We start from the raw sequence: 72089 nt of genomic DNA, 5'->3' as shown, positions 1-72089 counted from the left end.
GCGGTCTATGGACTGAGGAGGGCGGTGAAGAAGGCCAAGAGGAGGTACCGAGACAGAGTGGAATCACAGATGGAGCAGCGCGACACCAGGCGCCTATGGCAGGGGCTACGGACTATCACAGACTACCAGAGCAGACCCGCGCAATGGTGAGTGCCGACGCATCCCTAGCGGACGACCTGAACTCATTTTATGCACGGTTTGAGGCTAGCAACAACAGCGCTAGCTCGCCGGCTAACAACAACACCGTTAAGCGTAGCCGAGGTGAGTTCTACCGCTGGGGATGAACACACACTCTCTGTGACCGAGCACAGTGTGAGGAGGGCTCTGTTGAGGGTGAACACCAGGAAAGCTGCAGGTCCAGATGGCATATCTGGGCGAGTACTGAAGACCTGTGCTAACCAGCTAGCTCCAGTGTTCACCACAATATTCAACCTCTCCTGGCTGAGTCCGTGGTCCCCGCCTGCTTCAAGAGATCCACTATTGTCCCTGTGCCCAAGAATGCTTCTCCAGCATGTATGAATGACTACCGACCGTGGCCCTCACCTCGGTGGTCATGAAATGCTTTGAGAGGCTGATAAAGGACTACATCTGCGCCTTCCTCCTTCCTCCATGGACCCGCTGCAGTTTGCTTATCGCCCAAACAGATCCACGGATGATGCTGTCTCCCAGGTACTGCACACCACACTCTCTCATCTGGACAGCCAGAGGGGGCTATGTGAGACTGCTGTTCATTGATTATAGTTCAGCTTTCAACACCATAGTCCCTCCAGACTGGCCGGCAAGCTGATTGAGCTGGGACTGAACACCCCTGTGTGCTTGGATCCTGGACTTCCTGACCGCCAGGCCACAGGTGGTCAGGGTGGGCAGACACACCTCCAAATCCCTCACCCTGAACACAGGATCCCCAGGGTTGCGTCCTCAGCCCCTACTGTACTCCCTGTACACACATGACTGTGTGGCCAGGTTCAGCTCCAACACCATCATCAAGTTTGCGGATGACACAGTGGTGGTGGGCCTGATCTCCGACAACGACGAGAAGGCCTACCTGGAGGAAGTTGCTGATCTGTCACTCTGGTGCCAGGACAACAGCCTCATCATGAATGTCACCAAAACTAAGGAGCTGATTGTGGACTTTAGGAGGGTACAACAACAGAGGACGTACTCACCACTGGGGATTAACGGGACTACTGTGGAGAGGGTGAGCGGGTATAAATACCTGGGAGTCCACATCACTGAGGATCTGACATGGTCAACAAACACAGACACTCTGGTGAGAAAGGCAAGGCAGCGCCTCTACCACCTCAGGCAGCTGAGGAAATTTAAAGTTTCCCAGAGGATCCTTCAGTCCTTCTACTCTGGAGCTGTAGAGAGCGTCCTGACAGGAAGCATCACAGCCTGGTTTGGCAACTGCTCCGCTCAGGACAGGAAGGCTCTGCAGAGAGTAGTGCGTTCGGCTGAGCGCACTATTGGAACTACACTCCCCACCCTGCAGGACTTGTACACCAGGAGGTGCAGAACCAGAGCCGGCAGGATCATGAAGGATCCTCACCACCCCAACAACAGACTGTTTCAGTTGCTGCGGTCAGGCAGGCGCCTCCGTAGTCACGCTGCAAGAACAGAGAGACTGAGACGGAGTTTCTTTCCTCAGGCCATCAGGATTGTGAACTCCGACCTCACCAGGACCCCCACATAGACCCACACAACTGCCCCTCTTAGGCACACACACACACACACACACTTACTGTAAATATTGTGTTGTTTTTTATTTGTAAATAGTGTGTACTTGTTGCCCTTGCACATTCCTGCTGAGCATTGCCACTTTCATTTCACTGCACACCCTGTGTGTGTATGTGACAAATAAAACATCTTGAATCTTGAATCTTGAATCTTGGAGGTAGGGAGGAAAAGGAAAGAAGAGAGTGGAAACGAGAGGTAGGGAGGTCTTGTATAGTTATGCCCAGAGGAAGCACAGGTCACTGAGAGTGATCAGGAGAGGAGAGCGAGAGAAAATGAAAGTGAGAAAGAGAGTGAGAGAGGCTTTGTTTAGTGTTGTCAAGGGAAGGACATGTCTGTGTAGAGTTTTCGGTAGGACAGGAGGAGTATTAATCTGTCCAGGCAGAGGAAGGGAGGAATGGCTGAACGGAGGGCGGGAGGAAAAACAATGCAAGGGACGATGGGAAGAGTGGAAGGTCCCTCCGTTGAGAAAAGGGGGAGGAGGAGTAAGGAACTGATTCACGGCATAGCAGAGGTTGGAATTTAGAACAGGAGGTATTGAGTAGGAATTAATGCACAGAGGAAGAAGAGGGAGAAGGGAAGGAGAAGAGCCTTGCTGACCAGCAGGCTTGAACATCAATCTGCCCAGAAACTTCACCCTGAGGAGCAACAGATCAAACAGGAGGACAACAGAGAGGGAGAATGGAAGCAAAGAGGAGGGAGGAGGAGGTGTAATTGGAGGAAGCAAGAGGGATGGGGGAGAAGGAGGGAAAGGAGTGGAAGGACAGACATCAACGGGGACAAAGGGGAGAGGTTTAGCATTATTGCCAGGAATGTTACCTTAATTAGTAAATATTGCACATATCTGTAGCCTTACAATAATAACCATTAAATCAGCAGTATGGATTGTGGTGCTGTGGGTTGACGAAACAATCCAAACATTTTCTCACGCAGGACAATCACGGAGCACAATTATTATTTTTTTCAGATCAGGCATGTGGAATTACAAAAGCAACAAGATGAAAAACATCAATACATGAAAAATAATGAGTTCAACATAATTAAAAAATAGACCACTGAGCATGATTATTTGGTACAAGTGGAGCTCATGTTGTTTTTTGGCAGAATTTGCGCACAGTCGAGTGTTGCTGCCCAGCAGCAGCTGTCGATGCAGGAATACGAGACAGGCAGGCTACCGGGAGCTTTTGTTATCCGTTATCTGCTGCATTCTGGATTTTTCTCTCCTCCACTTCTTTGATCCTTGAATAAAAAAGGGAACAGGGACTCTTCTATTGGCAGTATTTAAATTCCTGGTCATTTGTCCGTTTCATTCCAAAACAATGCTCGGACCATCTCACTTGTGGCCATCTGACAGCATTCAATAAACCAGGAATCACTGTTGAATATAAGTTGCAACTATTGGCTTTAAAAAATGTTTAACATGGCTAAACTCAAGACGGAGAGGACATGTTGTAAATCCCCAGAAGGTAGTAGCCGTGATGCTCAGGTCATCTCCTGACAACTTATCTAAGAGTAACATGTCACGTAATCCGAGTGTTAAGCACTTGGAAGAGGTAAGGCCTAGGGTTGGGTACCGAAAACCGGTGCTACCCGGACCGAAACGCAACGCTTTTGTAATTCCACATGAGCCGATTGAAATTGAAAAAAACTATTGTTGTGAACTTCTCTGGTGACTCCGCCCTGTCAGCAGGTTACGATAGCCTCTCATTTAACTTTGAGAGCGGAGGCATGCACCGTGTTTGACTGCGTAAACCCGTGTCTAGCACACCAGCGTCAGGCTGGGCGCGATGGGGAGACCGTCACCGGTCCCCCTGAACACGTGGAGACCGATGAATAAAAGAGCAGCCTGAACTCAGATTAGTACCGTAACGTTGATTGCAAGTTTTGCATTCATAAAAGTAGGCCAAGAAATAATAAATTAGCCATTATAACCATGTTTAAGCTAGCTCGTAGCTAGCGCTAGCTACGAGCTACGAGCGTGACAGTCTGTTAGCAGATGTGTTGATGTCCAGCGATCCTGGCTGTATACCCAGTGTTACCGGGAATATAAATACGGAGGAATAAAGAACGTGGGGCATCACTTTGTTTCAGTGTAACTCTCGCTATCAGAAGCAAAACTTTATTTGTCACGTCATCTTCAGTACCTCGGTGTGTTGGTGCGCGATGTTTTTTGTTGTTTTCGTTTTAAATACTGTTTTCTGCTGTGATTCCCAGAGCTCTTTCACCAGAGAAGAGCTCATGAACATCAGGGGAACAACTCCAGCGGATTTATTTCCAACGTTTTTAACTTCTGTGGAGTTACTGGACATTTTTGTAAAAGGTGTGCTCACCTTCGCCCACGCGGTGAAACGCCGGCGGAGAGGGAAACGCTCAGGGGCGCTTGTACGGCTACGGAAACGGGGATCTCGTACAGCGCTGCCGGGCATATTTCTCTCCAACGTCCGCTCACTGTGCAACAAACTGGACGAACTCCAGCTGCTGGTGGGGAGAGACAGAGACTTCTCCTCATCCTCCGCCCTGTGTTTCACGGAATCATGGCTTAGTGGATCGATACCAGATTCTGCGCTCCAGCTCGCTGGCTTCCAGCTGTTCCGAGCGGACCGGGACACAGAGCTCTCCGGAAAAGCAAAGGGTGGAGGAATCTGCTTTTACCTCAACAACGGCTGGTGCAACGACGTAACGGTGATCCTACAGCACTGTTCGCCGGACCTGGAATCTTTTATCATTCACTGCAAACCCTTCTACTCCCCACGTGAGTTCGCTTCATTCATCCTGGCCGGAGTTTACATGCCGCCGCAGGGGAACGTGCACGAGGCACAGCGGACCCTCGCCGAACAGATACGGTGTGTGGAGCGGACCTTCCCGGACTCTTTAGTTATTGTACTGGGGATTTTAACAAAGGAAACCTCAGCCACGAACTCCTAAATATAGACAGTTAATAAAATGCCCTACTAGAGAGAAGAGCATTCTGGACCACTGCTACACAACAATCAGCAGGGCCTATCACGCCGTCCCTCGAGCTGCACTGGGAAACTCTGACCACGTCATGGTTCATCTGATTCCCTCATACAGGCAGAGACTAAAGCTCTGCAAACCTGTGGTGAGGAAGTTCAAGAAGTGGACCAGTGAGGCTCTGGAGGATCTACGGGCGTGCTTGGACTGTACTGACTGGGATGTCTTCAGGACTGCTACCAACAGCCTGGATGAGTACACAGAGGCTGTAACTTCCTACATCAGCTTCTGTGAGGACAGCTGTATTCCATCCAGCTCCAGGGTGAGTTATAACAACGACAAACCCTGGTTCACAGCGGAGCTCAGGAAGCTAAGACTGCAGAAGGACCAGGCATTCAGGAGTGGGGACAAGGACCTGTACACAGAGTCCAAATACAGGTTTAGCAAGGCGGTGAGAGATGCTAAACGTCTGTACTCTGAGAAACTGCAACAGCAGCTCTCAGCAAACGACTCTGCTTCTGTCTGGAGAGGGCTCAGGCAGATCACCAACTACAAGCCCAAATCACCCCACTCCATGAACAATGTGCTTCTGGCAGACGAGCTAAATGAGTTCTACTGCGGCTTTGAAAGACAATGGAGCAGTCCTGAGACCATCCCCCACAGCCCCATCAACAAGCCACAGACCATCAGCCCACCCTCCCCCGCCCATCAGGGGCTCACACCTCTGGAGCACCCTCCATCAACTCAGCGACGACCCTCGTCATCCTGGTGAGAGCGTCAATAGGCTGTTCAAAAGCAGAACCCCGCAAAGCAGCGGGCCCGGACTCCGTCTCTCCCTCCACCCTGAAGCACTGTGCTGACCAGCTGTCTCCGGTGTTCACCGACATCTTCAACACCTCCCTGGAGACATGCCACGTTCCAGCCTGCTTCAAGGCCTCCACCATCATCCCGTCCCCAAAAACCCAAGATCACAGGACTCAATGACTACAGGCCCATCGCCCTGACCTCTGTGGTCATGAAGTCCTTTGAACGCTTGGTCCTGTCACACCTCAAGACCATCACCGACCCACTCCTGGACCCCTGCAGTTCGCCTACAGAGCCAACAGGTCTGTAGACGATGCAGTCAACATGGCCCTTCACTACATCCTCCAGCATCTGGACTCCCCAGGAACCTACGCCAGGATCCTGTTTGTGGACTTCAGCTCTGCTTTCAATACAATCATCCCGTCCCTGCTGCAGGACAAGCTTTCCCAGCTGCACGTGCCCGACTCCACCTGCAGGTGGATCACAGACTTCCTGACCGACAGGAAGCAGCACGTGAGGCTGGGGAAATACGTCTCAGGCTCCCGGACCACCAGCACGGGTTCCCCCCAAGGCTGTGTTCTCTCCCCTCTGCTGTTCTCCCTGTACACCAACAGCTGCACCTCCAGTCACCAGTCCATCAAGCTCCTAAAGTTCATGGATGACACCACCCTCATTGGACTCATCTCTGGTGGGGACGAGACCGCCACAGGTGGGAGACTGACCACCTGGTGACCTGGTGCAGCCAGAACAACCTGGAGCTCAACGCTCTGAAGACAGTGGAGATGGTTGTGGATTTCAGGAGGAATGCAGCCCCACCCCCCCTCTCATCCTGTGTGACTCCCCCGTCGACGCTGTGGAGTCCTACCGCTTCCTGGGCTCCATCATCTCCCAGGACCTCAAGTGGGAGCTGAACATCCGCTCCATCACCAAGAAGGCCCAGCAGAGGATGTTCTTCCTGAGGCAGCTGAGGAAATTCAACCTGCCAGGGAGAATGATGGTACAATTCTACACGGCCATCGTTGAGTCCATCATCTGCTCCTCCATCACCGCCTGGCACCCTGCAGCCACAGCCAAAGACAAGCGCAGGCTGCAGAGCATCATCCGCTCGGCCGAGAGGGTTATCGGTTGCAATCTGCCTTCCTCCAGGTCCTGTTCACTTCCAGGTCACTGAAGCGGGCCAGAAAGATTGTCGCTGACCCTCCCACCCTGGACACTCCTGTTCGAGTCCCTCCTCGGGAGGAGGCTGCGTCCATCAGGACAAAGACCACCCGCCACACCAAAAGTTTTTTCCCGTCGGCAGTCGGGCTCATCAATGGAACCCGGACTGACTGACTGTCACCCCCAGGACTACCACCTCTTCTTCCTCCTTCTTCCCGCTCCTTCCTCTTCCTCCTCCTCACTCCTCCTCCCTCCTCCTTCTTCTTCCCTCCTCCACACACGTCACTTTAACATGCACTTTAACTAAAACACACCACTTGAAGCACACACCCAAACACTTCACATTATTTGTTGTCTTTCTGTCGTGTTGATTGTTGTTTGTTTTGTCATGTCCAAATGTTGCACCTTCCACCAAAAAAAATTCCTCGTTTGTTTGTGAAAACATTCCTGGCAATAAAACTGTTTCTGATTCTGATTCTGGTTGTTCTCTTTGCCCATTAAAACAGTGACAGGATTAACCCTATAAGGTCTGCACATGACAATATATATATATATATATATATATACACACACACATCATATATTGAAGAACATATATTGTGTATGTTAACAGTCTGATATCCGTTGTTTGTCAGTGCTCCATGATAACGGCTTCTACAGGGAATATGGCCGAAGAGGTTTTTAATGTGCGTTTAAAAAAAAAAATATCAGTTCAGGCACCGTTTAGGCACCGGTATCGTTTTAAAAAGTACCGGTTTAGCACCGGTATCGGAAAAAACCCAAACGATACCCATCTCTAGTAAGGCCCTGAAACGGTCGTAGATGGTGGTTGGAGAACACACATTTGTAACGTGAGTGAGGTCCAGAGCTGTGAAGACAGAAGGCAGCCATGCATATCTCCTGTGCTTCGATAATTTATGTGCACATTAAGCACACCTGCAGATGTGTGCATGTGCTCCATCACATGTGGACTGACTTGTGAATATGAACATGTGTACGTGTAGTCAAATGTAGAAAGGATGGTGTCACCATTGACTGCCAGCACACAGTCAACACACTAGGCGTAGTACATGTGAGGATATGCACAGTTTAAATTTAGAAATGCCTACACATTTTTTTTAGAGTTCCTTTTTAGAATGAACAAAACTTGAGGGGACTTTTCCGGTCCCCAGATGGAAAATGAGTCCCCACAATGCTACTTACTATACAAACTGATGTAGGTCCTTGCAAAACACATTTAACACACACACACACACACACACACACACGCTCACACATGTGTGTGTGTGTGTGTATTCTCTTATGTCTCAGAGGTGTTGTAAAGATGCTTTCACCAGCGAGTATTCCCTGATCCGGTAAGTAAAACATATGTTCATTCGCATACTGACTCGCATATTGAATAATTATCTTCACTTCACATTTTAGGGAAACAATAAAGCAGCAACACTTTAGATTTCCTTTTGGAGTTTGAATAACCTTTCGATAATCACTTCTTTTGAAATCATGCCTCAGGTTTTTTTTAAATACAAACACATGATACATTTTATCACATTGGAGGTACAGGTGATTTCACCAGATCGGCATGCTTTCTTCGGCCAACAGCTTACGAAATAAACTGTTTATACTCCTAATAGTACTATTACTAGTGCCAGCTCGGCTACTCCTTTAGGACAAATACATAAATGACGATAAAACCTCTGTACATACTGTTTCAATTCTTTTAATTAAATATTTAATTACACAGACATGTGAATTAGGGCTACTTGTTTGAGTGAACATGAGTAATTATTTGGAACTAATGTACATTCAGTTCACACAGTTTTAATATCGTAATCTAAAACAGTCTGTAAAAAAGATATTAATGAAACCTCTACAAACCCTCTACTAAAATTCATAAAATGTGAAGCACATGGCATGACTTTAGCTTTTGCAAGATAATGAACTCACACCAGCACATTTTAAATGACATTTTCCTTGGTGTACAATTCAATGTTTAACATCTCCTGTCAGCTGCACATCATTGGAACTGAAATGAAATGGCTGATCAGGAAAATCTTTGAGTAAATTTACAAAAAATGAGTTCCTGATTCTCCGCATGAGGCTTTTTTTACACTTCCTGAGTCTCTTAGAAAAACATACAAACTCAGCCGTGTTGCATTTCAATTACTCGGGGTTGTAAAAGAGGGAGAACATCGGTTTTACATCTCAATCGGGCCTGATTTACGATGGCCCCTCTCCGAAGGATTCTGCACCTGTGAGTAATATCCTCTAAGTGTGTATGTGTTTCTTTGTGCGCACGCACATGGGAGCAAGAGTCTGTCTACGAAAGGGGTTGACACCATAAAACAAGTAGATACACTCTGATTCACTCGCACTCTCTCTTTCTTGCACTATTGTTTGCACTCCAACATGCAGAAACACACACATTTTTAAAACAGGAAAAAAAGAGATTGATTGAGTGAACAACTCTGAAGACATCTCCTGGATATGAATCGGGCTGATGATGGAGAAGTGTTGCTTTTTTGAAGTGTCGATGCAAGAGTAGCGTGGACGATGTACTTTGATTGCTTTCACTCACAGCACAGTCACTCCTGAAGCCGGAGGGAAGAAGAAATCAGTGCAGCTTTTTCGAGAATATGACTTTGGACTCGTTGAACAGGAATGTCGAGAAAAAAGGGTGCCTGAATAGATGAGGGAATAGCAAAGAAATCGTACGTGATTTCAGTTTGTCAAGTAGGAGGATAGCTACCAGTGAAAAAGTGGAGAGGACTGAAAAGGAGTGGTGGAATGTCAAAAAAAGAGTGAAAATTAATGAGTCGGTGTGTGCCGATTATCGGTTGAATGGATAGAGCAATGAATCAGGGAATTTTGGGATGGATGAATGAAGGCCGGCTTGGATGAAGACAAACATAATTAAACCAGATTGACAGTTAAAAGAGCAACTCTATTTTCCTCTGCTGTGCTAAAGATTTTTTGTAATCTCAGTTCCCACCTCACGGGGAAAAATAAAATCTGCAAGGTGTGTAAACATTGGAGTTATTATACCATGCAGTGTTGTCAGATGGCAAAGGAGCAAGTAACCGCACAGCGGTATTTGACGCATTGGGAGTGAGAGCGCCTTTGAAATTGACAGCAATCCTTGCTTGTTGACGTGTTTCAGTCTGGGGCAAATGGTGGACAGACCAACAACATTTTAGACCACCCAAAGCAATTTCATGAGAGAAAACAACAGCGAATGATGAGCTGGCAGGGAAATAGCTCTGCTACTTGATGCAAATGAGCACACAGTTGGTTTACTGCAAAATCTCTTTCTAATGTTATGTTCTGCTCCCAAAGTGTCTGTTTGTCCAAAATTAAAAATCCAGCCTTCCAAATTGCCAAATGTTCATGTTCTGTCATGTCCTGGCCAATCGGCTCTTTCTAATACACTACTCAATTATTCTTCTTCATTTGACTATGCACCACAGAATGGAAATGGGTACTGAGAAAACTCAGTTAAAAGCAACTTGGCTCCATGCAGGAATCAGCCTGCTATTATTTTCTACAGACATGAGGTTTTCCTTCACTTTAAAAAAAAACTTTCAAATTAGTACATAGTGTTGTTTTTCGGAAAAGATAAATGTGAAACAACATGAGAGAAAGACGCCATGTCTGACTGTCTAAAGCACTTGTAAAGTCCTTATCTACATATGGGCTGTGGCAGGGAGGAAGTGACAGGTTGATGATCTGGTGCAACTTGATGGAGATGAATATTGAACTGGTTGGTGTGCAAGCGATTGTCTTGCTCACAGTCTAGTCTGCCCATCAGAGTTATTGTTGCCATTGTGTGTTGAGCATTTTTCCGTCTGGCAGACTTTCTCCTGGGCTGTTCTCCTTCAGACCCAGCAATGTTTCTGCAAATTATTTTTTACAGTTTGGCTTCAGTATGCACGAGAGACGTTAAAGGCAATGTTATTTACGGGAAGGGTGCAAAAGAGTTGAGAAATCCCATTGTTAAATCGTAACGTCTTCACTCAAGTTAATCAGTCAATTTTGCCAAGTTAAATTCTGCTGAAGTGTCTTTGGGCAAAACGGTAATTTGCTACAAGCAGCAGCAACGCTGCTCAGAGCTGGATCCGTTCTAGAATCTGTGGAGTGAGGAAAGTGAATTTGCCATGCAATGGACGCGTTATTACACCTGCATAAAGTATTTCATGTACAGCTCAGACATAAAATCTACTTGTACTCAGTTTATAATGTTGACATTATTGACATTTCAAATCAATGATTTTATTTACAGGATTCAGAGCATCAATATAGCAGCAAATGCATCATTATTAAGATTTAGTGGAGTAATGGCAAGTTGTGAATGAAGAAGGTCTCTCGCTATGCATCGTTTACTTTCAGTGTAGGTTATGTGACTCTCTCTGCACCAAGTTAATGGCTGCATACAGCTAGTGCTCATACAGCGGTTACCACGGACATTGCCACCAGGACCCACGGCTACATCATAGAGGGTAAGAGACATCACAGAGGGTAAGAGCCCATCCTCTGGATCCCCCCTCAGGCAAACACTGTTAGCTCTGTCGCCATTGTTACCGTTAGCATCGTTAGCTGCTAGCCGACCACTCAGCTGTCTCTAAGTTTAAAGCCATGTGGAGGCAATAGATATGCTCTTGGGTGGCTGTAGCTCAGTGGGGTAAGAGGGCTGTCCTGCAACCCCAAGGTTGTAGGTTCGATCCCCGCTCTCCCCATTAGTTGCAAGTCGAAGTGTCCTTGATCAAGGCACTGAACCCCCAGTTGCTTCCCGGGCGCATCACTGCAGCCCACTGCTCCTTAATAACTAAGGATGGGTTAAATGCAGAGAACTAATTTCCCCTTGGGGATTAATAAAAGTGTATATTATTATTATTATAAATTATGTATTCCACACTTTTAAGGTGATCGTTTACCGGTCTACATTATATTGAAATCAGAATAGTACACGCCTGAATATAATGCAGTCTAGACTACGACCACAAACTTTAAAGCCAATACGAAAACATATTTGAATGAAAACCTCGAGGACTATCAAGAATAGTGGTATTAGATTGCACAGGTTGGCCTTTTAAAGTGGGTGTATAATACAACAGGTTGTACATATCTATTTGACTTATGTTGTTTTGTTTTTAACAAGGTATTCCTCCATTCCTGTCACGCGTGAAGCTCAGGTCCAGAGAACAGACAGGACTTTAGTATGAAGATAAATAAAAACTCTCTTTGGTCGAGGAAAAAACAGGGATAGACGACACTAGTCAATACAACACGAGCAATACAACACTAGGAAATACAACACTAGCACATACAAATAAAGACAACAGACCAAAGGACAAGGGAAAGAACTGGGAGAATATATGGCGGGGGGGGGGGGGGGGGAGCACAGGTGTAGGGCATGAGGGATTATGGAGGCGGGGAGTGGCTGAGGGCAGGTGATGGGAATAAACAATCCGGGAAACAGGAGTGGCTAAGGGCAGGTGAAAGGACTGAACAATCAAGACACAGTGGGGAGAAACAGAACAGGGCGTTACAATTCCAAAATCTGCAAAAGTAACACAATGTTGCCATTTAAACATGATGCTGTTTCAGAGAGAATGACAGCAGATGGATTGATGAGTAGCTCTTCAACAAGACACAAATGAATATGTTGTAGTTGATGTTTTTTTAAATCTATATAGATTGTGGCCTGGTTGTACAAATGAGGGCTGTGATCAAATGTGATGAGTTGTGGAGATATTCAGAAATCCTGATATTAACTTTCTTTAAGTTTCTCTCTTTCCACTTTGAAAAAGGCCTCTAAAAATGTTGTTTTTAAATATCCTTGACTGTAAATTTGTTTTACAGAGCTCAGGACAATCTTGGCCCAGTTGTCATATTTTTGTCATATATTCCTTGACATGTGTCACCTCGCATTTCAGCCACCAGTCTTTTGTTTTTCTTTTTCAGTGAGAGTGGACAAAGAGAGAACATTTCAAATATCTGCAGTACAAGAGGGTTTTTTTTCCTACTCGTTTCCCACCCTTTGCAAAATGTATAATGACATGGATGTTTTACAGTACATGAGTCAGTCTAGAGAGACACCAATTGCAAGGATTCTTTTTTTTTGTGAAACACAAAAAGCTTCCAGCTGGTTGGATAAGGTTAGGGTTAGTTGTCAGTCCTCCTTATGCGTATCTTACAAGCCACATTTTCCAGACAGCAGACTCACACTTCCTCTGTATCTCCTCAGGCTTTTAAGTGTCTCCGCCACCCAACAATGATTGGACGGAGCCCTTTGCTACAAGATGCAGTGCACTGGTTTAACAAGCCAAAGCACGCAGAAAGGAGAGAAAAGTCATTTCAAATTGTGAGTATGTCGAGGTACATTTTGTTAGCACCTGGCCACTTTAGCGTGGAAAATAAAATAAGTGGAGAATTCTCTGCAACAGCCTGTGCACTCTCATGAGAAATGCAGTGATGAGTGAATCATTGGAAACTGGCAAGCAGTCTGCTCCATCTAAATTGACCATGTTAAATTCATGGCTGATGTGAATAGTTAGGGGTGTGTGTGAGTGTGTGTCATTATGGATGACAGTCATTTGATTCTTGATGGGAGAAGTGAGCTTGAACATTTTAAGCCAAGACCCGCATTAAGCTAGCAGAGCCTCATCAATTCTTTCTTACTCATTTTCTCGCTCTTTTTTCTCCATCTTCCCCTCTTCTCTGTATTTTAATCGTTTTTGTCTTTCACAGTCTACAGCTCATAATTATCACCTCTGTGCCACTAAAAGCTGTTTGAGATTTTGTGCATTAGGGATATGAACAGAATCTGTGCAGAAGAGCTGTGAAGCAACATCAGTGTTTGACTATTTGTACCACGGAGCACGGAGCCTTTATAGAGCACTTTGCTGACCAGTATGGACATGAATTGTGAGGAATATTTTCTTTTAAATAGCATGACAGATCAAGAAAAAGGATGAGAGTGTAAGTCTTGCACCCTTAAAATTAACTGCCCAAAAACATATCCATCTTCGTTTTGCACTTTTTATTGAAAAATCCCACCTTTTACGCACAAGCACATTTCTGCCTTCAGCCTGCATACATTACTTCTTCGTAATTCTTTCATGAAGCAAAACTGCTCTCTTTTAAAGGGTCAGTACAATACATTTCTTCCCTTCACTGTTAGTAAGTGTCCATCCATCCATCCATTGTCTTTCCGCTTGTCCGTGGTCGGGTCTGAGTGCCAGCAGGCCAAGCAGGACAACCCAGACTTCCCCGCAACATTTTCCAACTCATTTTGGTTGATCCCAAGATGTTCCCAGGCTGGGAGATATAATTCCTCCAGCATGTGCTGGGTCTCCTACCAGTGGGGCGTGCTGAGAAAACCTCCAATGTCATTCAGGCATCGAAACAGGATGCCGAGGAGGCATCCTGATTTGATGCCTGAAACACCTCAGCTGACTCCTTTCGACGCACAGGAGTAGCGGCTCAACTCCAAGTTCTCTCCTGATGTCCAAGCTCCTTAACTTCTTTAAGGCTGAGCCCGGCCACCCGACGGGGGAAACTCATTTTGACCGCTTGTAGCTGTGACCTCGTTCTTTTGGTCACGGCCCAGAGTTCGTGACCATAGGTCAGGTTAGGAACGTAGACCGACCAGTAATAGCCTTCCAGCTCAGCTCCCTCTTCACCAAGAATCCTTTGCTTGAGGTGGGCACTCAGTAAGTCCCCACCTGGAGGAAGCAATCCACCGCTTTCTACTGAAGCAAATTATTTAAGTGGACACACTGGTATCAGCAAGAAATATGAAATAACATGTTTCAGGGCTCTGCATAAGTCAACTCAAAAAAAATTAAGAATTGTCGGTTTACACAAGTCACTTCATGTTGCTCAATTCTCAGAGAAAAAAAAGGAAATGCTTTTTTGCTTCTCTCAGAATAACCCACATAACTCACTGTCGGTACTTTTCACAAAAACGGTTTTATTCTCAAGAAATGTTCACGAAAAGTGTTGACAGTCAGCTCTGTAGAAATGCCTGAGAAGACAAGACTATTTCTTGAAAGACCTGTTGTTGAGTTTTTAAACTAAAACTTTCGGCATAGACACAACTTGATGTTTTTACTGCTGCGTGTGTTACTCTGGTCTCAAAATTTGACCCTACATTTAATGAGAAGGCCAATAATACTTCGCTAAAACCAGTGGTGTATAGTTACAAAGTAGAAATACTTCGTTACTGTACTTAAATCGTTTTTTTGGGATATCTGTCTTTTACTTTACGACTTATATTTCTGTTGACTTTTACTTTTACTTTACTAAATTTTGCAACGAAAAATTTTACTTTTACATTTCCTCTAAAACCGTATCGTTACCATGAAAACAAATGAATCATGAGACAAACATTGAGGACTGTGGTAGAACACAGACGCTAATTCTGGTTCACACCGGACCTGAATGCAGCATTACAGTCTATGTTCTATATTCCCAGTGATGCCCAGGATGCTAGCAAGCGAATGACTACATCTACGAGAACTCATTTATTGTTGGAAGCAATGGAAGCGCCTGCTACTCCCGCAACCAACAACCCTGGTGACGAAAACCAACACCCGTAGCCATATTTAGGCCATGTTGTTTCTTTTGTGGGATTGAAAGATTCTTCTTACCGTATGAAGTAGATTGTTACTTTTGGTGCTGCTTAAGTATTGATCGTATTTTGATATTTTAGTAATTTTGTGAGTGATCAGATCGATTTATGATGGCTTTGCCTGTTGTGTTCAAATTAGGACCTTCATTATATATTATATATATATATAGTATTCATATTGCTAAGTTTATAGTAGCTCATTGGCAAAAAAATATACTTTTGATACTTAAGTACAATTAATATCAGATACTATAAGACTTTTACTCAAGTATTATTTCACTTTTACTGGAGTAATTTTCCAGTAAAGTATGTTTGTCGAGGTGGCTGTCGAGGTGGTGCCCAGCGAATAATGTGGGCTACGTAGACAACTGGAAGACTTTCTGGGGAAAACCTGATCTGATGAGGAGAGACGGCATTCATCCCACGTTGGACGGAGCGCGTCTCATTTCTGCGAATATGACCAAGTTGATCACCGGACTTAATCTATGACAACCCAGGGTTCAGATCAGGAACCGGGAGCAGAGTTGTAGTTTAACACCCTTCTCTGCTCTTCCATTCGAGCAGTTACCCACCCTTGACTTTAGAGTAGAGACTGTGTCTGTCCCACGGCCACTTCAATTAAATAAATCAAAAGTAAGCAGAAGAGGAGTCGTACACAATAACCTTATACAAGTTAACACAATTATTTCAGCAGTGCAACAAAATAGGTCTATTAAATGTGGTCTCCTAAATATTCGATCTCTGTCATCTAAAGCTGTGTTACTGAATGATTTAATATCAGATAATCACATTGATTTATGTTGCCTAACTGAAACCTGGCTGAGCCATGAAGAATATGTCTGCCTGAATGAATCGACTCCTCCAAGTCATATTAATACTCACATTCCTCGAGGCACCGGTCGAGGAGGTGGAGTAGCAGCCATCTTTGAATCGAGCCTATTAATTAATCCTCAACCAAAATTACACTACACCTCATTTGAAAGCCTTGTTCTTAGTCTTTCACATCCAACCTGGAAAACACTACAGCCAATTCGATTTGTGATTCTGTACCGCCACCAGGTCCATATTCAGAGTTTATATCTGAATTCTCAGAATTTATATCAAGTTTGGTTCTTAAAACCGATAAAGTTATTATTGTTGGAGATTTTAATATCCATGTGGATGTTGATAATGATTGCCTTAGTGCTGCATTCATCTCCTTGTTGGACTCGATTGGCTTCTGTCAGAGAGTACAGAAACCCACTCACAGCTTTGGCCACACGCTTGATCTTGTTCTTACTTATGGCGTTGACATTGAGCATTTGAACGTCTTCCCACAGAATCCTCTTCTGTCAGACCACAACCTCATAACTTTTGAATTTATACTACCGGAGTGTACTCCGTTAGTCAAAAGTTTCTACACTAGATGTCTAACTGATAGTGCTGTAGCTAAATTTAAAGAAGCGATTCCTTCTGTATTTGATTCGATACCACGTCTCAATATAACAGAGGACTCCTGGTCTAACTTTAGTCCGTCCCAGATTGATCATCTTGTTGACAGTGCCATAGGCTCTCTGAGAATGACACTGGACTCGATAGCCCTCTGAAGAAGAAGACAGTGAGGAAGAGGAGGTTTGCTCCTGGTATAACCCTCAGACCCGCAAACTGAAGCAAGCGTCACAAGCTTGAACGCATATGGCGTTCAACTAATCTCGAAGAATCCCGCTTAGTTTGGCGAGATAGTCTTAAAACATATAAGAAGGCCCTCCGTAATGCCAGAGCAGCCTATTACTCATCAATAATAGAAAAAATTCAAAACAACCCCAGGTTTCTCTTCAGCACTGTAGCCAGGCTGACAGAGAGTCACAGCTCTGTGGAGCCGAGCATTCCTATAAACCTTAGTGGTAATGACTTTATGAACTTCTTTAATGAAAAGATTTTAACTATTAGGGACAAGATTAATAATCTCTTGCCCATAACCAGTGCCAATCTGTCCTCAAGTGGAATGGCCTTGGAAACCGCTGTATGCCCTGGTGTATATTTGAGGATTTTCTCCTATCAACCGTGACCAATTATTTTCAACGGTTTCTACTTGAACACGTCTACCTGTCTCTTGGACCCCATCCCGACGAGGCTGCTTAAAGACGTTTTGCCTTTAATTGGCGGCTCTCTATTAGATATTATCAATGTGTCTCTGCTAACAGGCCACGTACCACACTCCTTCAAGGTGGCTGTTATTAAACCTCTCCTGAAGAAGCCCACTCTGGATCCAGAGGTATTGGCTAACTACAGACCGATCTCTAACCTCCCTTCCTCTCCAAGATCCTTGAGAAAGTGGTCGCAAATCAGTTGTGCGACTTTCTACATCATAATAGTTTATTTGAGAAATTTCAATCAGGATTTAGAAAACACCACAGCACCGAGACGGCACTGGTGAAAATTACAAATGACCTCTTAATGGCAGCAGATAAAGGACTCCTCTCTGTCCTGGTCTTGTTAGACCTTAGTGCTGCATTCGACACCATTGACCATGACATCCTGTTACAGAGACTGGAGCAGTCGATTGGCATTTCAGGCACGGCACTAATTTGGTTTAAATCCTATTTATCAGATCGATCTCAGTTTGTATTTGTAAACGATGACGCCGATAACCACCAACGTTAATCACGGAGTTCCACAAGGTTCTGTGCTTGGACCAATTTTATTTACCTTATACATGCTTCCTTTGGGCAATATTATCAGGAAACACTCCATAAACTTTCATTGTTATGCAGATGACACTCAACTATATTTATCGATAAAACCAGAGGAGAGCAACCAACTCTGTAAAATTCAAGCATGTCTTAAAGACATAAAACATGGATGACCTGCAACTTCTTGATGTTAAACTCAGACAAAACCGAAGTAATTTTAATCGGCCCTGAGCACCTCAGAGATCAATTATCTGGTGATGTGGATTCTGTAGACGGCATTGCCCTGGCATCCAACACCACTGTAAAGAATCTTGGCGTTATCTTTGATCGGGACTTGTCCTTTAACTCCCACGTAAAGCAAATCTCAAGGACTGCATTCTTTCATCTACGTAATATTTCAAAAATCAGGCACATCTTGTCTCAAAATGATGCAGAAAAATTGGTTCACGCGTTCGTTACTTGGAGACTGGATTACTGCAACTCCTTATTAGCAGGCTGCTCTAATAAATCTCTTAGGTCCCTCCAGTTGATCCAGAATGCTGCAGCTCGTGTTCTCACTAAAACTAAGAAAAGAGATCACATCACTCCTGCACTAGCTGCTCTGCACTGGCTCCCAGTAAAATCAATAATCACTTTTAAAATTCTTCTCTTAACCTACAAAGCCTTGATTGGTGATGCTCCATCATATCTTAAGGAGCTTGTCGTACCATATTGCCCCACTAGAGAGCTACGCTCACTAAATGCGGACTACTTGTAGTTCCTAGAGTCTTAAAAGTAGAATGGGAGCCAGAGCCTTTAGTTATCAAGCTCCTCTATTATGGAACCAGCTTCCAATTTCAGTCCGGGAGGCAGACACAGTCACCTCGTTTAAGAGTAGACTTAAGACCTTCCTCTTTGACAGAGCTTATAGTTAGGGCTGAATCAGGTTTGCCCTGGTCCAGCCCCTTGATATGCTGCTATAGGCTTATAGCTGCCGGGGACGTTTTAGGATGCACTGAGTACCTATCTCCTCTTTTTCTCTCCTTAAGGATGAATTTTCATCTCTCAATCACACGTTACTAACTCTGCTTTCTCCCGGAAGTCCTTTTGACTTTACGTCTCATGGGGTCATCGGACCCTATGAGACGGCATAGATCCCATCTGCCTGATGGATCGTCTGGGTCGTGGAATTCCTGCTCATGACTACGCCACTGTCCTGTTGAGACTCCGCCCACTCCTCCTCCCCACCGCCATCTGCCTGATGGATCGTGGAGGTCTCCATCGTGGAATATGCCTACTATGAACTATTCATACACTCTGTCATATTCATTGAATGTATTTTAACTCTAAATCTGTCCTTCTGTACACATTACATCTATTGCATCTGTCCATCCTAGGAGAGGGATCCTCCTCTGTTGCTCTCCTCCAGGTTTCTTCCCTTTTTTTCCCCCTGAAGGGTTATTTGGGAGTTTTTCCTGGTCCGATGTGAGGTTTTGGGGCAGGGATGTCTATGTGTACAGATTGTAAAGCACTCCGAGACAAATTTGTAATTTGTGAAATTGGGCTATACAAATAAACTGAATTGAATTGAATTGAATTTATTTAAATGTATCAAACAATATTTAAATGTGTCACTGTGGCAGTGGGGTGTGTTTAAGCTCGGCTGCAGAGTGGGTGGAGCGGGGGTGTGGTTCAGGGAACGGTGTCTGATTGTCATCAGCTGGTCTGATGACAGTCAGACCAGCTGATGACAATCTGTGTTTGTGTATCTGCGAGGCTTTGTCTTCAAAAGGAGCTGGACGGGCTGAAGACGAGGTGGAGTGCTGGAGCAGAGACACTGTCTGCGGTCGTATACAATAAAGTATATTACAAACTATCGCTCTGGCTGATTATTCCGTGGTGCTTAGAGGGGAACCTACCAGTGACGGCAAGACGCTTGTCACAGTCACCTCTAAGAAGGGCTTGAATCGTTTTTTTGAGTGTACTGTGACGTCAGCCTTATCAATGAGACTCCCCCGATTCTGTGATAATAGTCGGTTTATGACCATGCCAGCAGCCAAGAGTCCTTCATGGAGGAAATGGAAATTAAACTCAACGCAGCGGCGAGGTGAAAGGTAGAAAATGTGACATTGTTGGAAATGGCATTTTAATCACTGTTGAGAGAGGCTGTCGGCACAAAGCTGAACACGGCAAGACAGTTATGACAAGGTTGATAAAACTGGCTAGGATTTAATTTTGTTTTCTATGTTATGCCTTTTTCAAAAACTGATTATAATTGTATAAAAAGGCAAGAACTTTTCAGAAATCTGTGCAAAAATGTAGTTTGCATGAATATGCTGTTGATATACAGGGGGAACTACATATGTTAATGCAAGCACACTGAAATTTGTTTAGCAGTTACAAAATATATATTTTTTTTGATGCTAAACACATTCGGCTAAGGTGTATCGCACAGGGGGAGGGCTGATGAATAAAGAGCTCAAAAAAGCAAAATATTTGGCTGTGAATATTTTACATCAAATCCATTCATACTGGTAGTGATGCAAATGTGTGACAGTTTGAAATAAATGGTTCCAATAGATTTGTGCGGGCAAAAGAGCAACTACTGGGATCCTGTTGTTCCTGTGCAGCTTCCTGCAGTCTGCCTGAAGTAGATTGTTAATATTGTTATGAAGCTATGTCATTCTATTCAGTTTTTTTTGTATCGCCCATTCTCACAAATTACAAATTTGCCTCAGAGGGCTTTACAATCTGTACACATAGACATCCCCGTCCCAGAACCTCACATTGGAAAAGGAAAAACTCCCAAACAACCTTTCACAGGGAAAAAAGGGAACAAGCCTTCAGGAGAGCAACAGAGGAGAATCCCTCTCCAGGATGGACAGGTGCAATAGATGCCATGTGTACAGAATAATTTAGTTTTCTTTCAGTGAATTTGAGTTCACGCTGGGAAACAATTATGTACAATTGTTCTTTTCCAAGGCTTTTGTTGTAAAAGATGAGGATGAACATACTGGATCTTGTCAGTGCTATTTTGTCAAGGTTGAAATTACTAATAAAGTTTGACGTCTTGTGTTACGACTACGGAGCCTGCCTGTTGCTATAAATTATAGTCTACATTTTGCATATGTGATCAGTTGATGTATTTAGTCTCGGTGTGCTTAACTGGAGTTACAACTTTATAACTTATATGTTGCCTCGTCTTTTAACTGAGTAAATCAATCCTACACTCGACTGCAGTTTTTGTCTTCATTCATTTACAGAAAACATCAATCAGCACTTTAGCAGAAGGTTTGTATAGATACACTTTGCTAGATGTGTGCCGCTGAAAAGAAAAACAAGTCTCTCTTCCTCTTCCTTAACATTGTCTCCACTATCAACACTATCTGAAGTCAACTGCTCCCGAAGAAAAGAAAGAGGTTCCAGTATTTCTCATGCTTTTACTCCTACGCTTTCACACGAAAGCAATAATGCAGCCGACCAGAAAATATATTAAGAAACCAAAATAAAATAAACTCTTATGCCAAGAGAGCATGTGGGCCACAAGCAAAAAAGGGGATGGGAGGGACTGAGGTAGTCTGTTTTATGTGTGTGTGTGGGGGGGAAGGTGAAACATTTCCTGTTCTTTACTGTCCAAAGACTGGAGGTAATAAACAGTCACAGGCTCCGGCTCTAGACTGTGAGTGTGAGTGTGTGCGGGCATCTGGCATCCAGCACCAGGACGTAAAGAATGTACAAAAGGGAGGTCTAATCGCTCTTCCTCACACAAACACACACACACACACACACACACACACACACACATACAGACATACATTTCCACTTGCCCATACTCACTCAGATAGTACTTGAGGTCAGGCTGCGGGAAGTAGAGAACAAGTGGGGTGGTAAGGCCCCGGCCTACTGGGCTGCAGAACCAGACTTCAAAACAGGGATCATGCCGATGTTTTGCATGTTTCGGCTCATTTACTTCAAGTCACCCATACTTTACGTGAGGACTGAGCATTTTCCAAAGCATCGCATGCTGTTTTAGAGTTTGACGAAATCTTCCCAAACCTTCCAGGTAGCCACTGGGTTCAGGTCATGGTCGTGATATTGAAATGGTCCTGCCGAGACTTAGAATGTGCTTCCATCAAAGTGAACATTCAGTTGGGTGTAGTTACAGTGGTGTGTGCTTTTGTATTTATTTACTTAAAGGTACATCATTGTTGTGGAAAAGTGCAGTTAAAAACCACCGAACAAAATATCTTTTGACGGCTTGAGCTGCTGGAGGGTTGAGTTGCAGAACTAGCTCAATGCACAAATTGCACAATGTCTTTTCTTCACAGTTTGATTATGATCTATCCTTAAATATTACTCCATTGACTGGCATCTGCATTTATTAAGTTATGTCTGTTTGTTTGTCTGTTTTGATTTCCTTCAGCAAACAAGGATTAAGTTTGTTCACATAAATAACAAAAGTCAGAGATGATTTCTTGATTAAAAAAAGTCATTTAATTTCTCAGAGCACAATGACTAGCCCAGCCCTGCTGTGTGTTTTGTGTGGACACAGCATTTTGACTTTAACGGCAGCTGGATTCTCCCGACGTCATAAGATCGTGAGCAAAGTATCACATATCAACATGAAAATCCATCTTGTCAGCGTTTGTCAGTAGGCCGACGCACGGACTAATCAGAGCCCTGCGAGGGACGAATGGCAGCTACGTGTACGAGACAACACGGAGTGGCGAGTGTTACTTTAAAACAACAAAGACAGCACCTAAAAAGTCCACCGTAGCTGCTGCAATAGCATCACTTTCTTTGTTAAAAGAAGAGCGAATAACGGCTCTGTAGGTGTTTCTCTCCTCTCCCAACGGGCTTCGGCGAGAGATTGATTGACTGATGGTGAATCTATTCACCTGCAGGGTATATTTAGAAAGTTTCCAAACCGTTTCCAATGGCAGTTGCTTTGTGTAAAGAGCTATCTGATGGGTCAGGTTTGGTTTTGACTGAGAATACACAAGTTAGGTGTTGATGTGTCTGTATTTCAATTAACGGCAATAGTTTCATTGTTCACTGGCAGATTATTTTGTCATGATTGATTATGTATTCATGGGCTGGATTTTAGGGACTCACAAGTTCAACATCTTTGGTCTCGGGCTCAACAGGCGTATGGGGCTTTTTCCCAGTTTTTCTTATTGATCCCTTTCACAGTCACTCTCCAAGCTCAACATAATTATTATTGGGTTTAGTATGACTTTGTGTCGGAGTGTGTGTTTGCAGTCTGCAGATATATCTGTTCTCTGTGATGGTGATTATTTGGTCTCAAGTGTGAGGCTATTTATGTGTTCATGTATACAGGACTGTCTCAGAAAATTAGAATATTGTGATAAAGTTCTTTATTTTCTGTAATGCAATTAAAAAAACAAAAATGTCATGCATTCTGGATTCATTACAAATCAACTGAAATATTGCAAGCCTTTTATTCTTTTAATATTGCTGATTATGGCTTACAGCTTAAGAAAACTCTAAAATCCTATCTCATAAAATTTTAATATTTCCTCAGACCAAGTAAAAAAAAAGATTTATAACAGCTGAGTGTTTGTCAAGGCTCAGGAAACCCTTGCAGGTGTTTCGAGTTCATTAGACAATTCAAGTGATTTGTTTAATACCCTACTAGTATACTTTTTCATGATATTCTAATATTTAGAGATAGGATATTTGAGTTTTCTTAAGCTGTAAGCCATAATCAGCAATATTAAAAGAATAAAAGGCTTGCAATATTTCAGTTGATTTGTAATGAATCCAGAATGCATGACTTTTGTTCTTTTAATTGCATGACAGAAAATAAAGAACTTCATCACAATATTCTAATTTTCTGAGACAGTCCTGTATGTTGCATTGAAACATGGTGTCCATAGCCCCTTTCTTATTGGGATTGGACATAAGGCCTCCCCACTTTTATGAAGTGGTATAAAATAATCCTGCATAAAACATAATGTCATTAAAAGATAAAGTAAATGTGTAAAACTGTTTGTGTTAAATTCAACACCAATGGTCTGGGTTGTATCCTTTATGGTCTCTTCTTTTCCGTTTTCCGCTCTGATTGATATGTTGTGTAAAAACCCCCAACTGTGCTCACTCACCGACAGAAAATAGAGCCGATGGAGTGTGACAATCAAAGGAGAAAAATGTCCTGTGCTTCGCAAAATTTTTCATTGGAGCATGGACAATATTTCAACAGGGAGAACAGAAGTATGAAAGATTTGTGTGTTTCTTGAAAAAAATAGAATGACCCTCACTGAAATGATGCCTGAATGCGATTCCAGAATCAAATATATAAACAAAAAAAACACATCCATTCCCAAAACAGATTGCTTTCTCAGCCTTTCCTCACGTATTCACACACTTGCTCACTGCTGATCGCTTAGTCTTGTTCGTATTACCTGAACATTCCATAATGTATACAACTTTATGACAAGTGCTTGAGGTTCAGCCAACCATAGACATCAACCCTGCCGAACTGGGACTATTCCTCCAGAGGTTGGTCTGACAACCAATCTGGCCAAAAGTGGGCCTGTAATCTGAATCTATTTCAAGTGTCCTCTCTTATTCGGAGTTCTTTCTATTCCTACAGCCCAGTACAGTAAAATCCTTCTTCACTCACATTCTTCCTCTCCTCAAGGGAACTGGCACTTGAATTGATTTTAAATGAATGAAGTTGCTTTATAAAAGACGCTAGTATGACGGTAGTAAAAGAGCACCAGGGTAGGGTAAAATACTGTTTTATGTGATGCGGTTGTTTTGTCTTTTTAATCGGAATTCAGGCTGAATCGATGTTGTGGGGATGGAACGGGCGCTGTCTGAAGGCAGTGAATGGAGAAGCTGAGGCGAGCAAAGAACACAAATCGATGCGTTTTTTAAAATATAAAAGCTGAATGGATTGAACAAATTAGACTAGAAATAAATATAGAGAAATCTTTTCCGTGAAATGGGCACTATTCTTTCAAAAATATTTTGGTTATTAACAATAATTGCACCAAATCTTACCGAAGGTTTTTTATGGCTGCTTCATTTTAAATCGAATTTTGTTTTTACAGACGATCAAAATGGCAGTAATTCTTACTTTCCTAGTTATTCTCAAATATAATGTAAGTTGAAAAATTGTCCAAACAAGTGTAGCACTGGCTCTATATGATCAACCATAAGAGGATGCAGTTAAGTTTAGAGGAATAGTTTGGCAATGTCTGTAGAGTCCAAATGAAGCTTTCATCAAATATGGACCAGCCATTAAACAGCAGTTATAGTGATAACATCCCATTTTCACATCTGTTTTTGTTCTAAAGCAGATGTTCGTTACTGGCTGTAACTTTATTTCAATCAGACAGAGATGATAATGTTAAGTATCTGGTGGAAGCTGCATGATTTTATCTCATCTCGCACATAATCTGACCAGGTGGCACCGATGACAGGGATTAACTAGAATAACTATATAAATAGCCAATCTTCCTCATCAGTCAGGCATCAGTATTCAACTCAAGACTGTGTCATGACCAGTTACAATTAAAGTAGCCCTCTATAGATTTAGATGTCCACCCTTGGAGGTAAAAGCAACTGTTCGTCTTTAATTGAACAATGTCGGCACAGTTTTCATCCTATTGACATTCTTTGTTTAGGAGCATATTGTGCTGCCAAACAATCTGTGTGACATGATAGGTTCTTTCAACTCAGGTTTGTCATTGGTGTTATAGGAGCTATACATCCAAGGCCAACCCGACTAGCATGGTTAGGCCATGCGACAACTTCTGAGCCGGTGTAAAATCTGTCATTTGAGAATCGATGTTTCTTATGTGCTCGGACTTTGTTGTTTTAAGGTTATTTCAGGGCATATCAAACTATATCTACTGTCACACCCTGAGCATAAACCCTACCCTTACATGCGAGTCAATACAATTATCAAGTCAAAAAGACAGTAAACAATAAACAACAATATTTAAGGCATACAATATATTTGAATGAAGCTTGGAGACCATCTCGGCTTGGAATGTTTTGAAAACAGCAACTTGTGTTCACACCCTTATTACTAACACTATTTCTGATAGAATAATATTTACCTTTCAGTGTAGCTTTAAATATTAAAAAAATAAACACTGGAGAAAAGTTAATCGAAGACCAAAGAGAGCAGTACTTCTGAAATTTCCATCCTTCTGAATTTGCATTAATCTTATCTTGGAATTCATTCACTCCTCTTTTCACCATACAGTTTACATTCTGTATTTTAACTTTATTCTTTTCTGTCTGCCATCTATGTATCGATGCTACTTTATTCATCAAATTGCAATCAGTATTTTGTTAAGTAATGGAGTTTACTTTCTTATGAAGCCACTTCTTAAAAAGCTGAAATACAGCTGCTTTCTTTCTTGTTTTCAATCTGCTTGAATATTTCTCATTATGTCCTCCTTCTTATCCAGTAGACCCATTACCATGAACAAGTTAAACAACACTGGCCAAAACAATTTGGCAGCAGACTGGAGCCTCCACATGAGCGCCGAGTGCAGGCGGTAGACTCGTCTTTTGTTGCTGTCTATTCACTTTTAGTATTCAATGTAGCTTCTTTTTTTCTAACTTCTGTTGTAAGTTCCCCGTAATGGAGAGCGAAAAGCTCCTCAACACCAAAAACATACATACAATTGTTGTGAATGCTCCTTTGAGTTTTTAGGCCTTTAAAATAATTCATTTGAATCTAAAAATATACAATATGTGTTTTCACTGTTGGTACCCTTTCATGGAAATACAGTTAAAATGTTGTCCTGAAAAAACACAAGTATCATTAACCAGTTGAAAATACATCCGAGAAATCGGTGTAATCTTTCAAATATGTGTACTTTCACTTTATACTCTAAAAAATGTGGGTTTCCTGCCATTGCGCTGAGCTTTTTTATCAAGAGTTTTAAGTCCAATTTACACAAAGAAGCACACAGACAGACACAGTAATGTGTGAATAAACATCCAGGAACACACACACCTCATTACTCAAATGGATGGATTCTGACAGACATGTCTTTGTCCTCTCAACTCTCCAGAAAGCTGCTAATCTTCTCAAACTATCAGCTTGCAGTGTTTGTTAATGATCTGCCTTTCCACTATTTGCTGACGTTTTTTTTTTGCTTTCTTTTTCCTTTTTGTTTTCTTTTTTTTATTTTATTTTTTTTTCGGTTTTTTTTTCTTTCTTTAACTCTTTTTTCACGGTCTCTCACTGGTGGCACTGGACCTTAACTGAGTATCGGTGAGCCACAGCAAAACAATGACGGGACCGGGCCGGTCTGCCACAACAAAACAAGCGCCAGCAGGCCGAGTGCGGGCCTGAGACAGACGCACAGGGTCGCGCGCTGCTGGGAGGCGGGCAGGAGGACAGACTGTCGAAGTCGCTGGAGCTACGGAGGAGGAGGGAGCTAGATCGGAAACACGACGGAGGGCTAATAAGAGGAGGAAAGGAGTGGTACTGGCCGATAATAACGGGAACGTGAGGTCTTTGATCTTTAAGACGGATGAGACCGCGCGCTGGTAATGACCGAGGTGATCGTCTGAGAGAGTCTTATTGCTTCACTGGAGACGCGGCTACACGCGGACTATCCGGATCACAGCGGCCTTGCAGACGCTTCAGGACTGTCGGGGCTGGAGAGGCGGCACAGAGCGAAAATGTATGGGGGGGCGTTGTCGCTGGCTGGAACGACGGTTGTGTGGTCTCGAACATTGCGAATCAATGACTGTTGGCCTGTCGAATTATTTGCCGCGGTAGTGCATTCGATATATGCATTGTTGCCGATCACGCGTGCAGCGTGTGGTTGCCGCAATACGTTGCTGACGCTGCTGAAGTCACAACACCATCCACATCCTGTACTGGGTGTCTCTCATCTGATATTCAGAGCTAGCACATTCACATATATGGACTGTAACCACAACCACCACAAAATAGCAGCCCTGCCAACATATGTAACAATGACTGCCCAATAAGGGAAAAAAAAACTACTTGCTGTATGCTTAATACTAAGGGCGCGCATACATCCCATCCTTCCCTGACCTGGGTCTGATCATGACCCTGTCCTCGGCTGCCCAGGTATCCTCCTTGGCTGGTGGCGAGGTGGACCCTGGAGAGAGGGTCTTGAGGAGAACGACGGCTAGCGGACGCCTACAGGACTGCTTCGAGTCAACGGCTGCTGGGACACTGTGGACCGCACATCGTGGGGATCACAAGTAACGCTGGAATACATCCACGGAAACCATCACACACTGTGCCAACCCACCATCATCATCAGGACCCTGCGCTGCTTCCCCCTGCAGCCCTGGACCACCGTTTTCCCTGGAAAGTTGCTTCAGACAGGGGAATGGAGAGAGGGTCTGAGAGATGGGCAGGAGCTGAAGAAAGCTAGCGCCTAAAGGTGAAGCTCAGGGGAGGACAGGACAGCCACCAGGGAGCTGAACAACAACACAGCTGAACAACACAACAAGATGGTGTCTGGTGGCAAGAAACAGATAGGAGACAGCAAGGGGGGGAGAGGGAGGGGTTCCTCCCTGAAAGTTTTTTTCAATACTGTTTTTTCACAGCCCTCAGTTCCTCCTCCATCACCTCTCACCATCACACCCCTCCTCCCCTCTGTCCCCTCTGTCCCCTGCACATCCACATCCACATCCACCGAGCCCTCCTCCTCCCCCCTCCTCTCCCTCTGACCAGACTGTGACCAGGTGAGAAGAGGAGAAGAGAGCTACACCAGCGCAGAGCTGAAGGTCCGCTGTAGCATCCAGCCCCAGGGTCCTAAGCCCGCCCACTTTCTGTCCTGGGTGTCCTTGCCTTCCTCTTCAACTTCCTGGGAGGCCTGGGAAGTCAGTGGAAGGCCGTGTGTGGTCCCTGTCCCAAAGAAGAAGAAGACACCTGGCCCATCTGGACCACACCGACCCCCACCTCTCACCCTCCATGCCTCACCTGAGGCTGGTCTTGGCTGCTGGTGGCCCCCACCCTACCAAATGGAGGTGAAATCAATTTACCTACCTCTGCAGAGTGGTGAGGGCCAGCAGTATGTGTCATCTACCTGCTCAGGCCTGCGCACCTGGATGGAACACCTGGTGAGAACCCGGAGTCACTTTGACCACTGCTTTCTTTACCATCCTTCCAGCCACTGCTCCAGCTGCTGCGCGGTGCTGAGTGTGTGTGGGCGCCGGTGACATCTCCCTGATCATGGATCACCATCACCACAGTGCAGCAGGAATGGGGCAGAATGGTGCTGCTCCAGTGTGGGGGTGGTCAGTGATGTTGGAGCAGGTCGAGGAACTGTTCTGTCTCCTTTTCTTCTGTTCTGTCTCCAGTCCTCTTCACCTGTACACAGAGACTCAGCAGAATCTGCAGAAGTAGTCTGGGAGTGGCTGGGTGGGGGAGGGTGTATTAGGGAGGGGAGGAGGAGGAGTACACAGTGGTGTGAGTGACTAGTAACTTGGGAAAGTGGGCCGAACTGAACGTGGAACGTGCCAAGACCAGTGGTGGTGAGAGACAGGAGGAACAGTCAGCTCACCCACCTCTGTCCTGGGAGTGGTGGGAGTGGAGTGGACATGGGACATGGTGGAGGAGCCGAAGTACAACTCGACTGATCGACCCAAACATCAACGTACAAGAACAAGATGAGCCGACTTTTCCTGAGAAAGAGAAAGCTCCAACGTGTGCAGCAAGATGCTGGAGTTATTCTACTAGCACTGTGTGGGCAGTGTGCTGTTGTGGCCATTGTCTGCTGGGGAGCAGCATCATCGCCGGGGGCACACCAGCCCTTAACAAAAACTGGTTAAAGGCTGGCTCCATGGGGCTGCCAGCTGGAGCCTTCGAACAGGTGAGAGGAGAGGAGGTCGCTGAAGAAACTTAAAAACATTAACGACAACCCGACCACCCACCACACTCCCCCACACAGGAGAGGGACAGAGGTACTTTCTCCTCACGCTCCTCTGCGCGCTGCCTACAGAGAGATACAGAGAACAACACTGCCGACGGCTATGAGGGGCTACAACAGTTCACCTCTTGCCAGATCACCCTAACCCTTCTTATATTGTGTGTTTTGTTTTTTTATTCTGTGTGTTGCTGCTACTGACTCGACAAATTTCCCCTTGGGGATTAATAAAGTATATATCTATCTATCTATCTATCTATCTGATCATCTCTGCATTCTGCCAGCGTAATTGGTCCTCAATTGCCGTCTGCTCTGGGACAGGTATGTTCATGTTTATGCGTGAATGTCAGAGTATGTGTGACGTTTTAAAGCTTTGTGAGGGCCGAGGGGAAAATGTATGTATCATGTGCCGTGTGGCTTTTTAAAGCTTGGTAAGGACCGAGAATGATTGCAGGGGCTCATGAGGAGTACTGGGCATTATAAGCCAGTTGTCTCTCTAATGATACAATATACAGGACTGTCTCAGAAAATTAGAATATTGTGATGAAGTTCTTTATTTTCTGTAATGCAATTAAAAAAACAAAAATGTCATGCATTCTGGATTCATTACAAATCAACTGAAATATTGCAAGCCTTTTATTCTGATTTATTGCTGATTATGGCTTACAGCTTAAGAAAACTCAAATATCCTATCTCTAAATATTAGAATATCATGAAAAAGTATACTAGTAGGGTATTAAACAAATCACTTGAATTGTCTAATTAACTCGAAACACCTGCAAGGGTTTCCTGAGCCTTGACAAACACTCAGCTGTTATAAATCTTTTTTTTTACTTGGTCTGAGGAAATATTAAAATTTTATGAGATAGGATTTTAGAGTTTTCTTAAACTGTAAGCCATAATCAGCAATATTAAAAGAATAAAAGGCTTGCAATATTTCAGTTGATTTGTAATGAATCCAGAATGCATGACATTTTTGTTTTTTTAATTGCATTACAGAAAATAAAGAACTTTATCACAATATTCTAATTTTCTGAGACAGTCCTGTATGTCTCTAATCATTCTTGTCAAACTGCCAATGTTCATCTCGTTTCTCAGAGCTGACTTTTACTGCTCATTCTAATTGGTCAATTTCAATCTGTGCTTTTTGCTTGTCTTTTAAGTCCACCTTGTTGATTATAACTACATCGCTTGCTAATATACCTCCTTTCTCTTTCCTTGCCTCACACTCAGTGGTCTATTATTTAAGATTACCTCTCTGCTCCTGTCCAGACAACAACATCCCAAAGACAGCAGCCTCTTAAATGCCCCTTTAGAGTCGCTGTCAGTGCTTCAAAAGTGTCTGGTCAACATCTGACACACTTAAACAGATCAAAATATATTTAAACACAACACCTACCTAAGGGTTTAACGTTATAATAATGTTCCGATAAAAATATTGTTTCGGCCAGCCAATATAGGACGTGATCTAATGTTGTCACGGCATGCTCGCAGCCCTGGTGAATAAATCTGGCAAACAATTACCTTTCACCACAACCTGCACATAAAAGGCCAAGTACTCATTTTTAACAACATTTAGGATTAGATCATGGAACATGAAATCATCAAAAGCACAATTGGACCTTGTAGCTAAGCCAGCAGAACTCCAACATGTCCAGTATGTGGGTGATATCAAGCACTCTTTCTTTCGCATGCAGGCTCATTGCTTCAAAATTTAATTACCACATACCAGCTTCACCATCTGAGGTGCAGTTGCTTCCACACCACCAGCGGTTTCCTCATTTACCACCCTATGTAAAAAAAATCTTACATATTTAGTTCTATTAAAATGGATATTAGACTATCTGAACATGAATTTACTTGTACTCCATGATCAGTTTAACAATTACATTTAGTTCTAATCCCAGGCCATATCATAGTATTTCCTGTTAATCTGAGGTAAAGACGATAGACAACTTGCTTTATATCTGCACATGCATGCATCTATCCTCAGGTCTATGAATGGCAACTGTACATATTAGTTATGTCCCAGATGTCAGACGCTGATCTTGCTTAACGGATACATCCCCTTCCTGTCATTTCAATTTGTGCACTGTATCAAACCTCTACCACCTCCACCTTGGCACTACTGCAATTAACACTTTCAAGCTCAAGAAAAACAATATCTTGAGGCAACCTCATGTTTGTATTGCTCAAAACAGCGGTGAATGGTTGTCGTCAAAATCCAGAACATAATCTAAAAACTGCACACAATTTGGTCAGTGTTGCCAGATCGGGCTACTTTCTACCCAATTGGAATTTTTTTTGCGCAGAAGAAAATAGCATTGGCTAGTACAGGGGTAGGGAACCTATGGCTCTTCCGGTGACGGCATATGGCTCCCAGACAATTTTGAGTTGAGAAAAAAAATCTGCATCAAGCAGCACCAGAAGTCGCATTAAAAGCAAGACATATTTAATTTATTATACGTTAAAAATACTATATGGCTCTCAATGAAATATATTTAGAAATATTTGGCTTTTATGGCTCTCCCAGTCAAAAAGGTTCCTGACCCCTGGGCTTGTAGATGAAAGTGGGGCTGCTTTTGTAAACTTTTGGCTTTAAAAATACTTTAGAAACAATATTATAAGAGAAGCAGTCAATCGATGGTCAAACACACAGATGAGAATACATTTTTGTTTTGTCCACTTAATAATATTATCGTCTTGTTTCATTTAAGAAAATATTTGATTGAAGAGAGTTGTAGGCTACTCAATGGTTGTTCGGGATAATGGAGGACTTAGCTTGTGAAGCTCATTTCTCCCTGTGAACGTTTTTTTTTCTATTTCTTGGGAGTTTTTCCTGATCCGATGTGAGGTCCTGGGACAGGGAAGTCGTATGTTTACAGATTGTAAAGCCCTCTGAGGCAAATGTGTACTATTGAGCTATACAAAATGAATTGAATTGTATTAACATTAACACGGGAATTTGTGTATTTGGTTGTTTAACTGCACTCTGTGGGTTGTGTTACCCTATTTATCTATCTATTTAATAGTTGGTTATTTAACACAGAGAGGAAGCAGTGTATGCTTATGATGTTTGTTATTGCTCATGTAATGGTTTTACATGTTTGCCAAGGTTAATTTAATATTTGGACTGGTTCTATTTTCCTGGGCAGGTTTTAGTTTGTGATTGGGCTGAACAATTGCCAAACTGATCTGGCAGTACTGCTTGTTCACACTATGATTGCTTATTGAAACACAATGCAAAACACCCAAATATCTGTAGCTTTCTTCTAGTTCGGCAATTTGCTTAATGCCATTCAGAACATATCTATTCACCAGGAGACTTAAAACATTTTTGTTGTAAATAACTTCAACTTATAATAATATTACAGGGGATCTATACCAGCTGTATGGACTCCGTGTACAACCATACTGGTAGAGATGGTACATAGTTCTATTTGTTAGGATGTCCATTCTGGCTTTGCCCCAATGATGTAGCAGGTGATGTTTAGAGTTAGCATGTGTATGTATTTTCTTTATCTCTATGTCATTTATGAGTATGTGACTCCAGTCAAGGAAAAGTACACGTTTTGCTTCTGCCTCTACTTCGTATTTTAATCCGACAGTAAATAATGTCTGAAGAAGTTAAATCCCCTATATGAGCCTTTTAACCCAAACTGATATTCATGAAAGAGAAAGTGAAAATCACGTTTACTACCATCAACTGTCACACAGTAGTTGTATTTAACCTAATATGTCCGGTGAATTATAAACAATCATGTTTTACAGCAAGGGACTTTTGGGATGAGAGAGTTTCATTAAACAACCCAAGATCCAATCCTTCAGCTTTTGTCAGTTATAATCATTTTTGCAAATCAGTTCTGTCCAAGTCATTTAAAGTGAATGCACAGCATTACATTCTTGCTAATATCATGTCGCCATTATGGGGAATTTAAATCACCCTAATGCCTCTCAGTTGGGTAAATCTGTCATGCCCAGGAGAGCACTAGAGCTTAGGAGGTGTTTATTAACCACACCTAGCCAGCTCTGAGAGCAAGAGAGGGAAAACAGTAGACACAAAGTACAGCGGGAAAACAAATGGCACATGGAGGTAGGAATAATTGCGCTGTGAAATACGAAAATAATTGCAGACAGTAAGGGAGTAAAATAATTAAATGAGTCTCTGGTTTATCATCGACTGTGATGGGGAATTTAATATTATCCAAAACGAGATTGGAGATTGTAAGAACTAGTCTGACTTGCTGTGTTTAATTGAATGCATTTGGATCATTAAAGGCTCCATTATTTTTGCATGTGTAAATAAATTAACAGAAAGGGGCAAACACAATTCTCATTTTGCATTAGAGGGTGGCAGTAAAACATTAGTTTATTGGTCTGGTCAGACTGATCACTATCTCCTGGAATCATGTCCATATGGGAGTGGATGGGCATGTAGCTGGTTGGACTTTTATCAGTTGACCAGATTGCTTTTAAATAACAGACATGCTTTTTTCCTAAACTTGAGCAAGTGTAATTTTTAGGATTAATCCTACTTATCTCAACCACACCTTGGCCTAGCCTTATCCTCATACACTGGTTTGTGTTATATCTTACGAAAAGTCATTTTGTAAGCTGTTTCCTATGAAAGTAGAGGACATGTGTCCATTGTCCGCTTTGATTCATACAGTATTTTAAGTTAAATTTCCATTTGAAAATGACACAGGGAGAGGAAAAGTGAAAACGGTGAATCTACAGTTATCATTGAATATAACACCCTATATATAAAGATAAATCTATCATCAACACTCCTGTCTCTTTATATAATCACAACAATCTACAGGCCTTCATTCAATGCAAATTAATTCAATGTATTTTGTAGAGCCCAAAATCAAAAACACTTATTTGCCTCAGTAGACTTTAAAATCATGTCCTCCACTCCAGATTTAATTTACATGTTTATGACAGAGAACCTCACAGTGCCAGGTAGGCTACCCCTCTGCAGCACAAATTACATTTAAATAAAAATCTGAAAGTGGCTGGCCATAAAAGCAATCCTGGCAACGTACAGTCCACTGCACCTGTTTCCACAAAGTCTGCGACATCAACTGTATAGTGCTCAAAGGCACTTTGATCGTCTGGAGAGAATCAGACACTCAGAGAGGCAACTGAGATACTCCCGTCCAATAGAGTTAAGTGGCTGCCCCTCACACTAAATATAGTTTGCATGTGTGTGTATTGTAACATGAGGCCTAGGGCTACATGTGCTCCTACATGCACACGGCTTCCACGTTATTGTTATAAGCAATTGTGACCCAGTGAGCCGGTCCCCATATACAGTGTGCGTACTATTAAGTTTGTGGAGAAAATCTCTCCTTTCAGATAGCTGCACAAGGAGGATTACTCTGGCTTTCTTTTAGAAATAGAAACAGAAATGGCAACAAAGTGCAGTGCCCTTTCCTCACAAGAGCGATATTTAATCCCATCACATGTTAAATAACGGCCATCATTTTAATTTAAATTGTGTTTTAAACTATTGGTTAAAATTCAGACTGAGAAAATACGACTTTCATTTCTGGCAGTTGTAAAAGACCTCTGACAGAGACGGCATTGTTGTGTATGGAGGAAAGATTTGACTTAAACTCAGCAGTGAGTAAAATGGAAAATTTTAATTTATAATAATCAGATTAAAAACAGACCGGTTGGAAAAACACTTTGGCTACATCTTATAAAAATCAGTAGCACGACAGTTAAGAGTTTCCACATTGGCAGAACCACGGACTCTGAGTGAAAATGAGCTGGCATCCGATGGATAGCAGCATATTTTCTTAACAACCCAGAGTATATTTACTTTTAATCTGTTCAAGTTTCATTAGAAGATTGACAGAGCGATAAGATCAGGAGACCAAATGTTTCAAAGAAAAATTCCAGGATTCTCCATCATTTTAACTGTATTCTTCATAATATATTTAAACGGCGTTCCGCTCTCAGCTAGTACTTTGTTTACATGATCAAGTCATATTGTCATTTTTTATGCACAAGGCAATTTATTGGGACGTGCAATCGTTGTTACAACTGCTTACTTGCAGCCCGGTGTGCCGTATATTCAGGACATTTCATCATCCAGCTCCCACAGATCTTTTCAGTTTTCTCTCCATGTTGTAAAACTCCGAGACCACTTGATCCCACAGGTACTGGGGGAGATCTGGAGACTGTGTAAGCCTTTGAAGTAAATTAAAGGCAGTGCCATGTTCCTGGAAGAATTTTGACAGGATGAGTGTTTTTTGACAAAGTGCTATATCCTGCCATAATAATTCATTTGTAAAAGCCTAGACTGGCCATGTAGGACTGCAGCTGGGGCCCATTTCATACAATTTGCTGCATGCAATTTCATATTTCCAATATAATTTTCTCTCATTTATTTTGACACGTCCGACCCATCAACTGAACCACACAATGCAGACTTGGGGAGATTACTACACCCACCCAGCTACTATTTAATTTGTATCTGCGCTGCTTCTTTTTGTTATGATTTGATAGATCCCAGTGCAAATTAACATAATTGATAGAATGTTGTAAACTGATGAATGACACAGTGGATAGCCATGGCTGTTTATTGCTGTCGGCTATTAAAGTGAACAAGCAAGGAGGATAGATCTACCACTTGAAGAATTTTGATCACAGTTCACATATTCACATGGTTGGGCAAGATGCATTTATTGGACACAATTATTTAACTTTGATGGCATTGATGGCTGGTCAAACATAAGATAAGATATTCCTTTATTAGTCCCTCAGTGGGGAAATTGCAGGATCACCGCAGTGGGTGCACAGTAGAGCAGTAATAACAAATAAAATACAAAATACGGTAACAATATTAAATATACCGAAGAATAAAAATATCTATCCACGGTAGTGATTATTAAACAGCATTGAACAGTCAGCAGATTAAAGTGTCCAAAGTGATCAAGTGTTTAAGTGTTTTAATGGTCTACTAGTGGTGACTGACAGCAGCAGGAAGGAAGGACTTCCAGTACCTCTCCTTCAGACACCGGGGATGCATCAGCCAGTGGCGGAAGGAGCTGTACAGAGATGATAGAGTGTCCGGCATGGGGTGGGAGGTTTTGTTCATTAGGGACGATAGCTTTGCCATAATCCTCCCATCTCCCACCACCTCCACAGTATCCAGAGGACACCCCAGCACGGTGCTGTCCTTCTTGAAAGCATGTTCAGCCTCTTTCTGTCAGCTGCTGCGATGCTGCTGCACCAGGAGACCACTCCATAAAAGATGGGTGATGCCACCACAGAGTCAAAGAAGGTCTTCAGGAGTGCTCCCTGCACTCCTGAAGATCTCAGTCTCCTCAGCAGAAAGAGTCTGCTCTGTCCCTTTTTATAAAGAGTAGGTGCATGATCACCCAGCCCAGTTTATTGTTCAGGTGAACACCCAGGTACTTGTAAGATTTACAATCTCAATGTCCAGTCCCTGGATGCTCACTGGAACCTGAGGAAAACGTTTACCCCTGCGGAAGTCCACCATCAACTCCTTTGTTTTATTGGAGTTGATATAGAGGCGGTTCCGCTGGCACCATCCCAAAAAGTTCTGGTTCAGTTCTCTGTACTCCCTGTCATCATCGGCAGAGATGAGGCTGAGGATTGCAGAGTCGTCAGAGAACTGTTGATCGGTAGCAGATATTGCCGTTATGTTTGAAGTCCGAGGTGTAAATGGTGACGAGGAATGGAGCCAGAACAGTTCCTTGTGGAGCCCCCGTGCTGTAGGATACCCGGTCTGACTCACACCCCCGTATCCTCACATACTGTGGACGGTTGGTGAGGTAGTCCAGGATCCATGTAGTGTGGTGGTGGTCCACCCCAGTCTGCTCCAGCTTGTCCCTAAAAAAAGCAAAGGCTGGATGGTGTTGAAGTCACTGGAGAAGTCGAAGAACATGACTCTCACAGTGTTTCCAGCCTTTTCCAGGTGAGAGAGGCATCGCTGCAGTAGGAAAATGACGGCGTCATCCACTCCGATGCCAACCTGGCAACTGAAGTGGGTCCAGGGATGAGCTCACCAGGATGCGGAGATGGACAAGGATCAACCGCTCAAGGGTCAGGTGGGATGTTAACGCCACTAGCTTGAAGCTGTTGAGATCCTTTGGCTTGAGGGTTCTTTGATACTGGTACCACGCAGGATGTCATCCACAGCTGTGGTACTTTCCCCAGCCTCAAGCTCAAATTGAAGACGTGCTCCACTCTCCCACACAGCTAGTCTGCGCAGGACTTGAGGAGCCTTGAGCTGATGCCGTCTGGACCCATGGCCTTTCTCACCTTTATCCTCCTCAGTTCCTTCCTCACCTGGATAAGGGACACACTGGGGGGTGGGGTGCTGTGTGGTGTTGGAGTGGAGGTGGGTTGCTGGACATAGAGTGCTGCGTATGAGAGGTTTGGAGGGGCTTATGTATTTTACTGTGCAGCTTTCGACTCCGTCATGTTAGCCCTCTGCAATTTAATATTTCAAGACACAGCTCGAGTGTAAGTTGAACACAATATAGAGTTATTCTAAAATGTTGCTTCTGCTGAAATATCAACATTTGATATAAAAAAGAGATTTAGAGATATTCTTTCAATATTATTTGGAGGAGAATGACGAGTTAAGTCAATCTTACATTGACAGACTTTGAGACCAGGAGGTCATGTTGTCAGAAAAAGGATAATTGTGTGAAGGTCGAGCATGCAATGAAGAATGTTTAATGGCAATTAGGGTTCACTTAATAATTGTTTGTCCAGCACCTGCCACATTGTATTCACCCTCAGCTCTATAGATCTATTTATGTCACTTAATGTCACATGAATCAGTGAAAATGTGTATGCTGTGGTATTGACTGTTCATCTCATGAAACTCTTGGTTGCACTCCAGGTTGTAAAATATGTGATATGTTGCTGTATGAATACAACTGAATTTAAATGTACTATTTATTCCAGTTATTAAATACTATAACGTTTACACAGATTTTAGACATTTAAGTCTGATATTTAAGGACTTCCAAATGTTTAAAGGTCTGTTGGTGCATTTATTTGGATGGCAAGCCATAGTTCTGTCAAATCATTTGCGTGTGTGTGTGTGTGTGTTAGTCTTTGTTTCCAGCTGAGTAATAAAAGACAGAGAGGCACTATTACTGTCACACGCAGAGATGCCTTTTCTGCTCCACTTAACATGTGGATCTTAGGCTGCACAAATTGACAATGGAGGTTACAGCACACAGTGTACAGCCACCCTCATGCTCTCCACACATCTCTCTCCCACTCTCTCATTAGTAATCATAATCTCTCCCAAGCATACGCACACATACACGTTTGTGAACACGTATACAAAGTACTCACTCAATATTGCACGCATGCTGTGTGCTATGAATTTTGGAAAGGGGCACGGCTGGATGGCAGCCAGCATATCGCTGTGGAATCCTAGCGAGTGATGGGAATGCATTTACATATGTATTATTTCATTTCAGCATTCAGAATTTCCGCTTCCAAAAGACCTGCACACACACACACACACATTTGATTTAAAAAACATGCACATCCATATCATCAAGTATAGTCCGAAAGAAGAAAATAAATGGGTTTCAGGGACAGGATTTGATGCAAAAGGGAAAAATGCAAATGACAAACATAAAGTAGGCCACATATTGGCTCAGTTTGAACCATAGCATAGCAGATTGTGTTGGTGGCCAGAGAGGCATCACAGTTAAGGGCAACGGTAATAGGAAGGTTGAATTTTCCTTATGCCTTATACAGCGTTTCATATCCACTTCATGCAGCAAAATATGCCTGGTACTTTGGATTGACCATTTTGAATTGCCTTGAAGAGTTATTGATACAATGCTAGAAGCATAAAATCACCAAATTAATTCCACTGTGATGACACTTTCAAAGCTTGACCTTACTTGTCTCTTCAAGCTGTAAATCAATCTGGTGGAGTTCACAGAATATGGTTATGAATTCAGCAGAGCATCACTGCTGAAGAAGACATTCTCTGTTAACTTGCTGTGGTTCCAACATGATAAATAAGATGATAAATCTCAGAGATTGAGGGATGAAGAAAATAATCAGAAGGCAGTTATCCTTTACTCGTGGATAGCCAAAAAAATATCTCAAATGGGCCTCGGATCATTATTCAAATGAACCAAAAGGAATAATGTTCTCCTTGGCTGGTGGAATATGTTTGGTTATGCAACCTGTGACGAGGACTTTATATAGAATTATTTTGAAGGGGTCACAAGCAAGAAAGGGGTTATAAACAACGACTGCTGTGGCTTTCATTGCTTCAATTCCCTAACTTATATGATTATATTTGAAAATAAATGAGGGCTTGGTTTCAACAACTTTCTTTTCTTCCTTACCATGTAATCATTATATGTAATTTGTAAATATTTTACCCACAGCGGTTTTGTAGTTTGTGATGAAGCAACAGTCCAGTAGCTGACAGCAATAGGGCTGTAAAAAATACAACTTCAATGAGGAATTGTAATTGGTTGTGCATAATCAGGTACTTCCTCTGAGGCTTTTAACTGATTAGGCTTCATGAAACGCTGTCAGTCTTGCACTTTTAGAACACTCTCTTAGCTTTAAACCCAATATACAGTATATCAACATTTTCTACCTGGTAAGAACTGCAGGTGTTGGGATGTGTTGCCCTCCGTTTCCCCATATCTCTCTTGCTCCTCTCACTATCTGCATGTGCCTGGCAGATCGATTTCCGTCCTCGGGCAAAGTGTTTAGATGACTGATGCTAAGACCGGCAGAGAGTGTGGCGCTCCCATTCGTTCTAGCACCAAAGCACTGTTGACAGGCTCCTAGGAAATGTGGCCTCAGAACTGATGAGGCAGCAGGAAGGAGGACGGCCAAGGAGTGCGCCGACAGTAGCGGGCAGGTAGCGATGGAAAAACAAAAGCAGCATGCAATTAAGCTTGGGGTGTTAAAAGACAGCCTTTATTCATATTTTATCTACATTTAAAAATATTTAGCATTCACTTTTTAGGCTGTTTTATGACAGTATAAGTGTGATGAATAATCTACAGAACATTGCATTGCATGTTGGCTTATTTATTGTTCGTATTGCATGTTTATATTAGGCTGATCCCGCTTGTGAGTTGTCTTGTTTTCTTTTGAGCATAAGAAGATCACAGATAAGGACTTGCAGCTGTGATTTATGGATGTACTCTACTCCCGCCAGAAGAATATGTAAATACCTTAGTTAATGGTAGGATCGTATGCAGAAAACCGGACGCACAGAGGAAGAGCGACAGCAGGCCCAAAGCAGTCAAGAACCATCAGTCGAAAAAAGGTTAACAGAGAAATGGAGAAAGATGTCCCGCACAGACAAATGACAGGAAGCAGCCACAGGCCTTGACCAAGAGGAGACACACCACTAGCATCTGCCAGGATACAATGTGCCATGACAAGCACCAAGAGGTGAGACAAACTCACTAAGCCAGTGCCAGACAGGCAGGTGGCGAATGGATTTCAACATCTGAATGATATAAAAAGAATAATGGAACTTTAAATGACTAGAGACCTTGGGGGGATTGTGCCGTGACACAGGGACTACTATGAGAGCCTGGGTGGTAGGAAAGTGCAAAGTTGAATCTGTTAAAAAAAGAGAGGCCGCCTGGCTGGGGAGGAATTCAGATGCTTAACTGAGCAGATGTAGTCCTGGTTCTTGTGGTCGGTCCAGACCACGAGCGGATGCTCCCCTCCTTCTAAAAATGTTTTCCACTCTTCCAGGGATAGCCTTTATTACCCCATAGCTACCTAAATAGGGGGCGAAATACATTTCATGTGTTCATGTTTATAAATCAATAACCGATATAATGATGCCATATATCAAATTAAACAGCAAAGTTTGATCTACAAGACTAAGTAATCCATTTTTACAACCAAAGCCAGAAAAAAACAAATATGTATAGATGAAAATGAACAGAATTGTCCAAAAAGGACGACTCTCCAAGATTGAATGTCATTTCCGCTCGCTTCATGCTACATGCTAACCGCATCTCTGTAGACCTCACAACCTACGGCTGCAGACCGTATCTTCTAATCTCTTCTCAGACAAAGCATCAGGACAATGATGAGGAAAAAAAAATCCACAAGCGCCATGTTGTTGTCTATCCATCCATCCATTATCAATACCGCTTATCCTCATTAGGGTCGCGGGGGCGCTGGAGCTGATCCCAGCTGACATAGGGCGAAGGCAGGGGACACCCTGGACAGGCCGCCAGTCCATCGAGGTGTTGTCTATGTCTGAGTCAAACTTCCTGTTGACCCCTCAACTGTCCTAGGGGCGTTTTCGACTGAGAGAAACAAAATTTGTTGGTTTTGGTCTGACCAAATGTGATTCTTCCATTAGGTCTGTATGTAAGGATTCACTGCCTTCACCTTGTAGGTTCAGCAGGAGTATGGCTTTCCAATACATACATGCCTTACAAGCCGACACATTTAAAATTCATTTATTTGTCTTTTTTCTGCCAAATGTATGGCATCCAAACTTATTTTAATCGGTTGAAGCCCACCATCCAAAACCATTCATATTAAAAAAAGTAGTTTCTATTTATGGTCTCTTTATTGGTGTTGAATAATGTAGATGCTGCCATATGTAAGGAAGAAAACATGCAAACAAAAACAACTGTTTGCATGTGGAGAGGAAAGTATGACACAGAATACAATCAAACTACCAACACTTGCCTGATTTTACAAAAGTCTATCATCAGCAAACAGGCCGCACAAGCAGTGATAAAACACAATGATGTCAGCGCCACGAGAATGGAAACCATATCCATGCAGGACCTGGCAGTTTGTTATGGAACAAGGGCCCCAGCCTGCTCAGAAGAACATATGCAGCGCAAGCAAAACATAACTCATCGAACTGCAAAGTCTGGCTGAACTTTTTAATCAATTACAAGCACTATAATATCAATTAATACTATCAAGTCATAGAGTAGTTTGGTGACTGTCAGATGTAAAATAAGCCAGAGCACCTGGCTGATTGGCTGACGCTGCTCTCATAAAAGGAGCAGTCGAGAGTGAGGTGGGGAGAGTAGGGTGAGCAGAGGCGCCGTTGTGCGGTCTGCTGGATTAAATAAAGAATGTTGTCGAACCGAACCGTGGTCGTGGCTGATCCTTGCTGATTTGCGGGGAAACCCACGGGTGATGGCCCGAAAGCCATTACACAGATCCCTCAAGTGTAGGCTATGAACATTTTACAGACGGTATTTCTTATGGATGCATTAAAAAAGTACGAGTAGAACTGATCATTTATAATGTATAATAACTTAAAAGACACCACATCAGTTCACAGCCGAAATCCGTGTTTGGGGAGCAGATTCCAGTACATCACATACTGTACCCTGCAGGTTAAAATATCTTTATACCAAAATAAATACAAAGTTTGGGAAATTGATAATACACAGTTCTAGAATTTTGCGTTGTGAAGCTATACTAAAAATATTTTATTCTGGATTCAGTGGTTGGTTATTATGTTTATTGGAGAAAAAGCCTGAGTAATAAAGTACATGAAGCTCTACAGTAAAGTAAGCAATGCCATTTTGAAAATAAATAACTTTGAAAAATGGTACAGGCTACTGCTGGTTGAAAATTAATTTAATCAATTCTACTCAGTGGCAAAGCGAGGTTGGTGTTTTGGGGATATCCCCTGTCAACTTTATCTCATGATCCAACATCCTGATTGGCATTGCGAGAGGCTTCAAAAGTTTTTTTAATGCAGTGGGGGGTATAAATATGTGTCGCTTGTTGACACACATACGGATAAAGTTGCTTCTTCTTATCTATGAAGCTATTCAACACTGCAATCAGCATTTGAAAGACACCTCTGTTCCACAGAGCACCGTTGTGAGAGTAAAGAGTGTTTTTTGGTAATATTCCACATAACTTCAGTAGAAGAGTTATCGAAGGGCATCTGATAAATACATCTTCCAATGGGAATGCTCAACACTGGAAACTTTAAAGGATTTAACGACACTTGATGAAAAAAAATAAAGATTTTCATTTAGACTTCTTTACTCTCTTAGTCTTGGTAAAAAAAGCGAGATAGCAGACTTAGACATCCTTTTGGTTCTGCCGTAGCCTAAATTCTTTCCCTCGAGCCCTGGTAAGTGGAGAATGAATTAGTGTAACAGTTTACAGATGCAGTCCAGACTCTTTCTGTGCCCTTTTCCCCACAAAACAAAACTGTAGTTTTGTTTAGTTTGGTACATTCAACTTGAAGTATCATGAATACCTATTAGTATTTCTTCCATACCAACGGGTTTTAGCCTCTATTCAATTCAATTCAGTTTCAATTCAGTTTATTTGTATAGCCCAATTTCACAAATTACAAATTTGTCTCGGAGTGCTTTACAATCTGTACACATAGACATCCCTGCCCCAAAACCTCACATCGGACCAGGAAAAACTCCCAAATAACCCTTCAGGGGGAAAAAAAGGGAAGAAACCTGGAGGAGAGCAACAGAGCTCCTAGGATGGACAGATGCAATAGATGTAATGTGTACAGAAGGACAGATTTAGAGTTAAAATACATTCAATGAATATGACAGAGTGTATGAATAGTTCATAGTAGGCATATTCCACGATGGAGACCTCCACGATCCATCAGGCAGATGGCGGTGGGGAGGAGGAGGGCGGAGTCTCAACAGTGGGCGGAGTCTCAACAGGACAGTGGCGTAGTCAGGAGCAGGAATTCCACGACCCAGACCTCGATGATCCATCAGGCAGATAGATCTATGCCGTCTCATAGGGTCCGATGACCCCATGAGACGTGAAGTCAAAAGGACTCCGGGAGAAAGCAGAGTTAGTAACGTGTGATTGAGAGATGAAAATTCATCCTTAAGGAGAGAAAAAAAGAGGAGATAGGTACTCAGTGCATCCTAAAACGTCCCCCGGCAGCTATAAGCCTATAGCAGCATATCAAGGGGCTGGACCAGGGCAAACCTGATTCAGCCCTAACTATAAGCTCTGTCAAAGAGGAAAGTCTTAAGTGACCTCTAGGGGCGGCTTTAGCTCAGTGGGGTAAGAGGGCCGTCCTTCAACCGCAAGGTCGTGGGTTCGATCCCCGCTCTCCCCATTAGTTGCAAGTCGAAGTGTCCTTGAGCAAGGCACTGAACCCCCAGTTGCTTCCCGGGCGCTTCACCGCAGCCCACTGCTCCTTAATAACTAAGGATGGGTTAAATGCAGAGAACTAATTTCCCCTTGGGGATTAATAAAAGTGTATATTCTAGTGACCTGTCCTACTTACAACTGTAATGATGTTCTGCATTCAGTGCCATCACCTGGTATAAATGTATATTTGTCAAACACTGTGGTTTATAAGCATTTATCTCAAATTAACGACTTTCCTATCAGTCTCAGTTGTGCTTTGGGTTTAGTGTTGATGGAGTTGTAAGCGACACTAACGTGCTCAACTAATATAGTGAGCACAGTCAACATGATAGCTCACATCAACATGTTAGCTTTAGCATTCGGTCAAAGCACTGCTGTGCCCATGTGTCGCTGACATAGTTGCAGAATCATAGTTTTGCTTTCGACTTTTCTCAAATCTTTGCTTTTTCTTCAGAAATACTGAAGTGCTCCAAGGCTATTGAATCAAATTATTAAAATAAAGTCATAAGAGGTTGGGAACCAGTTGTATATAGTGTAGAAAAAAACAGGTCTGCAAACATTATGATATATATCAATATATCATTATATGTCTCTGAGGGCCTTTTCTATATTTTCCTCCATTTTATGTGGGCTCACATCCTGTTTGTGTGGCTGGTGTTGCTTCCTTCTTCTAGGCATCGTATAATAATAATAAGTCTCCAGAGAACACAGGATATGTTAACACTATAGATAAACAAACACAACACCTCAAATTTCTAAAGTTTAATTGAGAATATTGTTGGGGTATTATAGCTAAGGAAGATCTATAGCCAAAGTACAACAGTATTACAATTAAATTATAACTGAATATGACTGACAGTAAAGTAATGAGTATAAGAAACTTAAAGAAATAATTACATTACATTTCATTTAGCTGAGGCTTTTACCCAAAGCGACTTAGAATCTCATACACTGTTGATACTCTACGAGGAGCAATTTGGGGTTAAGTGTCTTGCTGAAGGACGCATCGACTAGGGCGAGCAGAGCAGGGGATCGATCTGCCGATCCTCTGATTGAAAGACCGACCTGCTAACCACTGACCCACAGTCGACCCTAATTAATAAAAATGAATAAGTATCAAGAGATTGCTGGCTCCGGCCAGAACACAAGCACTTCTTTTTCGACTTCAAGCACTGGACAATTTGAAAACAGAAATGTGTCATCAGCTACATTCAGGGCTTAAACACGGCAGTGGGAAAGGATGACTTTCGTCTGAGATAAGCAAAACTCTAACTTGTTTTGATGGACGATGACTCAGAATGTTCTCACAGTAAGAGAGGTGTGGAGCTTTCCCAGCATTACGGCGCTAATTTTCTATGAGCTTTTTGACTCAAAAACATTTACACATCCGTCTCTTTTTCTGTCATTCATCACCAGTTGCCTTTGCTACACTATGCACTAGACTCTGTTTACTACTATACTCCCTATCTCTGTGTAGTCGTCTACCTCACCTCTGAGTGATGATATTGATTGTACTTTACCTGGGATGGCATGCGCCTAAGAGCAAGAACTCAGCGTTTATGAAAGCAAGGCAGCATCTGGAGATTGATGGTGTTTTTTTGTGCATGAATGACCATGTGTCTGTGTGTGCATATGGGATAGTGTGGGTGTTTTTTGCATGTGAAAGTCAAAGAGAGTTAGCCAGGGCGAGTTTTACGCGTACGCCGCTCATTGCAGTGCATGTGTGAAGGGAGCTGCGGCTGACCGATTACACCTTTTAGTGAGCGTACCCACCTCTTCTCTGCAATCCTTCAAACTGACAGCTGGGCTGTGGAAGCATAAGTCTTCCTACCGCTAAGTATGTGACCCTCGATTTCATGAGTGTTTTCAAGTGTGTACAATACGTACACTTTTAGGCCACATTTCCTAGTTGATATATAGTTTTTTCACACATTTGGATGAAAGTCCTCGGTTACTACATGTTCAACGTGACAACTCTGCAGCTTTCTTGCTCTCGAGCTAATGACTTCCACTATGTACTTAACCCTGCACGATTTACTGCCGGTTCCATCAGGATGTTAAAGAACATAAATCATTCAGTCATTCATTCTGTTGCTGAATTGGGTTAAAAAAAAAAGAAGGAAATTATCTTCAAAATAAATAGAATAACTCCTAACTTATCTACTGTGGGACCTGATCATGAGTGGCTCAACCTAATGCATGAGATGCGCCACCAGATTTATAATACATCACGCTACCGTTACACTTCCCAGTCCAATCCGATGTTGGTTTGTTGTGGTGTCTGGTTTATAGTCTGAAATACTGTATGCATGTCACACAGTATTTATATATTTCTTTCTCACACATGATGCAACTTTAGGCAGACAGCTAAAAGGATTTACTGACTGATATCTTCAAATGAAGTCAAGAATGTTCAGTATAATGGTTAAAGTGATGATGTGGAGGGTTTGAATGAGCAATTGATTGTATGTGTATGTTAACAGTCTAGACTGCAGAAATGCTTTCCTTAAACCGTCTCTCATGCTCTCTCTCTCTGAAGCACCTCTCCTTCATGGTTGTGTCAGAGGTCCCTTTGAACACCCTTATTCATCTCAGAGTGCAGTTTGTTTCCTCTTCATGAATGCATATCACATCATTATGTATGGCTCTCTGACTGGTAGGAGGTACGAGGAACCAAAACATAACTACAGCAGCTTAACATGTTTTCCTCCCCCACTGATCTGCCCTCACCGTGCCGACTGCAGCATTTCGACTTTTAATTAACTCTCCTCTTCTCTAGCCTCTCTACTTTTGTGCCATCTTGATATCCTTATATTATTTCTTATTTCTTATCCATTGCAGACATTCCAAATTCTGCATCGGTTATTTCATATCCCTTGCAGACAGAGAGATTCAAATAGACATTGCGACTGATAATGTGCCACTGTGTCCTAACATCACTCCACACAGGATAAAGTGCTGCTCGTCATTTGTTTGACTGCAATTATAAAAATTGAGAATCATGTAGAAACTAGAAGGGTATTCAATAAGAGCCGACCTCTGTCAAGGCTGTTTCCAAAAAGGAAAAACAAACTGGGTTTCCGCACAGTGATTTGGATCCGCTCTTAAATTTACCGAAAAAATTGGTTTAGCTTTTTCTTCTTTTCGTTATCTGTCTGAGAAACGACAAGCAAACCAACAAACCAAAACGTTGGCAGTGATGGTGGTCAAGATTGCAAATACCAACCATTCGATTTTGAGTCATCAGAGGCTATTTAACATTTTGTCATGAATTACTTTTTTACTTGTTATTTTTGTGAATAAAAAAAAACATCATGGCTAACTCAAAGCCCTATAAAGTAAACATCCTATTTGGAAAGGATTTCATGTTCACACTAGATGGATAACAAGACGGATGAAGGACAGAGTTTTAAGCCGAAGTAAAACATATGTCAGCCCCTCAATATGTCACCGATGTCCAGACAGAGAATGGTATTTGGCTCTGACATCACTGTAAACCAGGGGTCCCCAAACTTTTTCCTGAGAGGGCCACATAACGTTTCCCTTGTCTGCTGGAGGCCAGCCGGGAGGGGGGTGCTAGTGAGAGTGTGCTCACCTGTGTGCATCGCTCAGATGTGATGCGCGCACACAGGTGAGCACACTCACCGCTGTGAGTACTGCGCTGCAGACAGCATTTAACAGAGCGGAGCATTGCGTGCGCCTGATCGCTCTTTAATGAGGTATCGATATTAAAATATGCTAAATCACATCGTTTTAACGCACGGTACTTGTTAGTATCGCTACACCGTGCAGCGTGACAGCAGCAGATGTAGCGGACTAACATTCAAGCTAACCTAACTTCCCAAACGCTGTCGACATCTGAATGCTGATTGGCCGAGACGCGACACGTCCCATCAAAGATGTTTTATTGCGAAGAGCACCACTTCACATTTTCTCCGCGTCTCACTGCACTCTCAACGGCAGCGGGCAGGGTGAAAAAAATAATTAATCGGAACGCGTCTCTGATATTGTTCAGGGGGCCGGTCCAAATGTGGAGGCGGGCCGGATTCGGCCCGCGGGCCGTAGTTTGGGGACCACTGCTGTAAGCTATGCGTTTTGTCAATCTCTACTTTGGGAATTTTAAGTGATCATCTTGAGTTGTAAATATGTTTGATATTATCAGGTATTAGATTGTGTTATTCCCTAGCCATTCGGAGTGGTTGAGATTAAGCCTGCAAATCCTTCACATTGCTCGATAAGGGTGGCCAACAATCACGATTGTCAAAATGGTCCTATCTTATCTTAACTGGCTAAATAATCTTCTAGTTTGTTTCCAACGTAAAAATGTCTCCGGCAATATAACTTTCCACGTTCTGCAGGGATACATTGCATTCTCATACATGTTCGATTTGTTTGTACACATGTATTGGAGCAAACGTGTCTCCTTGAAATCAAGCATGTAAAATACAGTGTTGCTTTTTTGCCAGTTACAATTTGAGGGAAAATGTTTGTGCTTTCTGGTTATGTTTTTTTTTTTTTTTTTACAGTGAATTAAGGATTTATTTATTTTACACAAACCAAATTTGCAGATTGTTGGAACAGTGGAAAAGCTAACCAATATGTTGTTTGGTGAGTTTCCTTTTGTTTGTGTTTTACGATGAGTGAAAGGCAATTAAGGATATAGAAGATATATTACATTACATGTCATTTAGCTGACGCCTTTATCCAAAGCAACTTACAATCCTGTTACATTCATACACTGTAGATGCAACTACAGGGAGCAATTCAGGGTTAAGTGTCTTGCTCAAGGACACATCGACTTGGGCGGGGATTGAACCTCCAACCCCCTGATTGAAAGACAGCCCTCCTGCTAACCACTGACCCATAGTCGCCACTATTGGGCGGCTTTAGCTCAGTGGGGTAAGAGGGCCGTCCTGCAACCGCAGGGTTGTGGGTTCGATCCCGCCTCCCATTAGTTGCAAGTCGAAGTGTCCTTGAGCAAGGCACTGAACCCCCGGGCGCTTCACCGCAGCCCACTGCTCCTTAATACCTAAGGATGGGTTAAATGCAGAGAACTAATTTCCCCTTGGGGATTAATAAAAGTGTATATTCTATATTACCTCCCGCACTGATGGGACATCCACATGAAAAGGTGGCATATTTTTCCCCAAAAGGTAATAAATGTACTGTGCACAGAATGAAACATCCAACTCTTCATTCAAACCATTGATTATTTGCTTCAAATGTGACCCTGTGAGTTATATGAAGAGGAATCAAGGACACACTTGAAAAACAATAGTCCTCAAAAAAAGCTTTAAAAACTGTGCTTGAAATACCACACGTGAGTGTGTTAAATACTAATTCAACAGTAAAGACTGTTCACAGACACTGTAGCTATATCTAGGAAAGGTCATGTGAAATATTAAGGCATTGTTGAGTTGTCACATGACCTGTACTTTATTCTAGCCACATCCAGTTATTGTTCCCCGAACCAAGTTTTCTTCAACCTAACAAAGTAGATTTGTTGCCTGAACACGGGTTTGCTCCATACAAATTGCATTAGGATCTGTTAATCAATAATACTTGCATAGTGCATTGCCAGTGAAGCAAACAATGTCTGTATAATTCAAAAGAAAAACTCATGATGGTAAAATGCCCAAATATTGCTACGTTGATATTGCCATAATAAAAGAGAGAATTGTTTTTCTTTGGATGTATAGTTTTGATTGAGCATTACATTTCCTCCTCTTGTGTCTGTGAAGTGAAACACATTCTGTCACTTCTCATTCTGTCTCATTTTATGTCCCTGTTACGGAGGCTTTTGCAGTGCGGCTGTAACGCACATTGTCTGGTCATTCTTTTTCTAAGAGACTGAATATTTAGCTGAATGCATAAGCAGGCATGCTTTTAGCAATGTTAAAGCAAGTTCACACTCTATCTCTGATTATGACAATGTTCAAGCCCGTCTCCTGGAGAGGGCATTCATGCACATGGAATTTCATTATATAAATACATTTTGCAGGAAACATTATGCCGCTTGGACTGTTTGCTTTTATATGTATTGCAAGGAAACATTCAACATATCTGCAATGCCTTCCCTGTCATTGTATTTTATTTGTTTTCCCTACAATATCTGCTCCTGTCAAAAAGAAAAGCATGATTTAAAGTTTTTTGTTAACATTTAGGCAGTTTAGAACGCTTGAAGGTTAGGAAAAAATGGTGGTCTTGGTTCAAGGTTCAGGCCAACTTGATTTAGGAAATGGGACTCATTTGGAAACACTTTTTGATTAGTTTACAAAACACACGCAAAAGTGCTACATGCGTAACTAATCCTTGACTCATCCTATGCAAACATCGAGGCATTTCAATCAGGAGAGACGGGTATTTAGAGTGGAACAATCATTTATTACAATAGAATATTGCAATAGTGCAAAGTCTTTTTTGGCGATTGGACTCCATCCTGAAGTAGGATAAACCAGGGGTAGAGATGCTGATATCTGCGCAGGCAGAATCCCCCCAAAGAGAATTATTTTATCTGTATAAAATAAATGCAACCTTACCTACAGCCGCAGAAGTTTCCTAGGCACCCCTAGAACCATTTCATGAAACCACTAGTTATGGTTCGAAGGGATTAATGCTAGCCGGGATAGTAAACATCACAGAGTTAAGAAGGTCTAGCTAAAAGCAAGAGAGGAAGGCCTCAAGGACTGCAGACAAGGATACGGGGCCTCTATCGACCGCAGAAGCTAATAGTGCCGATCTAGATATACAGCACTAAGACAGCAGGATCCGACCGGATCCCGAAAATGATAGCGGGGTCGGAAATGACGCAGAAAGGCAGATTAGGGGTGAAGACGCACCGCAGACAAGGACAGGAGGGGGTCGAGTAGACCGCAGAACTGGACAGTGTGGAAAGGAACTACCACTTCAAAGGAGAAGGGGATTTTAAGATCCCCGAATGGATAGCGGGGGTCAAGTTAGACCGCAGACAAGAATAGATTGGGGTCATGGGTAGACCGCAGACAAGGACAGGTTGGGGTCCTGTGTAGACCGCAGAACAGGATAGTAGGGGTCACTTTCAAGACCGCAGGACAGTTCGAGTCGGATTTGTATCGGTTGGTCGCTTCTCGTTAGACCCTGTCGGACTCTGGCGTTCCCACGCATCCGGGGAAGTACGTCCGGGAAAAAGACTGTCCTCGTTGGACGGGTTCGTCGCAGACCCAGAAACAAGAAATACCCGGAAACAGGAATATTATGTCAGCTTTGTGACGGCCCTCCCCGGACCTATAAACGAGAGCGGGTTTCCATACCATCTTTTGCCTGATTTTTTTGCTGGAAATTGGAAGATAATCCGCTTTGCCAGGTAACGGAGACCTAGGAAAATAAGAAGAATACCGATACGCAGGATTGCGTTCACCTAGGAAATTAAGAAAAGATCACGTTAAGCCGGGCAACGTAAAACCGCTAACTATTACGTTAAGATAGGCAACGCCAACCAGGAAGTAGAAACTTCACGCTAGTTAAGGGCAACGTGAAACCAGAGAATGCTAGAAGAACACGTTTAGGCGAGACAACGTAAAAGCAGGAAAATATTCTTCTTCTTCTTTTAGATTTAAGGCTAGCATAGCCGCGACATGAACACCACCACCAGTTATATGTAAACCTTACCAATTTAAGGTTTCAGGGACCTTTGACTTGACCATATGGTGTCGAGGTCCAGCCGGATGTCGGAGCCAACGGCAGAGGAGGACCACCTCCCCATTCTCTGGAGAGTTGAGGCGGAGATGCCTTGGCGGCTGCCGAAGTAGCAGCCCCTATCCGGAAAGAATGCCCCGAGTAGTTTGGCTAGGCTAAGTTGCTATTTGGGAGGATAACCTTCCAATGACCCCGGAACCAAGTCTGAGATATGGCCACCTTCCCCGGGGGAAGGAAGAGAGGAGCAGAGGAGCCAGTCTTAGGCCGAACCAAGAGGTACTCAAGCATGCGTCATGTTAGTTAAGGGCTACGTGAAACTAGAGAATGCTAGAAGCCCACGTTTAGATGAGGCAACGTAGAAGCAGGACATTGAGGAAACTCACAAGAAAACGGATCCCCTCGCACCAGCATGGTTCCACACGTCCGTGTTAGCGAGCGGATCTGGAACCTTAGCTATGGTGAGATACGGCTGTACATAAGATGACTGACAAGTCACTGCCAACCAATACTTGAACGGACACCACACCCAATTTATATGAATGACTTACCATATAGTGTCGGACTTCAATGATTTATGACTGGCCAGCATTAGGTTGAGGTCAGGGTAAAGGTCTACAGCTGTCCCCTTCCCGGCATCAGTGCAACTGTGATGCCTAGGGGTTAGCCAAAGTAGCAGCCTCTGTGCTACCCCTTTGACCTACATAATGCTTCGTTGATCGCAGAAAGGAGGCCCTCCCATCCCAAGCTGCCTAGATGCTTGGAGTATTGCCCGGGAAGACCATCCAGGATCCGAAAATGGCCTGAGGTGTTTAGGAAGCTGAGCGTCTCCTAAGCTAATGAAGTTGCTTAACGATCACCATTGACGGACTGCAACTGTGTCACAGAGGGAGGCCAGTAACCCCCCAAAACCACGGATGGCCTGCATCCGTGTAGCCCTTGACTGCATCAGGGAAATGCACCATCAGCCTTTGCAGCAAACGCAACTCCATACAGAACTTGTCCAACAACCTGCCCCGCAAGTCATACCGGCCCGTCAAGATAGATAATATCGGGAAAATTTGAGATAGGCCGATGCCATATCCAGAGAGTAGGCCATAAACGCGCATTCGTCAGGTATGATACCTCTGACGAATGTACCAATGGCCAGGAGAGTGAGTAAGCGTCAACTCTTTTACTTGTTCTTGCATCCTAGACCAAGCCTCCGCAGACGCCCACGACTATACTGCCGCGCTCACACCAAAGCGTTTATGCAGTCCTTTATGCAAGGGTCAAGACCCAGCCGATATCCTCCTCCCGCTGGACCTACCCCTAATAGATACTTACTCTCTATTCTACCTTCTTACCTCTCGAGTCATTCCACATGCAACAGTACTAACCTGCCAATCAGATTGCCCGCTGAATTACTCCTCAGGTGTCCAGCACCCAGCTAGCGGTGAATATGAATTGCCACACTGAAGTTGAAATCCTGTTTCTTCTGAAAACTTATTACCACATTTAAAGACGAGCTGTTGAATTAACGTTTAATGACTATTTAAAGAAAACACTAAACCCCACGCTACCTCGATTATACTTCTAAATGTTGTATCCTAACAAGCCCACTCTGGCTTTTACCTTATTCTGCTACCCAACTACAAATATGTGACCAAGCAAAGCCATCTTACCACAAACCGGTAGGCAGAAAGAAAGTCAATCTTTGAAAGTCTCAAGTTTCAACAGATCGACTCCCACTCCCCAACTTAGCGGCTCAATGCTTGCTTCTGCCTGCCATTAGAGGCTCAATGCTAGCTCCAGCCAGTCTTACAGGCCCAACGCTTGCTCCAGCCTTCCGAGGCTTAATGCTTGCTCCAGTCTTCCGAGGCTCAATGCTTGCCCCTGCCTGCCATTAGAGGCTCAATGCTCGCTCCGGCCAGCTTTTACAGGGTCAATGCTAGCTCCAGCCAGTCTTACAGGCCTCAATGCTCGTGCCAGCCTGCCTTCCAGACCCACGGCTCGCTCCAGCCAGTCTCACAGGCCCAACGCTTGCTCCAGCCTTCCGAGGCTCAATGCTTGCTCCAGTCTTCCGAGGCTCAATGCTCGCTGCGGCCAGCTTCTACAGGGTCAATGCTAGCTCCAGCCAGTCTTACAGGCCTCAATGCTCACGCCAGCCTTACCGGCTTAATGTTTGCTCTAGTCAGCCTTAAGGGGCACCGCGTTAGTCCCAGCTGTCCTGTACAGGCTGACACTTGCCCCGGACTACATCGGCTCTATTGACTTTACAGACTCAATGACTTCGACCTTCTTTATAAATATAAACTAAAATATAAAATATTTATTTTCATTTGTATACAATATATAAATATATTTATATTTTATTCTCGCTGACATCCTCCCACTAAATGTACTTACCGCGGTAGTCAACTACGTTACGTATTATTTAGTGGCAACTGCATCCTTAAGTTAACCTAAATTAGAAACCTTTATTTACACTACGTATCCATTGATACAACTACCAGGCTATGTCAACACAGAATACACGTTAGACAATGCGATGTCACGACCAAGCCGCGACCCTAGCGGGACTACCAGAGTAATCGCCGGCTGCGATACTTCTCCTGGCGCGTGCATGCCTGGCGCCGCCCTACCGTGACATTAACGCTTGTATGAACTGCTGCCCGCTATGTCATTTCACAAACGGCATCACTTTCGAACACGCTCCCCTTCCGTGACTGGAAGGACTGGTTCGTACTGCTTGAATCGAAAAGACGGTCCGGAGCTTGGCGCGAGTCTGAACTCAGCGTGCACTTATTTAGTGTTCCGGTTCACCTCACGGAGCCCAGTTAGCGCCGCCGAAACAACGTAATAAAGACACAGCGGTTACCGATTTGAAGAGAGCATCGATGGTGTGCATGAAGCTACACCGTGACTGCAGGGCGGAGATGACGCCGTTGTCAATCGTAGAGGAGACGAATTCCTGGCGTACCAAATACCAGAAGCGCCGTGCTCCTCTTCGCCTGCAGCCTCGGCATACACCCGCTCTTCCGGTCCCGTCGCCGTAGAGGGAGCAGCTGATAGCAGCTAACTAACTAGCCATACTTGCTAGTGGAGCAGGCTCGCTGCTAGAAACACCGCACTGGGTGAGTATACCTGAGCAGGGCAGCCCGCCGGCTGCCACTGAACACACCTCTCCACGAGATAACCACAATCGGAATCTGACATGTTTCAGCTCCCAATAATTAGATGCAATCAGCAGAGGACCAATCTCCCCATACGAAACGACGCGAGCTGAAACGACAACTGACAGCAGCAGAGAACAGAACTTTAAAGTGTTACCAACGACTCTGTGATAGGCTTATCCAACTGGGCTGGCTCTAAATGGTTGGTTCATTCATCGGGCCCGCCCCCAATCAGCTAATGGAGTAATCGCTGCAAGACTTGTGAATGAACCAGCTGTACCCACTGTCTTCCTGTCTGAATTTTCGCTAAGCTACATTTGACACCAGTCCTGGATTGTAAAATACACTGGTAGTGATTCTCTTCTTTTCTGCCCTTCAAGGGACTAGTCCTATATGTTTAGCATACTCTTTATATTGCTGCCAGTATATAACAAAGACCAGGCTGTCTTTAGGCCAAGTAATCTATTTTAAGCTTTTAAGATAGAGAGCAAAAGCCAAGGTAACAACCACGTAAAGCAAAACCGAAGCAAACAAAACGTCCATCCATAGATCAACTTTCCGCTTATCAGGGGCTGGAGTAGCAGGGAGGGAAGCAGGCTTAGCAGGGTATTCCAGACGCTTGGCATTCCCAAGGCAGACAGGCTATATAATCCTTCCAGCATGTTCTGGGTCTACCCCAGGGACTCACCAGTTGAACGTGCCCGGAAAGATTGTAAAGGGAGATGTCGAGGAGGCATCCTGATCAGATGCCCAAGCAACCTCAGCTTGTACCTTTCAACACGAAGGAGCTGCAGCCCTATTGAATGAAGCTCTTTTCGGCAGCTTGTATTTGCTATCGCACTCCTTTTTTACCATAGGTGAGGGTCACCCAACCCTGTATCACAACATCAGCCATCCGTTCCTGAGACACGTAAGCCTTGTCTGGGGAAAGCACGGTCTCCCTTCAATGGTAATATCTACCCAAGCCAAACAGGGACTCAAGCGACAAGGTTCATGACGACTATACCAACTATTCTTACACTCTTTCATACTCATTGAATATGTTGTAACTCTGTAATGTTGCCTTCTGTACACATGCCATCTATTGCTTCTCTCCATATGGGGAGAGGGATCCTCCTCTGTTGCTCTCCTGAAGGTCTCTTCCCTGTTTTCCCCGTAAAAGTTTTTTTTCTATTTTTGGGGATTTTGTTCCTCATCCGATTTGAGGTCCTGGGACAGGGATGACGTATGTCTAATAATGGGCGATACAAAATAAACTGAATTAAATTAAATTAAAGGACACAAACGCAACGCAATGAAAATTACCTGACCACAATCTTGTGGTCAAAAATTATGAAGTAACGTATTGGGAAAAGTCTTTTTGCTTCATTGCTAACAAACTTGTCACCTCATTACTTATTTTGAATGAATGGGATCATTTAATTTCCATATATTTTTTGTATCCCCTGCGCAATATGACAGCATTTGGCGTCTGCCATTGGTTATGTGTCATCGGAATTGTTTGTGTCTACCATAACGGTATTTTTTTTCCACCTAATCTGATTCATAAATGTTTCCTTCATTGGGGATTCCCAAGTGACCTCATATGTAATCAGGTCGAAGGTCACACGAGAGATGCAGGGAATGGGGGTGTCCCTACGTGCATTTACGTGTTTACGTTAGCCTGCTAGCAATTCATTTTTAACCAAATCCATTGGACTAATTATTATGCAGGTTAATAGCTAATTAATGACAGGGGTTTTGGTGCGTTTCATGTCTTACCGTTATTTTCATGCCAGCATTTTGTATTTATGGGCTAGGACAGGAAGTACGTCACTTTACCTCGTTTTCTCCTTTGTCGCTTTCACGTAAAGAAGCACACAATGCATGACTTCACCAACCAGACAGAACAGCGACCCACGTGTGTCTGCAACTACAGCACTGTGTGTCAAATATTTGTAATTAGAAATGATAATGATAAATTAAAACAAATTATGACACACTGACATCTTTTCACACACACACTCACATGCACACACACACACACACACACTACTCTGCAGACTGACCCTTGACCTGCTAATTGTGTCTAAAATAACCTTACTGCTTTATATTCAACATATCATATTTACCTAAATATAAGACATTGAGGTCATGTGGTGAAAATACCTCCACAACCTTCACAAGAGGAAACTGTCACGTGTCAATTGCCCTTTTAAAAATCTATAAAACCCGTCTTTTAGTTAATTTTTCATACTTTCAATCAACTGAGATGTGGATCCTTTTCACATTCAAAGGGGGCATCTGAAAATGAATACACTACAGTTTATGACCTAGGTCCTGCTAGGTCAGCATCAGAAGTGAGAGAGAGTCCTGTGCAGGCCACTGTTAGGTTGTAGTGGATTTTATGTACACTTGCACATGTAAATAAGGAAGTCTTATGTTTTAAATAGGGCTGTGAAACGATTAAAAATGTTAATCGGGTTAATCACAGGTTTTTGTGGATTAATCATGATTAATCACATATTACCGATATTCTCGGTATATTTTGTGAGAACATAGAGATTTATGACAAAAGATGGATATATACATTTATACATTCTTCTATACAATGGTGCTGCAACTCAGCAGTTATTTAGCAGTTTTCTTCCATATGGAACATTAATACATCTTCATCCTAAACAGAATGTGTAACTCTCCTGTTACCTTTGGGGTCAATTTGACCCCATTCAATGTTTAATGTCGGTGTTCTTTGGGGTCAATTTGACCCCAGGCTGTTTTTCACTGTGTCAAACATATAAGAAATATCAACTTTTTTATTTATTTAAAGGGCTATTTAGGTAGTCAACAAACAAACATAAAGTACCTCACACTTAAACTTGGGAAGCAATATTAATTCTAATAATTTTCTGGAGGTTTTAATTGCTGGAGTCAAATTGACCCCGAGGGTAAAATATGTTAGTAAATGTAAAGGTAACAGGAGGGTTAAACAGAACATTTTTCTCTTGTTTGTCAACCATTAACTCCACCTAGTCTTCCTTTAGCAGCTGCTGAGGCAAACTGACTGTGTGGGTTTTCTTCATGAACTGGGGTCATGATGAAAGGGACGGCGGGGACACCGCTGCAAAGCTGAAACCTCACCGGCCCGGACACGGACAGGTGGACAGATTGACAAGTGACTTTTTTTTTGCTCGGTCCCGATGCGCGCGCACGGAGGCTCTGTGGCGCGCGAGACGGAGATCGATAAGTGTTAACGCGACGCGAAGAGACAGAAATGACATGCTGCTGTGGAGATACGATCAACAACAGACGTTTAGTTTAATAAAAGAACAAAGACGTGCTATAGAGAACATGTCAGGGGGCGGGCCAATCTTTTTAATGTCATGCGATCTACCAACACTACGCCGCGATCGACTGGCAGGTCGCGATCGACGTGTTGAGACCTCTGATCTACAGGAAGTAAAAGTCGTAACAAGGTTTCCGTAGGTGAACCTGCGGAAGGATCATTACCGATGAACAGCACGACCGTCTGCATGAAAGCGGACATAGTTTAGATTGAAGTGGTGTATTGGAAGCTCATTTTGCAAGTGACTTTTTTCGCTCAATGTGCGCCAAGACACGCCGGCATCCGAGCTCTGCGGCGCGCGAGACGGAGATCGGAGTCGTGTTAACGCGACACTAGAGACAGAATGACATGCTGCTGCACTGTAAGAAAAAAACCCGTAAAAAGAAGGTCAAATGAGTGGCAGCTACGGCTGCCAAACAAAAACCGTAAATTTAAGGTAAAATACCTTACTTCAAATAAAGGACGAAAACCATAAATTTACAGTAATTTTCATTAAAGATTTTGCAGTGAAATACTGTTTTTTTACAGATTTTTCCTGTAATATTACAATCAAACACCTTAATTAAAGTGATATTTCTATAGGTTCTGCAGTGAAATAGTTATTTTACAGATTTTTCCTTTATTATTACAGTCAAATACCTTCAATAAAGTGATATTTCTAAAGCTTCTGCAGTGAAATACTGTAATTTTACAGATTTTGCCTATATTATTACAGTCAAATACCTTCAATAAAGTCATATTTCTAAAGCTTCTGCAGTGAAATACTGTAATTTTACAGATTTTGAATGTATTATTACAATCAAACACCTTCAATAAAGTGATATTTCTAAAGGTTCTGCAGTGAAATACTGTAATTCTACAGATTTTTCCTATATTATTACAGTCAAACGCCTTCAATAAAGTGATATTTCTAAAGGTTCTGCAGTGAAATACTGTAATTTTACAGATTTTTCCTATATTATTACAGTCAAACGCCTTCAATAAAGTGATATTTCTAAAGGTTCTGCAGTGAAATACTGTGATTTTACAGATTTTTCCTATATTATTACAATCAAACACCTTCAATAAAGTGATATTTCTAAAGGTTCTGCAGTGAAATACTGTGATTTTACAGATTTTTCCTATATTATTACAATCAAACACCTTCAATAAAGTGATATTTCTAAAGGTTCTGCAGTGAAATACTGTGATTTTACAGATTTTTCCGATATTATTACAATCAAACACCTTCAATAAAGTGATATTTCTAAAGGTTCTGCAGTGAAATACTGTGATTTTACAGATTTTTCCTATATTATTACAATCAAACACCTTCAATAAAATGATATTTATAAAGGTTTTGCAGTGAAATACTGTGATTTTACAGATTTCTCCTGTACTATTACAAGTGTTGAATTATTATGAAATATAAGCTTTTGAGATTACTGTGAGAAATCTAGATACATTGAAACATCTACAAAACATTCAATGTTTCAATTGAAGTAGGGTTAGAAACTGAATTACATATAAAGTACACACCAATATTGATTTTAAAACATTTTATTTAATGTACATTTTCAAAATCAACCAATTATTCACTATCAGTTGATAAGTGAAAGCAAAACATACCACAAAAGGTCCATAATTGTGGGCGGCTGTAGCTCAGTGGGGTAAGGGGCGTCCTGCAACCCCAAGGTTGTCGGTTCGATCCCGCCTCCCCATTAGTTGCAAGTCGAAGTGTCCTTGAGCAAGGCACTGAACCCCAGTTGCTTCCTGGGCGCATCACTGCAGCCCACTGCTCCTTAATAACTAAGGATGGGTTAAATGCAGAGAACTAATTTCCCTTGGGGATTAATAAAGTATATTTCTTCTTTATAAATATTTACCAGAAGTGACAGTGCAGATAAAGAACAATCTTCCAAATTTCAGTAATCAGCCAGATCCTCGGTGCATCTGGGGAAAAAGGAAGAAGGACAAACAAATTCACTGGAAAGTCCTGAGAAAGTTGGCTTTCATTTCTTCCCATTCCTTTAAACAAACTTAAACTAACTATTTTGAAATTGTCTGTACCAATTGACATTCTGTCAATCTGAACAGTCAGCTTTGACAATGATAGTAATTAAATGATTACCTATTTAAAGCTGCACGCAGTGCATGTCTTAGAACTTCCATCAGAAACATGTGAATCACGAAAAGAAGAAAGACGTGGATTCACAACAATGGGCACGTTTCACAGATGTATCATAGCAAGGTAAACACACTTGTAGCTAAACAAAAAAAAGAAGCTAATTGATACATCTAGATCAAACCAACCACCGATAATTATATTGTGACATGTCTGAGGGTCTTTTCCTCAATGCCCCTTTAGAAATAAAAAAAGGGTAGATGATGATAATGATGACGACATGTCTTTGAAAAGTATGCTAACTCTACGGTGGCCCTGAGAGATCAACACACTGCCACTTAAGAAAACACAGGCAAGTTAAGATTAAACTTTAGCAATTTGACAACACATGTCCAGTATTTAGAAAACATGCCGCAAATACAGAAAACAGAAGTGTTTCCAAAGGACAATAGTGCTGAGCACGGTTTGAACATGTTTGTTGCTGCTAGTTTGAGACTCGTGAAGTTATTGAAGTGACGTCGGCTCCGTATACCATCTGTTTATGTTGGGAACTGACTTTTGTTGCTGCTTTACTCTGCACATAAAGTGACCGCTGCACGCAACTCATAGGACTTTGCAGAGCGAAAAGCAGAATTCAATCTCATATGACCTCATCTTCAAAATTGAAAAAGTTACGTTAACTGTAGCTTGCATAATAACCATATAAGCAATAACTTTATGGTGGTGATAGTAGTACGAGGTATGTTTATTTCAGGTAAGGTAATAGTGGTCTGTTTGGGGATTTTTCAAGGAAAGAAGTCTCATGGGAATGCTTGGCTTACTGTAGACTATACGTCTGTATATTTTTTTTGTCTAATAATGCCTACATGAATATGATGCAGGCTACAGGCTGTCTGTCCACACTGTTAAACCGGATAGTACAGTTTAAAATCTGTCAAATCTCCTCAGAAATAATCAGAATGACTGATATAATTCAGCTTTTCCGCTCTGCAAGGTCCTGCGAGGTGCATGCAGCTCACTTTCCGTGAGTAGAGCAGTAGCATATTGTAGGTCCACAACGTAAACAGATGATACAATACCCGATTTCAATAACTTCATGAGTAACAAACCATAGCAACAGCAAGCCTGTCCAAGCTGTGTTCATCACGATTTAGTGTCCTCTTGAAACACTTTTTCTTAATTTGCAGCGCTTTTCTGTACCGTGTTGTGTCGTCTGAATTTGCAGCGCTTTTTCTAAATGCTGCACATGTGCTGTCAATTTGATGAAGTTGTTTTCTTAATTTGCTTGTGTTTTGTCTATTAGCATGTTTTATTAAGTTGCAGTGCCCTGACCTCTCAGGGCCACCGCATAACTCAAAAGAAGGCCAAAGGAAAAGCTCCTCAGTTTTTTTTATGGCCAGTGCAAGAACTGTCTTAAAAAAGTGCTTTGCTCAGATCATTAAAGTACTTGAGAAATCATATCTAATATTAATCACAATGTAAGGTTTTGCAATAGTGGTTCAAATGGACTAATATCTTTTATATATGCTGCAGTGGATACTTACGAGTGATGGACTTTGGGTGTTTCCCCCCGTCAATGTTGTTCCAATCCTTATTGAGCTGAAAAATATAAGAAAGTTTCGTGTAATTAGCTATTATCAGTGTTGAAAAGGGTAATGTGAAAATGAATCAGAAAAAAACTGCCACCACATATTTCGTGCATGCAGAAAGTATTCAGACTTTTTCACTTTTTTCCCATTTTGTTATGTTGCAACCTTATGATAGAATCATTTGAATTAATTTTTACCTCATCAATCTACACTCAATACCCTGTAATAAAAAAGAGAAAACTGGATTATCACATTGACATACGTATTCAGACCCTTTACTTGGTACTTAGTTAATGCACCTTTGGCACGGTTAAAGCCTCGTCTCTTCGATAAAACGCGACAAGCTTTACACACCTGGATTTGGGGATGTTCTGCCATTCTTTTCTGCAGATCCTCACACGCTCTGTCAGGTTGGATGGGGACCGTTGGTAAACAGACATTTTCAGATCACTAAAAACAAATCACAAACCTATAAGTGACCATGGAAGGTGAACTCAATTTTAAGAATCATATCACCAGCATCACCAAGGTGCCTTTTTCCAACTCAGAAACATTTACAAAAATTAGAGGCTTTATTTCCCAGTCTGACTTAGAGTAACTCATGCATGCATTTGTTTTGAGCAGGCTTCTTAAATGAACACAACACATTTTTACAGTATGTATGTGTGTATTGTTTCTGTTTAAATGCACATGTTTGCTGTTTTATATTGTTTTTTGTAAGAACAAATCCTATCTCTCTCTATGTCTTGTCTGTTTGCTTACCTGTCCTTGAGTGGAATTATGTGCCCCACCATCCAGTGGTATCTTGTCACTCCTGGTTCTTCAGCCTTCTCATGATCTTGCAGGCCATGCACTGCTCAGGGTCCAGTGCTGTGTGCAGTACGGTTCGAAAAAGTGAAGAATACTGTCAATTATATCCATGTCACCCACCCTAAACCACATTCAAGTATGTTTTTCTGGTTGTGAGACAGAATCATGCCAACAAGCTAACGTTACCTGAAGCTAGTTTACTTAACTAGCTAACCAAACTCTTTGTAACAGTCCGTTTATCCACCTATAGCATTATTTAATCCATTATGAACTGTATTAAACACACTAATTAACTGATTTTAATGTAATAACATTACTTTTAAACATATAAAATGATTAATTTGTTTCCATATGTCTAAATGAAATATGTTTAAACTATGCTAAACAGAAAATTACATTAGGTTGTTTCAGAAAGTAACAGTGAAAATGTTTTCTTACCTGATATCTTCAATAATTTTACAGGATATCAATTCACGTAACTTTGCTGGTCACCACATCCCGTATGATCCTTCCTCTGTGTCCCAGTCTTTCTTTCTCCGTTGACATCCCACAAGTTAAAATCGCAGGCATATGTAAAATACTTCAGGTAATAATGCAGGTAGGGCAACAGCAGACACTAGCATACCTGCCGAGTAGCGCCTGCCCCGCTGCGGCTTCCCGCTCAAACAGACGTAATTTCAAATCCGAGGCGCGGACAGTTCTCATTGGCCAGTTCTCTGAGTGACAGGCAGATTATCCAATCATGTTCAAAGCAACGTGGGGAGACAGCCAATAGCAATGGTTTTAGCGTGGTAACATAACAAATATAGAAAAAGATGACTTGTTTTGAAAGAAACTAAAGAAATGTCTGTATTTAGTTGTATTTATAGGCTGGTATATTCAATTAACTCTTTCCATTGCAGTGTATGAATACAAATGAAATACTATATGGTAAAGTTGTAATAATACCTATAGGTTAACACAAACACACATAGACACATGGTAGGCTATATATATATATATTTCCACACTTAGTATGTTTTAAGGCCGGCTGAGAGGGGCGACGGTTGGTCATTCAATTCCTTTGTAGTATACTTACTAGTCTACAGTCAACAGAACTCCAACACATTGATCCATATGAAGCGTTTCCTCTACATTGAGTCTACTCAGAAGTGGTAGATTATTATTTGTATTATTACTATTATTTCCCCGGTTAGCCTCAACACAAGAACACACAAGTAGAGGCCCAGTGTTTAGTGGTTCTTTAATTAAAGAAAATGAAGCACCCAAATATTTTTAAAAAGTTTTAGTGCCATTCTCTGCACAATAACCCAAATGAGGACTGATGACGGCAATTGAGATGGAACAATCAACAATAATCACTGCATATATTGCTTATCGCTGGATTGATATCATGGTGACATTCTATTTACATTCAGATGGCCCATAGTATGACCCTCTTGCATTTTAACAAATCCCTGACCTTTCCTTTAGAACCACCAAAATGCCAACTGTGCAAACATGACAATGTCATTTTCCCCGAACTGTGTTGCAGTGTTATGCGGCAGGTTGGTTTAGAGTTCAGCCTTTGCCCACAGCAACACTCATTTGCCAACATGGCCATTATCCCATACAGGTTGCAACATGTTTTCAAACTTTTAACCGCATGTAGCAAGTCAATCCATTGCGAAGCCATGTCCCCTCTTCTTGTCTTTATTCTTCTGCATAGCTCAAATCCAGCAGATCCAAGGTGTTGGCCAAAGTAGTTCGGCCATTAGCCATCCTTTATATGGGACAATGTACATTTTAATTGTTCAACTGCTCACTGTAGACAGTGAATGTCTTTAAAGTATGTTAGTTGTCTATGGAAGCAAGGTAGATTCAACAGTAATTGTGCAGTTTGATAATGCACTACAGCATCATCTCCAGGCTAAATTGGCTGAGTATAACCGGGATCTCTGCCAATTTGCGTCAAAACGATGAAAAGGCTGATTTAACCCCGTAAATACCATACATTTTTGGAGGCACATTCAAGACTACTTGAGCTCTGCGTCCAGGCTGAAAAGGTTGAATTAAAGGCAGCCAACAACGCCGTTTCTCGGATAAAGAAACTGCTGTCCTCAATTCCCCCGGCTAAATGCAGTCTTTGGCTGAATTACGCATGCCCAAGACAGCATGCACTGCAGCAGCACAAGGCCTACTTTCTTAGGGCTAAACTCCCCCTCTTTCACCGTTGTGTGGATGCCCAAGACGGCATGCACTATAGCAGCACTGGGCCTCAATCACATGGGCAAAGGTTACTGTCTTTTGCCGGCTAAAGGACGCCCAAAGTAGCAAGCAACTATGGCAGAATCGGGCCTCCGTCGTTAGGGCAAACCCAGTTAATTTAACCGCCTGGAAGTGTCCATGTGGGCATAAATCTCTATAATACAGGCCAAACTGACCTCTATTTTTACTTGCACAACTTGGAATGTGGAAATCAAATGTTTTTAATAGCATTGTCATTTTCAATATTTTGAACAGTAAAGGCCTATTCCAGTTCAATGTAACACAATTAATATCACAGATAGCAAACTGACTCCCTCGGATGCGTCATAGGCTCGGATCAGTGGCTAGATGTACAGCCGTATGCACCCATATTCATTCCATTTGGATCCTTCCATAAAGCAGCTCATTTGGCCCGGATCAATTACTTTACATACCGACATATATTTAATATGCATCAATGGGGAAAAAAGAAATGCAATCGGAAATAATATCAAAAACAGTTTATTAAAAGGACATCAAATTATTTCTTGTACATGTATGAATCATATTTATTTATAATTAGTTCGAGACAATATATACACACATACATATAGAGTAAAACTATAGCTCACATTAGAACACAAGAGCTACAACTAATACAACCATAAATACCGACCACCTAACCCAAATACCACAATTCTCCCAGAGAATGGGTCGCAGTGACCTCAAGTGAATGGTGGAACTTCCAACTGAGAACTGGTGTGTGTATATATATATAATATAAATATATATTATATATAAAATAAATATATATATTTTAATTCTGTTCAGTGTGGGGATGTCGACAGTAGCACGCCTCCTGGAGCTACCCCGGTTTGCTGCCAGGTTGAACCACCTAATGGCATGCTTTAGAATCTGTTCATCAGTGGATGCATGTGTGGCATGATTCTTTCTGACGGCATCTGTAATCACACAAGCAGATACAAAATCTCATGAATCCTCAGTGCAACATAGAGCAGAAATGCAGTCTAAAATCTAGTAGCTGTCTGGCACTTAAGGTGTGCTATGCTATATTTAGAGCCAATATATCATATAACTATTATGTAAAGATATAGTCGAGTAACATTTACCCAAGTAGAGAATAAAGTTGCAATTCAAACATTTTATTTAGCACCGTTAAAAAGATCTGGGAAAGATGGTTATTCGTAAGTTTGAACACTACTCAAGACCTCTGGGTGAATCCAAATTGTTTTCATTAAATATGAGTTACTTACGCAGGAGCAAAGTCTTAGATGTCATTTGACTGAATAATTTTTTTCCATTCATTCGGGGATGTTCCACGTTTGGCATCATGTCGTCCGATCGTTGCCAGGGAGGAAATCGAAAATGGATCGAAAAAGTACGATTAATATTTGATACTTTACAGAATGTTTGAAAAAACATTTCCATCAAACATGGTATTGTCTAGTGTTAATTACATACAATAGACTTTAATCAGCTTTGTCTGAGATTCTTAAAACAAAAAAACTCACCACTCATTAGAATGTTGACGGGATCTTTGAGCCGTTGCTCAAAAAGGTCCACTTCCTCCATTGTGGTACACGGAAACGGGTCTCTCACCTCTGTAATTGTCTCCAGCATGCCTAGGATTTGAACTGGAACAGCTATATAAAAAAAACATTCGAAAAACAGTTAAAAAATGTAACGATTAAGAGATTTTACATAAAATATGGAAATATCAAGTTTTATACAATTTCATTAATGCAATCATAATAATCATATTCACTTGGATTCAATGTGACAGTGTGTATTGCATGTCTTGTATCCAATTAACAATTGTTAACATTTAAAAGAATTTAATGATTAAAAGGTTCAATTTGAATCCCATAGCCGTTTGAGGTGTTGCTCACCACAGCAGGCAATGGTGTCTGAACCACACCACGCCCCTCGCCAGGTGGGCGTGTCCCCCTGGCGTGTTCGCTGTCCTGCTGGTGATGGAGTACATGGAATAGTTAGGAGGAGGCAATGATTGGAGGGACAACTGTCCCGCTAGTGGTTGGACCCCTGTTTTGTGGGGGGAATTTTCATTTTCACTGTCTCCATCCGAGTCTCCATAGAAATGGCTAGAAAGAGATAGAAAAAAACTAATTGGTCATACTATAAAAATGAATGACAGACGCTTTATTTTATTAAGGTAAAAGTGTTCTAAAGAATAAAATGTATACATATTTACTCACACCGGCATTGGCTTCCTCTTTTTAGGAATTGCCTCCTCTTCTGACTGGAGATCTGATGTGTCGCAAGACATATATTTCCACCAAGTAATGATCTAAAAATTAAGTCACATAAACACAATGAAAAAGTACAGAATTATAAACAGAACAATGTGATTAAAATGTTGTTTCCCCCAACATATATAACAAAGTGATTTTTTATATCCGCTTAAAACGGCCAATTAATACAATATTAATATAATACCGCATGATCCAATTACTCTGACGTCACGTGTCTGCCAGTCTTGTCCAGGTTGTTCGGCGCTTCTGACAGCCTTGTCCACCCTTTCGTCCCTCGGATATTGGTTAACGGTAGCAGTAGTGCCACAAAGCTGGTATAGCTTTATGGCACTACTGCTACCGTTTTGTTAGTCAACAATTCTATGAAGTGGAACATCCTGAATTACAGAGGAAAGAAACAAACAGTGTCACTTGTCACAGAAATATAACCTTCTGTTCCAAGAACTTTGAAAAAAATAATATTTTGCAACTATTAAAGTTCTTTATAACCAGGAGTATGAAAATTTGTGTTTGAAAACACGAGGTATACCGTAAAAAAAAGAGATTAAACGGCAATAATAGGCGTGTTATACACATTGAAGAGAAGAAACTTTACTTAACAGTCAAAGTTGTATTCAGTTTCCCATCAATCACAGTGATGTAGTCAAAACATCTTGACGGACCCTCCGTCTAATGGTGGAGCTGGAGACAGGCCCATTCTTTCTGTTCATTTTATCTAAAACAAACCAAAATACAAACAATGTTTGAAATGCATCTTTTCTTTCAGGAAATATACAATATTTATTTGTTCTCAATTGTATTAATTTGTAGTGCTTATATAGCATGTCAAGTCATTTTTATAAAAACACTGTTACGGATGCGTGGAGGACCCAAACGCAGCAGGAGTCTCACGAAAAACTGAGTTTATTCTCAGTACAGGAACACAGACAACACCACACGGGAACGAAAAAAGACGATCTGACACCAGACAAACAGAAGGACACAGATTAAATACACAGGGGAACGAGACACAGGTGGAAACAATCAGGGCATGTCTGGAAACAATCAGGAAAGAAACAGACAAGCACAGGGAGGGAAGAGCAGGGAAACAGGAAACGAGACAGGGACTTCAACATAAAACAGGAAACACACAGATCCTAACAAACACTACGCTATTAAGATAGTATTTTAATGAATTAATACAAATCTGGTCATTATAAAGTTAAACAGGTTATACGGTTCCCTCTCAAATGTGTCTTTAAGTTGCTGTGAAAACATTTCCTTCCAAAGAATGTGTGCTTACCTGAGTTGTAGAGATGGCGATCAACAGTGTTGTCACTTCTGTACAACTGTGAGGATGACATTGCAAATTCTAAGTTACGTGTTGAGAACTCAATACATGCATAATTAAATTAAAACAGGTCTGTGCTGGCGCTCGCTATTAGCTCGCGAGCTAGCGCTATTAGCTCGCGAGCTAGCGCTCGTTATTATCTCGCGGGCTAGCGGTTAGCTCGCTCAGCTTCCATCGCGCACCCTTGGGTTGGAGCTTAAGTAACCTAACCACTGACAATTCAGCGCTAGCTGCAGAAGATAGCTCCATGAGAACCACACCTGGTAGTTAGCTGGACCAGCCCTGGCAGAGGGGACACGTGCAGTAGCAACATCAGCTTATACACCATCACCAACTGTGTGTGATTAAATACGATTTTTTCTTTTAAAACCGGGATGTTACGGTAATAACTTATTTACGTTGAAGTCTAACAATACCTAAAACTTCACAAAGCAATGTTAGCGGCAGCCAAAAGAAGAGGGAACTCTTAAGAAAACGAGCCATAATTCGACAGTAGCAACACAATTCAACACTTACCTAACTCGTACTTCTGGCGCAAAGAGCTGCAGTTTTGAAAATACCAGTTTGAAAAGTCGAAGGGCAACAACTTGGAGCATCCACCGCAGTCACAACGCTGTCTGATGGTGCGCGGATCCGGTGGCATGACCAAACCGAGTGCGACAGGAGGGCGGATAGGATCAACTGCTATCTGGGATGCTTCGCACTCCGCTCGTGGTGGTCATTGCCATTGTGACGGTCTTATTTCTAGTTGACACTAAATCCTATATGGCAAGTTTCTGCTGCACTGCTCTCTTGAGGTTGAAACTTTCAAGCATGTTACATGCATTTAGCTGGCGCTTTTATCCAAAAGCGACTTACAGTTAGAAGTTAGATGTCTCGCTCCGGGACACCGACACTGGACAAATACTCACGGTCGCCCTATAATGCTCCTATAAAGAACAAGTATCAAAACCTATTATTTCTTCTACTTTGTACTCTTCAAAAAAATGCAATATGTTTAATGTAATGACAAAAGTTAGCTACATTTAGATTCAGATTTACAGAGTTTGAATGTAAAAGTACACATTAATATAAATATAATATGATCTACCTTAAAATTACAAAGAAAATCGTTAAATTGTTAGTATGGACATAAACCTTCATATAAGGAGCTCCACATTTAATTACAGGTAATAATTGTTGTTTTACATGAATTTGTATGTCATTTAAGAAAACGGTAAAAAGACTGTATTAATAATACAGTCATTTTTCTTTACAAAAATGGGAAAAAAATGTTATTTTGTATTATGAGCATAAAACTTAAATTAACAGTTGGGTTGTTAATTTAAAGATAATGTCTGTAATTTCACAGAGTTTTGTATGTAATTTAAAAAGAAAGAAAAATACTGTAAATATTTAGAGTTATTTACCGTAAAATTAGGATCTTTTTTTACAGTGTGGTTAGAGACGACCAACAACAGACGGATTGGAAGCTCATTGCGCATGCGTTAAATGCGTTTAAAAAAAAAAACTAGTTAAACCTGGAATTGAATTAACTGAGTTAACGCGTTATTTTTCACAGCACTAGTTTTAAATAATGCATATAGAAAGATAATTTACATAGTGGATATTAGGGAGGAATATTCCGATTAATGTATTAAGAAGCATAGACAAGTATAATCACTGTATTATATGTGTAACTGTAATGTTGATTTTATGAGGTTTATTGTTATCACAACTGTAGGATGTGGATAGTATGAATGAGATTGGTTTTATTATGGGAGAGGTGCGTTTCCCTTGAGATCCTAGCTGGTTTCCTGTTTAGGCTCTTATTCTGAAGTCTAAAACCGGGGGTAGGGCTCTAAACCGGAAGCGGAAAGCAGCTGTTATCTCTCTTGGCGCAAAGCTCAGTCTATTTTGAAATGCTGAGCAGGAGAGAGCACGCCATCGGGGTGGTGAGTAAGAACAACACACATACTGGGAGCTTTAAGCTCACTAAATGGAGACTGTAAGTACTAATCTTATTTGCGAGACATTAGATTGGCTGTCTGATTATTGGAGGTCGACAGAAACTTTAAAGCAACCAGAAATGACTGTCAAATAAATACTCTTAAATGCATCCCTGGTGTTGAGACTTCTTCCACAAAACACATCGCTCCATCCAGACTCTTTTGAACGCCTTTACTCTTTTACCACACGGGCATACAAAAAAAAATTATGATTGCAAATGAGCATAGAGATGAATTCAATAGTAACAGCTCTAAAGAGGGCATAGCCTCGACAATTTTTTTTCCAGGAATATCACAACTAAAACCGCACCTTTTTAACCTAAAAAAAGATGTAACATGTCTTCATACTCAACGACTGAAAGCGTTTTGTTTGTTTCACAGTTGAGAATGTCATCCTCTACACATGACTTTTCACATACAGAACAATACAGAGCAGTACAGACCCTTCGAAGAAAAGAGGCAGAGGGATTGACAGCCTACTGCCATAAGCACTTATCAAACAGAACAGCAGAATGACAGCAGCGCAAAGGCTGACACGGCTGAATTAACCTTTTGTTCCAGAATGGTATAAGGAAACGGCACATCTTAGAGCTGGTATCTCGACAGCAGCCAATGT

The 72089-nt window shown here is 42.2% G+C and overlaps 2 long non-coding RNA genes across 4 annotated transcripts; both read right to left on the bottom strand.

The window, feature by feature from the left end:
- Positions 1-61037: 61037 nt before the first annotated feature.
- On the bottom strand, positions 61038-64229 carry LOC130205435 (uncharacterized). 2 transcript variants are annotated; one of them, XR_008833917.1, is made up of 6 exons: positions 64074-64229; positions 63588-63695; positions 63180-63275; positions 63023-63045; positions 62781-62835; positions 61038-61064 (listed from the first exon to the last, which is right to left on the bottom strand). It is a non-coding gene; the product is annotated as an uncharacterized LOC130205435 (long non-coding RNA). The 2 variants fall into 2 exon arrangements; XR_008833916.1 differs by lacking the exon at positions 64074-64229 and having other exon boundaries at positions 63588-63976.
- A 4251-nt stretch (positions 64230-68480) lies between these two features.
- LOC130205461 (uncharacterized) lies at positions 68481-70871 on the bottom strand. 2 transcript variants are annotated; one of them, XR_008833921.1, is made up of 4 exons: positions 70002-70871; positions 69438-69483; positions 68756-68870; positions 68481-68532 (listed from the first exon to the last, which is right to left on the bottom strand). It is a non-coding gene; the product is annotated as an uncharacterized LOC130205461 (long non-coding RNA). The 2 variants fall into 2 exon arrangements; XR_008833920.1 differs by having other exon boundaries at positions 68514-68870.
- Positions 70872-72089: the final 1218 nt, after the last annotated feature.

The sequence above is a fragment of the Pseudoliparis swirei genome, chromosome 15 (genome assembly GCF_029220125.1).
Source record: "Pseudoliparis swirei isolate HS2019 ecotype Mariana Trench chromosome 15, NWPU_hadal_v1, whole genome shotgun sequence".
Taxonomy (NCBI): Eukaryota; Metazoa; Chordata; class Actinopteri; order Perciformes; family Liparidae; genus Pseudoliparis; species Pseudoliparis swirei.
This window is presented reverse-complemented; position numbering and strand designations above follow the sequence as displayed.